Source organism: Tachyglossus aculeatus, chromosome 6, assembly GCF_015852505.1.
Source record: "Tachyglossus aculeatus isolate mTacAcu1 chromosome 6, mTacAcu1.pri, whole genome shotgun sequence".
In the NCBI taxonomy this organism is placed as follows: Eukaryota; Metazoa; Chordata; class Mammalia; order Monotremata; family Tachyglossidae; genus Tachyglossus; species Tachyglossus aculeatus.
The window spans coordinates 37,655,394-37,725,627 of record NC_052071.1 but is presented as its reverse complement, the minus strand read 5'-3'; the positions used below and the strand labels follow the sequence as shown (position 1 = coordinate 37,725,627).

Sequence of the window (70,234 nt, the reverse complement as noted above, 5' to 3'; positions counted from 1 at the left end):
GTCCCACACTGGGCTCACAGTCTAAGTAGGAGGAAGGATCCTATTACCTGCCCCTTTTGGGGGTCATGAAAATAGGTTGGGACAAGACAGCACCTCCCCCAGAGCTGCAGAGTCAGCCCAAAACACTTTTTGAAATTGGAAAAAAACTTGGGTGAACGTTTTCCTTCCCACGTCCCTTTCCCAAGTCTGCCATTCCTCATCCTGGCCCTACTGGCAAAACCCAAGTGCCTTCACCCTTCACCAGCAGTGGGCTCAGAGATGTTTCCATACTTATCCTATCCTGCCTCGATTACTGTATCAGTCTCCTTGCTGACCTCCCTGCCTCCTGTCTCTCCCCATGCCAGTCCATTCTTCACTCTGCTGCCTGGATTATTTTTCTACAAAAATGTTCGGGTCATGTTTCCCCACTCCTCAAGAACCTCCAGGGGTTGCCCATCCATCTCCACATCTAACAGAAATTTTTTACCAGTGGCTTTAGAGTACTCAATCACCTTCTCCCCACCTACCTCACCTTGCTACTCTCTTACTACAACCCAGCCCGCACATTTCGCTCCTGTAATGCTAACCTTCTCACCATACCTTGAGCTCATTTATCTCCCTACCAACTTCTTGCCCACATACTGCTTCTGGCATGGAAGGCCCTCCCTCCTCATATCTGACAGACAATTACTCTCCTCCCCTTCAAAACCTTATTTAAGACGACACATCTCCAAGGCCCTGCTGAGAGCTCACCTCCTCCAGGAGGCCTTCCCAGACTGAGCCCCTTCCTTCCTCTCCCCCTCGTCCCCCTCTCCATCCCCCCCATCTTACCTCCTTCCCTTCCCCACAGCACCTGTATATATGTATATATGTTTGTACATATTTTTTTTATTTTTTTTTACTCTATTTATTTATTTTATTTGTACATATCTATTCTATTTATTTTATTTTGTTAGTATGTTTGGTTTTGTTCTCTGTCTCCCCCTTTTAGACTGTGAGCCCACTGTTGGGTAGGGACTGTCTCTATATGTTGCCAATTTGTACTTCCCAAGCGCTTAGTACAGTGCTCTGCACATAGTAAGCGCTCAATAAATACGATTGATGATGATGATGATGATCTCCAAGAGGCCTTCCCTGACTACGCCCTTTTTTTCCTCCTCTCCCACTCCCTTCTGGATCACCCTGACTCACACCCTTTATTCATTTCCCCCTCCCAGCCCCACAGCACTTACGTTCATATCTGTAATTTATTTATTTATATTCACGTTTGTCTAACCCGCCCTAGACTGTAAGCTCATTGTGGGCAGGAAATGTGTCTGCTTATTGTTTTATTGTACTCTCCCAAGCACTTAGGACGGTGCTCTGCACACAGTAAGCGCGCAATAAATGCGATTGACGACTGACTGACAGGCCCTTATAGCTTCCAAGCTAAGGGATCTGTGCTTTGTGGGAAGGACGGAGGGGAGGAAGAAGGGAGGGTTTGTCAGAACCAAACTTTGAACTTCTTTCAACCAGCCCCAGTTTCAAATGGCTCCTGTCTGAAGAACTCCTTGAGGAACGTTTGTGGACCTTGGCTTAAGAGGCTCCCTTGTCCAGTGGCCAAGTCAATCGCAGGACCAGAGTCAAACGTTAATCCTCTAATTCAAAACCCCAAAATCTTCTGCTCCCTCTCAAATCCCGACTACCAGGAAAGGGAGGGCAGGGAAGCGGGGTGGAAGTGGAGGCAGAGGTGCTTTGTTGCCCATCCAACAGTGTAACTACCCTGCAGTCTGTGGGTTTGAGTTCCCTTCGCCTCCCCACAGCACTTGTGTATATTTGTACATATTTATTACTCTATTTTATTAATGATGTGTATATATCTATAATTCTGTTCATCTATTTTGATGGTATTAGTAATAATAATAATAATGGCATTTGTTAAGCGCTTACTATGTGCAGAGCACTGTTCTAAGCACTGGGGGGGATACAAGGTGATCAAGTTGTCCCATGTGGGGCTCACAGTCTTAATCCCCATTTTACAAATGAGGTAACTTGAGGCTCAGAGAAGTTAAGTGACTTGCTCAAGGTCACACAGCAGACATGTGGTGGAGTGGGATTCGAACGCATGACCTCTGACACCAAAGCCCAGGCTCTTTCCACTGAGCCACGCTGATAGTATTGACACCTGTCTACTTAATAATAATAATAATGGTATTTGTTAATTGCTTACTATGTGCAAAGCACTGTTCTAAGCACTGGGGGGGATACAGGGTGATCAGGTTGTCCCACGTGGGGCTCACAGTCTTCATCCCCATTTTACAGATGAGGGAACTAAGGCACAGAGAATAATAATAATAATAATAATAATAATAATAATAATAATAATAATAATAATAATGGCATTTATTAAGCACTTACTATGTGCAAAGCACTGTTCTAAGCGCTGGGGGATACAAGATGATCAGGTTGTCCCACGTGGGGCTCACAGTCTTCATCCCCATTTTACAGATGAGGGAACTGAGGCCCAGAGAAGTGAAGTGACTTGCCCAAAGTCACCCAGCTGACAATTGGGGGAGTCGGGATTTGAACCCACGACCGCTGACTCCAAAGCCCGGGCTCTTTCCACTGAGCCACGCTGCTTGTTTTGTTTTGTTGTCTGTCTCCCCCTTCTAGACTGTGAGCCGGTTGTTGGGTAGGGACCGTCTCTAGATGTTGCCAACTTGGACTTCCCAAGCGCTTAGTCCAGTGCTCTGCACACAGTAAGCGCTCAATAAATACGAATGAATGAATGAATGAATGAATGAATGAATGAATGAAGAGTCGCAATCCACACGGAGCTGAGCTCTCCAGCGCCCCCTGGGGGCACTGAGGTGCCATGGGTCCCCGCTCGGAACCCCCTAAGCCAATTTGGGGCAGTTAATGATGATGCTATTTGTCAAGCGCTTACTAGGTGCCAAGCACTGTGCTAAGCACTGGGGTAGATACAAGATCACTAGTTTGGACACGGTTCCTGTCACACATGGGCTCACAGTCTAAGTAGAAGGGGAAGTGTACTTAGTAGTAATAATTACCATAATAGTAATAGTATTTGTTAATAATAATAATAATAATGATGGCATTTATTAAGCGCTTATTATGTACAAAGCACGGTTCTAAGCGCTGGCAAAGTTTCAAGGTGATCAGGTTGTCCCACAGGGGGCTCACAGTCTTCATCCCCATTTTAGTAAGTGCTCAATAAATACGATTGATTGATTGGTTTTACAGATGAGGGAACTGAGGCACAGAGCAGTCAAGTGACTTGCCCAAAGTCACACAGCTGACAATTGGCGGAGCCGGGATTTGAACCCATGACCTCCGACTCCAAAGCCCGGGCTCTTTTCCACTGAGCCACACTGCTTCTCTAAGAGCTTACTATATGCCACACGCTGTACTAAATGTACTACTTACTATGTTAAGTGCTTACTATATGCCACACGCTGTACTAAGTGGTGGGGCAGATACGAGATAATCAGGTCCCACATTGGGCTCACAGTAGGAGTGAGAACAGGAATTGAATCCTCATTTTGCAGATGAGAGAACTGAGGCCCAGGAAGTTAAGTGACTTGCCCAAGGTCACACTTTCATTCATTCATTCATTCATCGTATTTATTGAGAGCTTACTGTGTGCAGAGCACTGGACTAAAAGCTTGAGAAGTACATGTTGGCAACATATAGAGACGGTCCCTACCCAACAATGGGCTCACAGTCTAGAAGGGGGAGACAGACAACAAAACAAAATATATGGACAGGTGCCAAGTCATCAGAATAAATAGAAGTAAAGCTAGATGCACAGCATTAACAAAATAGAATAGTATAGTAAATATGTACAAGTAAAATAGAGTAAAAAATCTGCACAAACATATATACAGGTGCTGTGGGGAGGGGACGGAGGTAGGGCGGGGGGGGATGGGGAGGGGGAGAGGAAGGAGGGGGCTCAGTGTGGGAAGGCCTCCTGGAGGAGGTGAGCTCTCAGTAGGGCTTTGAAGGGAGGAAGAGAGCTAGCTTGGCGGATGGGTGGAGGGAGGGCATTCCGGGCCAGGGGAAGGATGTGGGCCGGGGTCGACAGCGGGACAGGCGAGAACGAGGCCCAGTGAGGAGGTGAGCGGCAGAGGTGCGGAGGGTGCGGGCTGGGCTAGAGAAGGAAAGAAGGGAGGTGAGGTAGGAGGGGGCGAGGGGATGAAGAGCCTTGAAGCCCAGAGTGAGGAGTTTTTGCCTGATGTGTAGGTTGACTGGTCACCACTGGAGATTTTTGAGGAGGGGAGTAACATGCCCAGAGCGTTTCTCCAGCAGCGTGAAGTATAGACTGAAGTGGGGAGAGACAGGAGGATGGGAGATCAGGGAGGAGGCTGATGCAGTAATCCAGTCAGCATGTAAGTGGCAGAGCCAGGGTTAGAACACAGGTCATCTGACTCTCAGGCCCATAGTCTTTCCACTAGATCACACCACTTCCCAGGTGAGAAAGACTCCTCTGTCTGGTAGTTTTTACTGGAATTTGGGGAAAATTTGAGTAGAGGGTCCATGACCTTATAATTGACCGTATAACTGACCTGATCAAAATTGAAATGGTCAACAGGGTCAGAGGGAGCTTGATTAGGGGCACATTATTCCTAATTGACCATTACCCCTGGTGAGCAGGGGCTATTCCCTGCCTTGGGGTTGTAGGTCTCAGACTCAGGGGCCACCTCCATCATCACCGACTGCTTCTCACAGCACAAGGGAGAGAGCCACGAGGAGCTGGTGGCTGTCTGCGATGTCTCCAATACCAGCGATCCCAAGACAAGAGGGATGATCTCTGACACTAAGCATCCCCCAATGCGCCCTCCCACCTTCACTGGCAGAAGAAACTGCGTCCCTTTCTCGGATCTTGTGAAAAGCCTTGAACGTGAGAGACCTCAGACAGGCAGTTGGACCCCAAAGGGCTGTAGGCTGCTTGAGCTGGATTGTCCCTGATGTCCTTCTTCAGTGAATGCTCAGGGTTATCACCATCACTACATCATCATCACATCACTGTGTGACTTTGGGCAAGTCACTTCACTTCTCTGGCCTCAGTGCCCTCATCTTTAAAATGGGGATGAAGACTGTGAGCCCCACGTGGGACAATCTAATCGCCTTGTAACCTCCCCAGCGCTTAGAACAGTGCTTTGCACATAGTAAGTGCTTAATAAATGCCATCATCACTTGTCATCAATTATTGACTAATTGGGAGGGTTTGGGGTGCCTCTCTCCCCAATTCCACTTGAAGGCAGAGAGAGCAGGTCCTTGTTTGCATAGTATTTCCCCTAAATCTAGTAGGACAGGAAGCAACTCGGCCTAGTGGAAAGGGTACAGGGAGTCAGAAGGACGTGCACTCTAATCCCGGCTCCACAACCTCTTTGCTGTGTGATCTTGTGCAGGTCGCTTCAATTCTCTGTGCCTCCGTTCCCTCACCTGTAAAATGGGGATGAAGACTGTGAGCCTTACTTAGGATAGGGACAGTACCCTGCCCAATTATCTTGTATCTACCCCAGCTATTAGTTCAGTGCCTGGCACATAGTGCTTAATAAATAACACAATTACTATTGTTATTTTAGTGCACTTCATAAGGATGCTGATGATGATGATTTATGACCTCCCTATTTGGAACTCTAGCCAAGGGCCTTTGCCCATTGCAGTGTCTGTAACATTTTCAGAGACTTTCCCTTTTTTTCTTGAGAAAGAACACCTGGTAGAGGAGTAAGGAATTGGCATGGAACAGCCACCCCTACAGCCCACAGTAATAATAATAATGATAGCATTTATTAAGCGCTTACTATGTGCAAAGCACTGTTCTAAGTGCTGGGGAGGTTACAAGGTGATCAGCTTGTCCCACGGGGGGCTCACAGTCTTAATCCCCATTTTACAGATGAGGTAACTGAGGCACAGAGAAGTTAAGTGACTTGCCCAAAGTCTCACAGCTGACAGTTGGTGGAGCCAGGATTTGAACTCATGACCTCTGATTCCAAAGCCCGTGCTCTTTCCACTGAGCCACGCTGCTTTCCCAATCATTATCCACAATCACTGTGACTGGTCTGAACTTGGCTCTTCCCTTCTAATAGGGTCAGAGCTGTTTGTTTTTTCACTAGGACATTTGTCTCTCTTGAGCAAAGACACCATGTGAATGATGATTTTAATCAAATATGTTAAAGAGGCAACTGTCTTCTGAATGACTCCAAACTCGGGGATAGATGTTCATAACTGGCACAGGGGTTTGTTTAGCCAACTTGCTTTCATTTTGTTCATGAATTCACCTCTTCCTTTCCGGAGGGCAGGGAGGCTCTACCCTCTAGACAAACTAGACAATTTAATGATATTTGTTAAGCACTACTATGTGCGAAGCACTGTTTTAAGAACTGGGGGGACACAAGGTGATCAGGTTGTCCCACGTGGGGCTCACAGTCTTAATCCCCATTTTACAGATGAGGTAACTGAGGCACAGAGAAGTTAAGTGACTTGCCCAAAGTCACACAGCTGTCTTTTAGACTGTGAGCCCACTGTTGGGTAGGGACTGTCTCTATATGTTGCTAACTTGTACTTCCCAAGCGCTTAGTACAGTGCTCTGCACACAGTAAGCGCTCAATAAATACGATTGATGATGAAGTGGTGGGGCCAGGATTAGAACCCATGACCTCTGACCTCTTTCCACTGATCAACACTGCTTCTCTAGAACTACCAGACAATTGCTCAGAGCACTGTTAGACTAGGGACACCTCTTTCTCTTTCCTATTCCTACTTCTTGCTTCATGATTCAATTGCCTTCTGGGGCCCCTTCCTTTAGCCTGAACGCTAAAATGTTTTGGACTAGCCCTGACAGAAAGGCATCTAACAGCCATTAAAAGCGGAAGAAATATAACTAGAATAAATAGAGTAAATTCCTGCCCCATTTTCAATCAACAGTATTTTTTGAATGCCTACTGTGAGCAAGATTGTAAACTAAGTTCTTGGGAGAGTAAGATAGAGGAAGAAGACTTATTTCCTGCCCATAAGGAGCCCACAGTCTATTATTCTCAGGATTCGGCTCCAGTTACTAACATCAGAGCATTAAAAGTCTGTGACAATGTGAATGCAACTAACCCAGCAGGCAAAGACAGACAGGGGTAATAAAATGCTAATTTAACTATAAGGAAATGGTAGTGATAGCTGAGGATGGTGGTAGAGGGTCTGGCTGATTTGGATGTTTATTATTTATCCTTTTTTATGGCATTTGTTAAGCTCTTACTATATTACAGGTACTGTTCTAAGCCCTGGGGTAGATACAAGATAATCAGGTTGTACACAGTCTACCTCCCTCATGGGGCTCACAGTCTTTATCCCCATTTTCCAGATGAGGTAACGGACGCACAAAGAAGTGAAATACTTGCTCAAGGTCACACAGAGTTCTTCCTCCTCCACTTCATCCTCCTCCTCTTCTTCCCTTTCTTCCTCTTCCTTCCCTCCTTCCCCATCCTACGATCTTCTCTTTCTCCTCTTTCTCTTTCTCCTCCATGAGGCTGAGTGTGAAATGAGCTTCCCGTGTCATCCTTCTGGCTGTAATTTGGATTCATGGAATAATTCAAGAGCATTCTCCCTGCTGAAAGCTCACCCTGCTGAGAGCTCACCTCCTCCAGGAGGCCTTCCCAGACTGAGCCCCTTCCTTCCTCTCCCCCTCGTCCCCCACTCCATCCCCCCATCTTACCTCTTTCCCTTCCCCACAGCACCTGTATATATGTATACACGCTTGTACATATTTATTACTCTATTTATTTATTTATTTATTTTATTTGTACATATCTATTCTATTTATTTTATTTTGTTAGTATGTTTGGTTTTGTTCTCTGTCTCCCCGTTTTAGACTGTGAGCCCACTGTTGGGTAGGGACTGTCTCTATATGTTGCCAATTTGTACTTCCCAAGCGCTTAGTACAGTGCTCTGCACATAGTAAGCGCTCAATAAATATGATTGATGATGATGATGATGATGATTCAGTGGCTTGAAGTACAAGAGCTAATCAGCCACCTGTAATGCATGACTCACGATGGCCATCATCATCCTCATCACTGGTATTTTCTGAACGCCTACTGTATGCAGAGCACTGTACTAAATGTTTGGGAGAGTACAGAGTTGGGAGACACGTTCCCTGCCCACTAAAATCTCACTCACAGCCGAAGCAGCGTGTCCTGGTGGAAAGAGCACAGAACTGGGTCAGAGGATGTGGATTCTAATCCCGGCTCCTCCTCTTGTCTGCTGTGTGTCCTTGGGCAAGCCACTTAACTTCTCTGTGCCTCAGTTCCCTCATCTATAAAATGAGGATTAAGACTGTGAGCCCCACGTGGAACAACCTGATGACCTTGTATCTACCCCAGTGCTCAGAACAGTGTTTGGCACATAGTAAATGTTTAACAAATACCATAATTATTAATCATTATTATTATGTGAGACAGGGACTGTGTCCAACCTGATTATCTTGTTTCTAACCCACTGCAGCACTTAACAAATGCCATTAAAAAAAAAGAAATGAAAAAATCTTCCCTTCAGTCTCCATTCCAGAGAGAATCAGCTCAGAGAAGTTCTGTGTGGTGATCAGTCAATCGATCATATTTACTGAGAGCTTACTGTGTGCAGATCACTGTACTTAGTGCTTGGAAGAGTAAAATATAGTAGAGTTGATAGACACTACTATCAACTCTATAGTTGACAGAACAGTGATCAATCAATTGGATCATTGATAATAATGATGATAATGATTGTGGTATTTGTTAAGTGCTTTCTATGTGCTGGGTACTATACTAAGTGCTGGAGTAGATACAAGGTAATTGGGTTGGACACATTCCCTGTCCCAAAATCTGATGCAATCAATCAATCAATGCACCGTACTAAGCACTTTGGGAATGTACCAAACTTAACAAATGCCATTAAAAAAAAAAAAGAAATGAAAAAAACTTCCCTTCAGTCTCCATTCCAGAGGGAATCAGCTCAGAGAAGTTCTGTGTGGTGATCAATCAATCAATCGATCGTATTTATTGAGAGCTTACTGTGTGCAGATCACTGTATTAGTGCTTGGAAGAATAAAATATAGTAGAGTTGATAGACACTACTATCAACTCTATAGTTGATAGATCAATGATCAATCAATTGGATCATTGATAATAATGATGATAATGATTGTGGTATTTGCAAAGTGCTTTCTATGTGCTGGGTACTATACTACGTGCTGGAGTAGATACAAGGTAATTGGGTTGGACACATTCCCTGTCCCAAAATCTGATACAGTCAATCAATCGATGCACTGTACTAAGCACTTTGGGAATGTACCAAACTTAACAAATGCCATTATAAAAAAAAAACGAAAAAAACTTCCCTTCATTCTCCATTCCAGAGAGAATCAGCTCAGAGAAGTTCTGTGTGGTGATCAGTCAATCGATCGTATTTATTGAGAGCTTACTGTGTGCAGATCACTGTACTTAGTGCTTGGAAGAGTAAAATATAGTAGAGTTGATAGACACTACTATCAACTCTATAGTTGACAAATCATTGATCAATCAATTGGATCATTGATAATAATGATGATAATGATTGTGGTATTTGTTAAGTGCTTTCTATGTGCTGGGTACTATACTACGTGCTGGAGTAGATACAAGGTAATTGGGTTGGACACATTCCCTGTCCCAAAATCTGATGCAATCAATCAATCAATGCACTGTACTTTGGGAATGTACCAAACTTAACAAATGCCATTAAAAAAAAAAAAAGAAATGAAAACAACTTCCCTTCAGTCTCCATTCCAGAGGGAATCAGCTCAGAGAAGTTCTGTGTGGTGATCAGTCACTCGATCAACCGATCGTATTTACTGAGAGCTTGCTGTGTGCAGATCACTGTACTTGGTGCTTGGAAGAGTAAAATATAGTAGAGTTGATAGACATTTTCCCTGACCACAACAAGCTTAAAACAATCTAGAAGGGGAGACACACATAGAGGGGAGAGACCGACAGATCATTGGATTTCCTATAGCAAAGTGAACTGAAATAGCTTACCAAACTCGACGGATTTTTAAGCAGAGGTTGGGAAGATAAGACAGTTGAACAGCGGTTGAGAAGGCAAGCAGATTGATAATGCTTCCACCCCACATTGAATCTTCTAGTGAGGCACATAAGAGTCCTGTATAATCTCGGCAAGAGGGCCTTTTTGCAATAATTGTGGTATTTGTTAAGCGCTTACTATGTGCCGAGCTCTGTAGTAAGCACTGGGGTAGATACAATAATAAACAGATCGGACAGTGTCCCTGTCTTTTCAAAGAGAAGTTGAGCTAAGTAGGCTCCTCAAGGGCAGAGACGGTGATGTCTTTTATTTCTGCTCTAACCCCCCGTAGTACAGAGCACTACACACCGCAGGCGTTTGGTGATTTCTGCCAAATAAATTCTTTTGGTGATGGCCATGGATAGGGGAGGCAATGATTTTTCTAAATTTGGGAGCGGAGCCCAGGGAACATGAGCTCCCCTTAATTTCCAAATCCAGTTAAGATATTTCTCCCCAGCCTCAGTTTCACCAAGAACATTTCCAGGTGCCCTTGCGGTGGTGGGGGGAGGGGCGGGGGGGAGCCTCATGTTGAAGAAAGCCAGGAGCAGAACAATTATAATAATGATGGTATTTATTAAGCACTTACTATGTGACGGGCACTGTACTAAGCACTTGAGTGGATATAGGAAAATTGAGGTGGACACAGTCCCTGCCCCATGGCGGCGCTTACAGTCTCATGCTCCACTTTACAGATGAGGTAACCGAGGCACAGAGAAGTGAAGTGACTTGTCCAAGGTCACACAGTAGATAAAAGGCAGGGATGGGACCTTCCGACTCTCAGGCCCGCGGTCTATCCCCTAAACCATGCTGCTTCTCCGAGTGGGGTGCCCAGGAAAATGATATCAGAGTCCAGAGGCTTTTAGGGGACTTTTAGACTGTGAGCCCACTGTTGGGTAGGGACTGTCTCTATGTGTTGCCAACTTGTACTTCCCAAGCGCTTAGTACAGTGCTCTGCACACAGTAAGCACTCAATAAATATGATTGCTGATGATGATGATAGCCATTTTGCAGCACTTCGGGAAATCTGACTCCCTCCTTGTGGGCAGGGACAGAGTCTAACAACTCTATTGCATTATATTCTCCCAAGCACTTAGTATTATATTCTCCCAAGCATTTAGTACACTGCTCTGCAAGCACAGCAGTACTCAATAAATACCACTGATTAACTGGCTGACCGACTCTCCGTCTTAGATTCTGAGCAGAGCAACGCCAGGAGTTTCGAGCATATGCGATAACATCGGTAACCTCAGCCTTCAGTACTCCGGTTCTAAATCCTAGATTACAACTCCCAGGAGCATTTTGGGTTTTAGTACCTCCCTTTATCATGTCCATCATGCCCAAAGAGGAGGCAGGAGTCCCAAGCCAGACCTTCGCTCTGGGTCCCAGGAAGAAATTCTTCCATCTCTTGGTGGTGGGACTAATTTGGGGGTGGGGAGAAGAGGGTGGAAAGAGAAGGGGTAAGAGAGGGGTCACTGTGCTGTAACCAGGTACATAACTGCCCTCAAAGGGATTTCACATGCCAGCTGGAACTCACAGGGGCTCGGCTGGAAAATCCAGCCCTTACTCAGCTCACCCCAGGGGAGACAATTCCAAAGTTTTTCTGTTCTTCTCACTGTCAGGAAATGTTTCCTCATTTCCAATCTCAGATTTTCCTTGTCCTCAGGCATTCCATTACACCTCATTACCAACCTCCAAGCCCCTTTTAAGGGATCCCCTCCGCTCCCCTCCCTGATCATGCCCTAGCAAACCTCATTGTCCTGAGGAAACTGGCACTGCAGCTTTAAAAGGCAGAAAATGTTTTCCTTCTCTCCCCGCTCCGCACATGGCTTGAATCAATTAAAGCATCTGTGGCCTTGTCTTCCAGAAGCCGTTTTTCATTTGCATTTCTCTTTTAAAAAAAAAATGAGGCCAAGGATCCCAACTCCTTACCCCAAAGTGAAGAGAGGAAATAAAGAAATAACTGTGTTTTTAAGTGCACCAGTGAGATTGTTTTCAGTGTGGAGAAAAATCGCAAGCCAATCTTCTTTTCATCCTTTCCCTGCATTCTGCTAACCTAGCGCTGCAGTTTGATCGAAACCACGTTTCATTTCCCTGCAAATGAAACCTCTAAAAGCCTGGTTCAAATTAGGCTGCTTTTCTTTTTTAATTCTTTATGTAATTTCAAAATAAATCAATAAGTAAATAAAGAATCCAGGCCATGCCTTTCCTACATATTTCCACCCCATACCCCGAGAAAGAACTAAGGGCAGTCCTGAGATCTGCATATTCGCCATGAAACGTGCTCTTGTGAACTCAACTACCGTCTGTAAGCGGATGATTCCCAAATCCACCTCTCTCCACCTCTCTCACATTTCCTCCTGCCTTCAGGACAGCTCTACTTGGTTGTCCCACTGACACCTCAAACGTGTTATGTCCAAAACAGAACTTCCCAACTTCCCACCCAATCCCTGTCCTCCCTCTGTCTTTTCTATCACTGTAGACAACACCATTATCCTCCCCATCTCACAGGCCCATAACCTTGGCATTATCATCATCATCAATCGTATTTATTGAGCGCTTACTGTGTGCAGAGCACTGTACTAAGCGCTTGGGAAGTACAAATTGGCAACATATAGAGACAGTCCCTACCCAACAGTGGGCTCACAGTCTAAAAGGGGGAGACAGAGAACAAAACCAAACATACTAACAAAATAAAATAAATAGAATAGATATGTACAAGTAAAATAAATAAATAAATAGAGTAATAAATATGTACAAACATATATACATATATACATATCCTCAACTCATCTCTCTCAGTCAACAGGCACATTCGATGTCACCAAATCCTGTCGGTTCTGCCTTCACAACATTGCTAAAATCTGCCCTTTCCTCTCCATCCAATGTGCTGCTATTCTGATCCAAGCACTTATCATGACCTGTCTTGACTACTACATCAGGCTCCTTGCTGACCTCCCTCTCTCTCCCGTCTCACTGTCTCTCCCCACTCCGGCCCGTACTTCATTCTGCTGCCAGGTACATTTTCTAAAAAAAAGTTCCATCCACGTCTCCCCACTCCTCAAGAACCTCCAGTGGTTGCCCATCCACCTCTGCTGCAAACTGCAGACTCCTTACAATCGGCTTTAAAGAGCTCAATCGGCTCTCCCCTTCTTACCTTACCTCGCTGATCTCCTACTACAATCCAGCGTGCACATTTCACACCTGTAACGCCAACCTACTCACTGAACCCTTTAGACTGTGAGCCCACTGTTGGGTAGGGACTGTCTCTATATGATGCCAATTTGTACTTCCCAAGTGCCTAGTACAGTGCTCTGCACACAGTAAGCGCTCAATAAATATGATTGATGATAAATACGATTGATGATGAACCTTGATCTCCTCTATCTCACCACCAACCCCTTGCTCACATCCTCCCTCTGGCTCGGAACTACCTCCTCTCCCATAAACGACAGACCACTATTCCCTCTATCTTCTGCATTGCCCACGTACTTAGATCTGTGTCCTTTAAGGCCTTGATAATCACCCCACCTTCAGCCCCACAACACTTATATGCATATCTGTAATTTCTTTTAATGTCTGTCTCCCCCTCTAATAATAATAATAATTAATTACTTGAATCCAATAACGGTAATAATTATTATTATCATTATGGTATTTGTTAAACACGTACTATGTGTCAAGCACTGTTCTAAGTACTGGGAAAGATACAAGTGAATCAGGTTGGACACAGAGTCCCTTATCCACATGGGAGTCACAGTCTTAGTAGGAGGGAGATCAGGTACTAAGTCACCGTTTTACATTCTAAGAGAAGTGACTTGACCAAGGTCACACAGCAGGCAAGTGGGAGGAGCCAGGATTAGAACCTATGTGCTCAGACTCCCAGGTTCATGCTCTTTCCATTAGGCCATGCTGCTCCTCTCCAGTCAATCCAATTCTGCCCACTTTGGGCAGAGCGATAGAGAGAAGATGCTCTGTCACTTAGCTGAGTTCAGCCTCTGCAGCTGCCTGGACTCCACAACGTGGTGGGAGAGAAGTGGTAGGTGAGAATCACTGCAACGTATAAAGCGAAGCCTCCAGTCTGGCTTCCGTCCCCTACATTCCACGGAAACTGCCCTCTCAAAGGTCACCAATGACCTCCTGCTTGCCAAATCCAACGGCTCATACTCTGTCCTAATCCTCCTCGACCTCTCAGCTGCCTTCGACACTGTGGACCACCCCCTTCTCCTCCACACGTTATCTGACCTTGGCTGCACAGACTCCGTCCTCTCCTGGTTCTCCTCTTATCTCTCCGGTCGTTCTTTCTCAGTCTCTTTTGCAGGCTCCTCCTCCCCCTCCCATCCTCTTACGGTGGGGGTTCCCCAAGGTTCAGTGCTTGGTCCCCTTCTGTTCTCCATCTACACTCACTCCCTTGGTGACCTCATTCGCTCCCACGGCTTCAACTATCATCTCTACGCTGATGACACCCAGATCTACATCTCTGCCCCTGCTCTCTCCCCCTCCCTCCAGGCTCGCATCTCCTCCTGCCTTCAGGACATCTCCATCTGGATGTCTGCCCGCCACCTAAAGCTCAACATGTCGAAGACTGAACTCCTTGTCTTCCCTCCCAAACCTTGCCCTCTCCCTGACTTTCCCGTCTCTGTTGACGGCACTACCATCCTTCCCGTCTCACAAGCCCGCAACCTTGGTGTCATCCTCGACTCCGCTCTCTCATTCACCCCTCACATCCAAGCCGTCACCAAAACCTGCCGGTCTCAGCTCCACAACATTGCCAAGCTCCGCCCTTTCCTCTCCATCCATACCGCTACCCTGCTCTTTCAAGCTCTCATCGTATCCCGTCTGGACTACTGCATCAGCCTTCTCTCTGATCTCCCATCCTCGTGTCTCTCTCCACTTCAATCCATACTTCATGCTGCTGCCTGGATTATCTTTGTCCAGAAACGCTCTGGGCATATTACTCTCCTCCTCAATAATCTCCAGTGGCTACCAATCAATCTGTGCATCAGGCAGAAACTCCTCACCTTGGGCTTCAAGGCTGTCCATCACCTCGTCCCCTCCTACCTCACCTCCCTTCTCTCCTTCTACAGCCCAGCCCGCACCCTCCACTCCTCCGCTGCTAATCTCCTCCCCGTACCTCGTTCTCGCCTGTCCCGCCATCGACCCCCGGCCCACGTCATCCCCCGGGCCTGGAATGCCCCCAATCCCTCTGCCCCTCCGCCAAGCTAGCTCTCTTCCTCCCTTCAAGGCCCTGCTGAGAGCTCACCTCCTCCAGGAGGCCTTCCCAGACTGAGCCCCTTCCTTCCTCTCCCCCTCGTCCCCCTCTCCATCCCCCCCATTTTACCTCCTTCCCTTCCCCACAGCACCTGTATATATGTATATATGTTTGTACATATTTATTACTCTATTTATTTATTTATTTATTTTACTTGTACATATCTATTCTATTTATTTTATTTTGTTAGTATGTTTGGTTTTTTTTTTTTCTCTGTCTCCCCCTTTTAGACTGTGAGCCCACTGTTGGGTAGGGACTGTCTCTATATGTTGCCAATTTGTACTTCCCAAGCGCTTAGTACAGTGCTCTGCACATAGTAAGTGCTCAATAAATATGATTGATTGATTGATTGATTGATTGAAGGGACACTGAGAGGGAAGGTGACATCCCAGCTCAGAAAAGCTAGGGATCTTCCAGGATCTTCTCGCTTGCTGAGTGTGTTTTCCTCAGCAGGCCCGGTAGATTGTTTGCCTGGCCCCCGAGAGACATTGGGGCCATTTGGTAGCACACTGGGCATCTGAACAGCCCTCCTGGGGACAACATCGCTCAACCATAGTAGGGGTGAGGGCCAAAGAAGGTGTTTTTTAAAGTCTTTTTTTAAATGGCATTTGTTAATCGCTTACTATGTTCCAGGCCCTCTACTAAGCACTGGGATAGATACAAGCTAATCAGGTTGGACACAGTTCATGCCCCACGTGGGGTTCACAGCATTGATCCCCATTTTAAAGATGAGGTAACTAAAGCACAGAGAAGTGAACTGACTTGCCCATGGTCACACAGCAGACAGGTGGCAAAGTCAGGATTAGAATCCAAGTCCTTCTGGCTCAGGCCCGGGCTCTATCCATTAAGCCATGCTGCTTCTCAAATCGTGCTTCATCCAAATCTAGCTAAGCTCACCCCGGGATTGCAACTTGTGAGCTTTACTCCTGTGATAGCAACACATCGGGATATAATTCCAAAAAAAAGAGTCAGCGCTTCACTGAACCTCAGTAGGCTCTGATGAGAACAGTAGTTCCCCCAAATCAATCAATCAATAAGGTTTATGGAGTGCCTGCTGGGTGCAGAGCCCCAGGGTAAATGCTTTGGGGAGGACAATAAAATTAGTAAATGAAGAAGGATTCTTGTGGCAAATACAAACTGAGTCACATCCAGAGCAAAATGAGGTTTTCTGATGGAAGGGCAGTTCCCAAAGATACCTTATGCTTCAGAGGGACAATTTTCAGGGGTCAAAGTTGCAATTGGCCAGTCACTAATTTTAGGCTCACTGTGGGCAGGGAATGTGTCATCTTTTGTTATATTGTACTCTCCCAAGTGCTTAGTGCAGTGCAGTGCACACGTAAGCGCTCAATAAATACGACTGAATGAATGAATGAATGAATACGCTTTCCAAATCTGACCAGTTCAGAAATATAAATGACCTAATGAGGATCCACTGTGATGAGGAAAAAGGAAGTTGCTACATAGAGCTCGATCGAGTCATTTCGGCAGAACCAACATCTAAGGAGTTGATTTTACGGAGATTTCAACACTTGGTTTGGTAGCAATTTTGAAACACGAAAAAAGAAAAGCCATTGAGCAACAAGGGATTGGTACAGTCACAATGATCTAGTCCTGCTCGGTAAACGTGCCAAACATCAGCTTATAATCACCGACACTATCTTCTGCTTACTGAATAATTATGGGAAAGACACTCTGGATGAACCCAAGAGCTTAAACAGGGCTACTTATTGATTATGATAGAGTGAATTAGAAGGCCCTGAAGGAAGTACAGATCAATGCAGCTCTCTCTTGGAGTCAAAGGCTCCAAGATTCATTCTAAACTCTCTCTGGTAAGGCAACCAACCTAGTATATTGAAAAATGGCTTCCAATCCATCAATCAATTGTATTTACTGAACATTTACCGAAAGCACTTGGGAGAGCAGAAACAGAGTTGGTGGATACATTCATTCAATCGTATTTATTGAGCGCTTACTGTGTGCAGAGCACCGTATTAAGCGCTTGGGAAGTACAAGTTGGCAACATATAGAGATGGTCCCAACCACGGGCTCACAGTTAAGAAGGGGGAGACAGACAACAAAACAAAACATGCCCTGTCCACAATGAGATTACAGTCTAGAGGCTTCCAATCCACAAAGACAGTTCAATTTCAGGGTCCTCTATAAAAACACCTACAAAAGCAACATCACAACCGTCCTTTTAGAGCAAGAAATTTGTCATTATGTACATGACTCTATAGACTGTAAGCTCCCTCTAGACCGTAAGCTCGTTATGGTCAGGGAACACGTCTATTAATTCTGTTGTATTTTACTCCTGCAAGTGCTCAATAAGCACCATTGATTGATTGACTGAGTGAGTGAAATACTAGGAACAGCATCATGGCCTGTAACCTGCTAGATTTTAGATCTTTTTCCAGACCTTCCAAAGGCCTACAAACCTACGAGTGCACCTGGGCTCTGAGAGTTTCACCAAACTCCTGAGGTAACTCCACGCTGGGGTGGAGATGTGACTGTGTTGTCTCTGACCCCATTCCCCAGGAGCGTCCAATCTAATTCCATGAAATGTCTTTTCAAATGTACTTGCTGGTCAGTTGTAAACCAGGTCTGCAATAAGACGGGGTGGAAACTCCAGAACCTCCAGCCATGATCAGGTACGGATAGTAAACAGTGAGAAAGGCAGCTACTTCAAGAGGTAGAGTGAGAACAGGCTGCACAGATCCTCACACCTCTGTAAGGATCGTCAGTTTAGAGCTTTTGAAGCAGGACATTTGTGATCCACTAAGCTTAAAATCGTTCGTAGACTACAGAGATTCTTTGTTTTTGCTATTATTATATTCTTATATTCTTATTCTAATTCTTAGATTCTTATATAATAATAGCAATTATTATATTGCTATTATAGAGAAGTAGCGTGGCTCAGTGGAAAGAGCCTGGGCTTTGGAGTCATAGGTCACGGGTTCAAATCCCGGCTCCGCCAATTGCCAGCTGTGTGACTTTGGGCAAGTCACTTCACTTCTCTGGGCCTCAGTTCCCTCATCTGTAAAATGGGGATGAAGCCTGGGAGCCCCCCGTGGGACAAACTGATCGCCTCGGAACCTCCCTGGTGCTTAGAACAGTGCTTTGCACATAGTAAGTGCTTATTCAATGCCATTATCATTATTATTATTATTATTATTATTATTATTATTATTATTATTATCCCGGCTCCACCAACTGCCAGCTATGTGACTTTGGGCGAGTCACTTTACTTCTCTGGGTCTCAGTTACCGAAAGCACTTGGGAGAGCAGAAACAGAGTTGGTGGATACATTCATTCAATCGTATTTACTGAGCGCTTACTGTGTGCAGAGCACTGTATTAAGCGCTTGGGAAGTACAAGTTGGCAACATATAGAGACGGTCCCTACCCAACAACGGGCTCACAGTTAAGAAGGGGGAGACAGACAACAAAACAAAACGTGCCCTGTCCACAATGAGATTACAGTCTAGAGGCTTTCAATCCACAAAGTCAGTTCAATTTCAGGGTCCTCTATACCCTCAGTTCCCTCATCTGTAAAATGGGGATTTAAACTGTGAGTCCCCTATGGGACAACCTGATCACCTTGTAACCTCCCCAGCGCTTAGAACAGTGCTTTGCACATAGTAAGCGCTTAACAAATACCATCATTATTATTCTTGACATAGGTTCCTATGGGCCTGGCAGACATCCACAAAACGTTCCCTATGGCATCATGACAATACATCTGTCACCATGGTTCCTAAAGTGGCTTCTTCAGTCACACGTTCTGCTCACAGTGTCATATGTGTCTGGGGGAATGGGAGGAGGCGCAGGAGGGGCACTTTATATGATTGTCCTTCACTCTCAAAAAGGCCTCTGACAGTAAAATTCACCTCTGCGCACTTGTGTAACTGAAAAAAAACCAATGTAGAAATCACAGCCCCAGCCATTAAAATACTATCTAGTATGATGATGATGATGATGATATTTCTCAAACGTTTACTATGTGTCAAGCACTGTTCTAAGCGCTGGGGGGGATACAAGATAATCAGGTTGCCCCACGTGGGGCTCACAGTCTCAATCCCCATTTTACAGATGAGGGAACTGAGGCACAGAGAAGTTAAGTGACTTGCCCAAAGTCACACAGCTGACAAGTGGCAGAGCTGGGATTAGAACTCATGACCTCTGACTCCCAAGCCCGGACTCTTTCCACTGAGCCACGTTCCTTCTCTTATGTGGTCATGTTAGATGTTTGCAGTGTCTGATGCTGCTTTCTAACATCTACATCCTTGTCTGTGTAGAATAAAAAGGACAGGACCAGGACGCCTATGCATTTGTGTTTTATTCTGCTGATGATGGAGAATTAATCAGACAATGTACCCTTGGTTTTGACCCAGCCAAAGAGTCAGAAGAAAGGTGAGTTTGACCTTAAAGGCCTGGTTGATGGGCGATGGACTGTAAGCTCCCCCAGGGCATGGATGGTGTCTTCTAGTTCGATCGTATGTTCCCAAGTGCTTCATACAGTGTTCTTACAGAAGGTACTCAGTAAGCTCTGATGATGGTAATGCACTTACGTACATATCTGTAATTTATCGATTTATTTATATGAATGTCTCTCTCCCCCTCTAGACTGTAACCTCGTTGTGGGCAGGGGATGTGTCTGTGTAATGTATTCTCCCAAGCACTTAGTACAGTGCTTTGCACACAGTAAGTGCTCAATAAATTTGACTGACTGAATGAATGAATGAATGAGGAAAGAACAGTGAGCACTGAAAGTGGGTCGGTAGATGGCCGCTCTCATTTCTCCAGGTTTTTTCCGTTAAGAACACCATGTTGCCACTCCTTGGAGAAGTTATTTAGCCTTTCTACATCCCTTAGACCCTATATATTAGAGAGCTGATTCTTGTCTGCTTTTGTCCAGAGTTGAGAGAAATCCTTCGTGCCTGGAGAGAAGCAGGCAGCTCCATCCAACTGGCTTCCTAACCCAGGTCGGGCGGGTCTGTTGGCATTAATACGGGGAGGAGAGAGGCCTCGTGGTTCCGCCATACCTAGGTCTAGGTATCACTCCCCTTCACCCCGGCCCCCGAGCAGCTCACATCCATTTTCTGGACCAGCCGTTGAAGTCCTGTTTATCCAGACATATTTGAGTCACTCCTCTTGACCTTGCCAAGGAGTCTAGACCGAGAGTCATTCTGTAGCTATTCAACTTTTCATTTCCTTTTGCTCTCGCAGGGGAACCTTCGCCCCCGCCCCCCTCGGAATGCACATGCGTGCACCAACCCACAATCGCACCGTCGCTTGTGGCCGTTTCATTTAATCGATTAGTACAACTGTAAGCCCAGCTGTGCTACATATTCATTGGAACTAAAAGCGCAGGGGAGCTAAAGTCACTTCACCGACAGTTGTGGGCGGGAACGCGCTTTGGATTCGTTCCTGCTCCCGCAGCGCAAGACGAACTCCCACCGACCCTGTTCCGCTCTACGGGAACTGGGATTGGAGAGCGGAGCTAGACGCAGAGGGGGTGAAAACTTCCTGCTCGGAGGCTCTTGATGTTTTGTTTCGTGGCAGACCCAGCAGCTAAGAAGCCTTCCCCTAAACGACACTCCCATATCCTGTGTGCCACTAAAAGATCCCGGTAACTCTGGTGGTTGTAAGATTCACCCTTTCACATCCAGCTGTGTTTGGCAAATGTAAACACGTGGCCATGGCCAGAGGGCTGACTGACCTCTGTGTTCCCCTATGGCCCCATTCCCACCAAAAAAAAAAGATTTTGAGCCCTGAGGCTTGGTGGCAAGAAGGCCTTTGGGTGATTCCGCCATTTACTTCCAGGTCCAAGGTTAGGGTGGCCAATGGACACATCAGCTAGCAGGGTCCTCCAGAGACTTAGCAACTCCATTTCCAAGATACCTCCAAACCTCCTAGGAGAGTTGTGCCTTCGAGAGTTGTGAAGTGAGAGGCTAATTGTCATCATTTTGAATTCAACCTGAATCATCCATCTTGAATGGTCTTCTAGTACCCCTAAGTCTATGAATGCATCTGAATCTTCCTGGATAATAATCCTCTAAAAATGAGATGTCTGCCAGGAGGGGTAAGGATATTAGTAACCTCCCTCAATATCCCATTCCCCTTTTTATGGTATTTGTTAAGCGCTTACTGGGTGCCGGGCACTGTACTAAGCGCTAGGGTAGATACGAGTCAATCAAGTTAGACATGGTCCATGTCCCACATGGGGCTCACATTCTCCGGACACGAACTGTGTCCAGCCTTCCACAGCCCTATACGCTATAGGACAAGTCTATTTCTTTGAGCCTTTTACCCATCCTTCAGTGGAAATAGAAACAGTCGGTCAACAACCCTCATCCCTCCCCTGGCTTTCTCTTCAAGCTAAATATTCCTTATTATTTTTATCTTGCCTCATTTTCTTACCGGTGTTCTACCAGTGGAACAAGCATCCCGGGAGCATCCTTCAGGGATCTGTAGGGGATACAGCCAACACAGCAACAGCCAACCCTGTGGCTTGGTTTCTTGTTGGGCAACCTGGATGGGTGAGAGGAGAAAGGGGTTGATTGGGACTGCTGCTCCTGCCACCGGTGGCATCCACTCCCTGGTGTTTGTACCTCTGCCAAAGATTCAAGAAGATGAAGCACTAGGGGAACTTCAAAATTCACATGGTGGGGGCAGTAGGAGGAGTGGACTGTCTTATAACCTGCTCAGTTGGATGAGAAGAGGGCCTGTGCATTAAGAAGGGGAAAGGGCGTGATAGGAAGCTGGGTGCCATGAGATGAGAGGGACAGCGGAGGAGGAAAAGTACTTCAAGTGAAACCTTGAGACGTCGGTGGTACGGTTTCTGAAAAAGGTTGGCAAGCCCCGTTCCAATCTACTGCATTTTTCGCCCCTTTAAACATGTGGGAGACCCCCTGGTGATCCTTTACCCAGTTTCCCACATCATTCTTCATGCCAGACCTGGACACCAAATTCTCATAAGAGGCAGAGAAGCACATGGGGAGAATGACCAGCTGGTCTCTATGTACTGTGCTTCCATTCATGAAATCCAGAAAGGAGAAGTGGTTTGTCTCAATCTAGCAGTACGTGGAGCCTGGGTTGTGCCTCTGAGGTATTGCTTTCCCCGGAGACCTTTAAGAACAGATAAATGACTAAATGCCCAGGATAGTTTGGTGCAGAGGCAGAAAGATCAATCAATCAATCAATCAATCATATTTATTGAGCGCTTACTATGTGCAGAGCACTGTACTAAGCGCTTGGGAAGTACAAATTGGCAACACATAGAGACAGTCCCTACCCAACAGTGGGCTCACAGTCTGAAAGGGGGAGACAGAGAACAGAACCAAACATACCAACAAAATAAAATAAATAGGATAGAAATGTACAAGTAAGATAAATAAATAAATAAATAAATAAATAAATAAATAAATAAATAAATAAATAAATATGGATCCGGAGCCTCTCTGGCCAACCCTAGAATGGAGTAATTCTTTGGATTCTTCTCAAATGAGGACCCCTGGGCCCCAGGTTAAAGGAATTTTTCACTTGCTTAATCAGCATAGGTGGAGTGGAATGACTTCTCCAAGAAATACAGTTTTGACAGTTCCTGGAAAGGAAATGTTACAGGAGAAGGATGTAGCGAGAAGTTTTATTCCACCACATCGCAATGGCTTCTCCCACCAAATTCCACAATCTTAGGGAAGGTCCCAATCTCTACCTCAGAGAAACCCGCAAGAATTTGGAAGCCCAACAAGGCCCGGGTATGTGTTTTTTTTAAAGGCTTTGCAGAGCCTGAATAACACAGTCTGCAGGAAATTATCCAGTGAAGCACATCAGAAGAGCATTTTTAGAAAAGAAATCCTTACTGCCTTTAAGTGAAAGAGGCTGTTGCTCCTTGGAGGGCTAAGGAGGTAGAGATGTGAGTTTTCCAGGAGGGTGATGCAGCTCAATTAATTTACTACACAGAAAGGGACCAGACTCATGAAATGAGAAGCTGATTGTCATTGTTTTGAATTTAACCTGAATCATCTGCTTTGAACGACTTTCCAGTACCCCAAATTCTGTGAATGCACCTGAATTTTCCTGGCTTATAATCATCACCAATAGTATTTATTGAGCACCTAGTGTAGGCAGAGCACTCCGATAAGTGCTTGGGAAAGAAACAATAAAAAAGTCCCTGGCCTTGAGGAACTTAAAGCTCAAATGGGGAAAGGCGGACTTTTTTTTCAGAGAGAAGAGGGAGAACATACAGAGATAGGACTGTAAATGAGAAGAATATGTGAATGACTATGTGTGTAAATGCTGAGAGTGAATATTGAGATCACATGACCAGGGCTAGGGGAATCAAAGAATGCTTCCTGGAAGAGGTGGGATTTCAGGAGGACCTTAAAAATGGGGAGAGATGGAGTAGGGAATTCCAGGTAGCGGGAAGGGCATGACCCAGGAAGGAGCCAGGTGTAATGATGATGATGATGGCATTTGATAAGCGCTTACTATGTGCAAAGCACTGTTTTAAGCTCTGGGGGGATACAAGGTGATCAGGTTGTCCCACGTGCGGCTCACAGTCTTAATCCCCATTTTACAGGTGTAAAAGAGTAGAGAGGAAGATACAGTGAAAAGAGGGCTTGAAAATGACTAATTACGAAGTATGAAGTCATTACGAATGACTAATTGATTCATTACAAAAATTGTAGACTGGGGAGTAGAAGGTGAGGAGAGAAAAATATGTAAAAAAGAAGAAAGCTGGTGGAGAGCTTTAAAGTCACAAATGAAAAGTTTCTGCTAGATGCAAAGAGAAATGAATAGCCTGCCTCCAAGACACCTCTACATAGATGGCGGAAGCCTGTAATCGCGGAACTGTCCTTGACTCTTCCCTCTCTTTCACCTCTATATTCACTCTGTCACCAGATATGGTCAATTTTTCTTCCATGACACGCCCCTTCCTCAACACCTAAAAGGCCCCATGCTGCTCGGTGCACTTGTCACTTGTCAGCTGTGTGACTTTGGGCAAGTCACTTAACTTCTCTGTGCCTCAGTTACCTCATCTGTAAAATGGGGATTAAGACTGTGAACCCCACATGGGACAATCTGATTACCTTGTATCTACCCCAGCACTTAGAACAGTGCTTGGCACATAGTAAGCGCTTAACAAATACCATCATTATTATTATTAACCAGGCTTGACTACTGTTTCAGTCTCTTCACTGGTCTCCCTGTTTCCAATCTCTTCCCTCTCCAGTCCATACTTCACTCTGCTGCCTGATTCTAAAATGTAATTCTGCACACACCTTCCCACTCCTCAAAAACCTTACCTCTTCCCAATAAGCAGGAACACTTGACTTTTGGCTTTAATTAGCTCTCTTCCTCCTAAGTATACATTCCCTTCTCTCACTATGCCCTAGCTTGCATTTTGTTCCCTTCAAGAAAAACTACTCACTGTGCCTTGTCCTCGTCTCTCCTGCCCCCAACTTCTTGCTCACTCCATCCCAACTTCCTGGCATTCCTTCCCCTTCCTTAAAGGGCTCACCTTGTAACCTCCCCAGCACTTAGAACAGTGCTTTGCACATAGTAAGCGCTAAATAAATGCAATTGTTATTATTAAAGCAGACGGATCACTGTTTTTCCCACCTTCAAAGCCCTTTGGAAGTCACACCTCCCCCAGAAGGCCTTCCCCAGTCCAATCCCCCCATTTTATATCCCCAATTGCCACTCCAACACTTCTATGGCACCAAAGCAGTTGAGAACTTACAATCTCCCACAGAATCAACCATATTGATTGAGTGCTTTCTGTGTGCAGAGTACTCTCCTAAGCACTTGGGAGAGTACAATATAGCAGAGTTGGAAGACACATTCCCTGTCCTCAGTAAACTTACAGTCTAGAGAGGGAGACATACCCGGGGCTCACATCTAATGGTGAGGGAGAATAGGTACTTTATCCCCAGTTGAACAGATGAGGAACCTGAAGCACAGAGAAGTTAAGTGACTTGTCCCAGGTCACACAGAAGGAAAGAGGTGGAGCTGGAATTAGAACCTATGTCTTCTGCCCCACTTTAGTCCATAGTTCACTCTGCTGCCCTGATCATTTTTCTTCAAAAACGATCAGGCCATGTTTCCCCATTCGTCAAGAACCTCCAGCGGTTGCCCATCCACCTCCACATCAAACAGAAACTCCTCACCATTGACTTGAAAGCACTCAAACAACTTGTCCCCTCCTACCTCACCTTGCTGCTCTCCTACTACAACAAAGCCCGCCTATTTCATTCCTCTAATGCCAATTTACTCACTGTACCTCAATCTCGTCTATCTGGCTGCTGACCTCTCATCCACATTCAGGCCTGGAACATCCTCCCCTCTTTATAGCCAACTGTCAATTACTCTCCCCACCTTCAAAGCCTTACTGAAGGTACATTCCCTCCAAGAGACCTTCCCTAAGTCCTCATTTTTTCTTTTTCCCACTCCCTTCTGTATTGCCCTGATTTGCTCCCTTATTTCACCCCCCCTCAGCCCCACAGCACTTACGTACATCTCCATAATTTATTTATTTATATTAATGTCTATCTCACCCTTTAGATAGTAAGCTGGTAGTGGGCGGGGAATGTGTCTGCCAACTCAGTTGTATCGTACTCTCCCAAGCTCTTAGTGCAGAGCACACAGTAAGCGCTCAGTAAATACGATTGAATGAATAAATATGATTGTTTCATGCAGACTCCCATGTCCAGGCTCTTTCCACTAGGCCAGGCTTCTCAGAAATTACAAAACTCTTGAAAAACAAGAGTAGTCAGACACTGACCAGAACCAAAAAAAAATTCAGTATTTCCTCCTGAAAAGCCAAGTTTCCCCTGTGAGACAGCTATGGTAGAGTAACGTTTCCCAAATGAGATGCCCCCTTCCCTGCCCCTAGTTTCAATCTGCTGCCAGGTTGTCCGGGAAGGCTTTCGAGGTGTCAGGGAATATCTTGATGAGATCAGGGCTTGAGACAGTTTCGTGGGGAGGGGAACACAGGGGTTGTAAGCACGCCTATTCCACATCCTTTATTTATTTATTTATTTATTTTACTTGTACATATCTATTCTATTTATTTTGTCAGTATGTTTGGTTTTGTTCTCTGTCTCCCCCTTTTAGACTGTGAGCCCACTGTTGGGTAGGGACTGTCTCTAGATGTTGCCAATTTGTACTTCCCAAGCGCTTCGTACAGGGCTCTGCACATAGTAAGCGCTCAATAAATACGATTGATGATGATGATGATCCTTAGTCCCTACCCAAGCTCCTCCACACCTCACCATTATCACCAAAAGAACACAACAGCCTCACATGAAAGGCTGTTTCCCCATTTAGACACTGCAAACCTTCACCTCCCTGGGGCTCACCCAGCCTCAGACCCTCAGGTTACAATTTTGCACCATCTTACCTCTCCTTGTCCACAGCGTTCCCCCAAATCCCCAAGACCTCAGGTCAAAGGTCCCAGTCACCCTCAGTTTCCCCATATAAGAACAAGTCCTGTTCTCCCACCTACCTAGACTGTGTCATGTGAGCCAGGGACTGCATCTTTCCTGATTATCTAGTATCTACCACAAGCACTTAAAACAGTGTTTGACGCGTAATAAGTGCTTAATGAATACCATTTTTTTAAAAAAGACAAACTGTAGCGAACCTCCAGCTCTGTTCTTTTTCCCACTCGATCTCCTACTATCTCCCAGGGGAAATCCAGGGTTGAGAGATTTCAGGATTCACTAGTTTTTCCAGGAGAAGGGAATGGCCAACTACGTCAGAGACAGCTGAGGAGTCAAAAAGAAATAAGGCAGAGTACAGTCAAATGGCTAAAAGGCTAATAAAAGGGCATTGGAGAATGGGAAATCATCATCATCAATCGTATTTATTGAGCGCTTACTGTGTGCAGAGCACTGTAATAAGCGCTTGGGAAGTACAAGTTGGCAACATATAGAATCAATCGGTTTCTTCTTTGCTAGGAAACTACATGGTTCTTATGGTGCACAAATTCTTATTTTGGAACTCTGGCATGTAATGCTGGAAAAACTTTGCAGAAAGCTCTTCTTATGAAACACCTGGGCTGGTGGCCTACCTAACCACAGGGAGAATCAGAATTTTCTCTTCCCCAACCATTTCCACAAGGGAGAGTCCCATTGCCAGACCGAAACCAGAGAACCTCAGAATAACTGGGGAGGCTGAGTTTGGATGAATCTCTGGATTTTGAAAGTAAGATAATAGGATTGGTTTGGAACCACCATTTCTCCATGCCCCGGGTTGATTAGGAGAAGCCAAGGCCCAGCAAACTCATGAAATTCACTTCGTTGAACCAGCCGGCTAATCTCGTACTATAATAAAGGTTGTCAGAGTACAACAGAAAGAGCTGAAATTGCGCTGAAGATTTTAAGTCAACGAGGAGATGGGGACCAGCAGTGAAGGATTTTTGTGTGCTAACAGAAGTCTCCCACAGACCAAAGGAAGAGACACAAAGAACAGCATGTAACAAAGGGGCTATTTCCAGGATGGAAAATATGTAATGACTGCATCAAACACCACCAGAGAAGGGCACAGGACCTCCGCTGTGCATAAAGGCCATCGCCTCATAAACCAAACTGCTCTTATGAGGGGTTCAAAAGGGGTCCTTGGCCGAGGCAGAAAAGGGAGGAAGGGACAAGCCAAGTCCGACCCACAGATGTTTTATTTGCCCCTTAGGAGGTGTGGAGTGCTCAGTCATTGTTCCCCATTTCCCTCCTCCTTGCCATCCCCACCAGCCGGTCACCCTATAAACTTTTAAAGGTTTACTTCTAACTAAGCTACAGCTGTTGTTGATTGTGTGTATGGTGAGAGAAGTCGGGGGAGGGTGGAACATGCCTTGATGGCCAGTCGTACACTCTGTTCCCTTCTGATATCGTTCCCTTATGTAAGTGGGGCCCGCCGAAGGGTGACACTGAAACAAACTTCTATCTTCTTCTCCCCTGGCCCCCCATAAAGACGGGTAATTCCTCTCTCCCTTCACTCCCCTACACCCAGTCCCCAAACTGGAGTAGTATTACGCTACTCAGGGTAGGGGCCCGAAAGCTGCTTTTGTCACCGATGACCCGAAACGCATTCTGTCCCTTCTGGACTTTTAGACTGTGAGCCCACTGTCGGGTAGGGACCGTCTCTATATGTTGCCAATTTGTACTTCCCAAGCGCTTAGTACAGTGCTCTGCGCATAGTAAGCGCTCAATAAATACGATTGATGATGATGGACTCTTCGCTCATCGGTATTGCCGTGGAGCTCTCAGGTTGAGTTTCCACAGACGTCAAGAAGATAGGCACCGGCAGAGACCAGGTTTCCACGTAGGCAAGGAAAGGACACTCGAGGGAAACGGAAGGCGAAACGCCAGGAAATGCAGCAGGAGCGATTTCGGCAGGCAGGAGTTCAGACAAACGCGGTGCTCAAAATACCATATCCCCGAGACACACCGTTCGGGTTGAATGGAAACTGGGAGATGGGATACGGCTAAATGGAAGGAAAGAACGGTGCTTTGCCTCCTCGGGCCCCTTGCAGCCTGCGAAAGTCACAGGCTCCTAAGACAAGAGCTCCTTCTGCTGGAACACTTTTCCTGAGGCAGGAGGAGAAATGCGCCCAAGTGAAGAGAGGCCTTGGGTGAGGCCTCTGTTGGGATTCACACATCACCATCCTCCAGTTCGGTGCGGCTCATGGCTTCCGCCACTGAAGGCCGCAGGAGGCGGCCCTGCTAAATCCGCGCGGATCAATATGCTTCTACCCTGCCGCCCCTTAGTTTTCCTACTCCGTCCATCTTTCCCTCAATCAACGGTATTTATCGATTGCTTACTAGGTGCGGAGCACTGTACTAAGTGCTTGGAAGAGCACAATTAAACAGAATTAGCAGACTGGTTCCCTCCTATAGCGAGCTCTCTCTCTCCCTCCTCTCCCTCCTCTTTCCCTTTTCTCCTTGCCCCCTCCCTCCATTCATTTGGTTTCCTCCCTCCAAATAATTTCTGCACTACACCCTTCTACACAGTCTTCTAGACTGTGAGCCCACTGTTGGGTAGGGACCGTCTCTATATGTTGCCAACCTGTACTTCCCAGGTGCTTAGTACAGTGCTCTGCACACAGTAAGTGCTCAATAAATACGATTGAATGAATGAATGAATACACCCCACTCCCCTTCATTCCGTTATTTCGCCCCCCCTTTTCCTCCTTTTTCCCATTTATTCTTCCCTCATCTCCAGTCCTCTCACCCCATCCCTGCCTGTCATGATTCCTCTGCTCTACCTCCTTCCTCTCCCCACAGCACTTGTGTCTATTTATACATCTTCATTACTCCATTTTATTAATGATGCATATATCTATAATTCTGTCTATTTTGATCATATTGGCACCTGTCTACTTTTTTGTTTTATTGTCCATCTCCCCCTTCTAGAATGAGTCTGTTGTTAATAATAACAATAATAATAATGGCATTTATTAAGCACTCACTGTTTGCGCTTACAGCGCAAAGCGGTATTCAAGCGCTGGGGAGGTTACAAGGTGACCAGGTTGTCCCACGGGGGGGGCTCACAGTCTTAATCCCCATTTTACAGATGAGGGAACTGAGGCCCAGAGAAGTTAAGTGACTTACCCAAAGTCATACAGCTGACAGTTGGCTGAGCTGGGATTTGAACCCATGACCTCTGACTCCCAAGCCCGTGCTCGTTGGGTTTGGACTGTCTCTGTGTGTACTTTCCAAGCGCTTTAGTCATTCATTCATTCATTCAATCGCTTTTATTGAGCGCTTACTGTGTGCAGAGCACTTGGGAAGTACAAGTTGGCAACATATAGAGTAGGTCCCTACCCAATAACGGGCTCACAGTGCTCAGCACACAGTAAACGCTCAATAAATCCTCTCCCCCTCCTCCCCCTCCCCATCCCCCCTGCCTTACCTCCTTCCCCTCCCCACAGCACCTGTATATATGTATATAATAATAATAATAATGGTATTTATTAAGTGATTACTATGTGCAAAGCACTGTTCTAAGCACTGGGGGGATACAAGGTAATCTGGTTGTCCCACAGGGGGCTCACAGTCTTAATCCCCATTTTACAGATGAGGTAACTGAGGCACAGAGAAGTGAAGTGACTTGCCCAAAGTCACACAGCTGACAATTGGCGGAGCTAGGATTTGAACCCATGACCTCTGACTCCAAAGCCCGTGCTCTTTTCCACTGAGCCACGCTGCTTCTCTCTATATATGTATATATGTTTGTACATATTTATTACTCTATTTATTCATTTTACTTGTACATATTTATTCTATTTATTTTATTTGGTTAATATGTTTTGTTTTGTTGTCTGTCTCCCCCCTTCTAGACTGTGAGCCCGCTGTTGGGTAGGGACCGTCTCTAGATGTTGCCAACTTGGACTTCCCAAGCACTTAGTACAGTGCTCTGCACACTGTAAGCACTCAATAAATACGATTGAATGAATGAATGAATCCCCCCGCCTTACCTCCTTCCCCTCCCCACAGCACCTGTATATATGTATATATGTTTGTACATATTTATTACTCTATTTATTTTACTAGTATATATTTATTCTATTTATTTTATTTTGTTAATATGTTTTGTTTTGTTGTCTGTCTCCTCCTTCTAGACTGTGAGCCCGCTGTTGGGTAGGGACCGTCTCTAGATGTTGCCAATTTGGACTTCTCAAGCGCTTAGTCCAGTGCTCTGCACACAGTAAGCGCTCGATAAATACGATTGAATGAATGAATGAATAAATACGATTGAATGACTGAATGATTTTTTTTTTGTCACGGGTCCTAAAGACCAATAAAGTTTCATCAAAAAAACCAAAACGTCGGTTGCGGGGAGGAAGGAGGAGATAACTGAGGAGGGGCGGGTCATGGCGCCTTTGAGTGACTGCGCCTCCGACCAATGGGAGGCCGGGATGGGAGGGCGGGGCTGCGCTTGATTGACAGGAGCGCGGCCTTGGCGGGAAGGAGACAACTGAGGAGGGGCGGGTCATGGCGCCTTTGAGTGACTGCGCCTCCGACCAATGGGAGGCCTGGATGAGAGGGGGGCTGCGCATGATTGGCAGGAGCCCTACCTTGGCGAGAAGGAGGAGACGACTGAGGAGGGGCGGGTCATGGAGCCTTTGAGTGACTGCGCCTCCGACCAATCGGAGAGCGGGATGAGCGGGGGGGGGGGGCTGCGCATGATTGACAGGAAAGCGGCCTCGGGGGGAAGGAGGAGACAACTGAGGAGGGGAGGGTCACGGCACCTTTGAGTGACTGCGCCTCCGACCAATGGGAGAGAGGGATGAGCGGGGGCTGCGCATGATTGGCAGGAGCGCGGCCTTGGCAGGAAGGAGGAGACGACTGAGGAGGGGCGGGTCATAGCGCCTTTCTTTGAGTGACTGCTCCTCCGACCAATGGGAGGCGGGGATGAGAGGGGGCTGCGCATGATTGACAGGAGCGCGGCCTCGGCGGGAAGGAGGAGACGACTGAGGAGGGGCGGGTCATGGCGCCTTTCTTTGAGTGACTGCGCCTCCGACCAATGGGAGGCCGGGATGAGAGGGGGTCGCGCATGATTGACAGGAGCGCGGCCTTGGCGGGAAGGAGGAGAAAATTAAGGAGGGGCGGGTCGTGGCGCCTTTGAGTGACTGCGCCTCCGACCAATGGGAGAACGGGATTAGAGGGGGCTGCGCATGATTGACAGGAGCGCGGTCTCGGCGGGAAGGAGGAGACAACTGAGGAGGGGCGGGTCATGGCGCCTTTGAGTGACTGCACCTCCGACCAATGGGAGAACGGGATTAGAGGGGGCTGCGCATGATTGACAGGAGCGCGGTCTCGGCGGGAAGGAGGAGACAACTGAGGAGGGGCGGGTCATGGCGCCTTTGAGTGACTGCACCTCCGACCAATGGGAGGCCGGGATGAGCGGGGGGGGGGGGGGGCTGCGCATGATTGGCAGGAGCGCGGCCTTGGCGGAAAGGAGGAGACAACTGAGGAGGGGCGGGTCATGGCGCCTTTCTTTGAGTGACTGCTCCTCCGACCAATGGGAGGCCGGGATGAGAGGGGTTCGCGCATGATTGACAGGAGCGCGGCCTTGGCGGGAAGGAGGAGACGACTGAGGAGGGGCGGGTCATGGCGCCTTTCTTTGAGTGACTGCGCCTCCGACCAATGGGAGGCGGGGATGAGAGGGGGCTGCGCATGATTGACAGGAGCGCGCCTTTGGCGGGAAGGAGGAGACGACTGAGGAGGGGCGGGTCACGGCGCCTTTCTTTGAGTGACTGCGCCTCCGACCAATGGGAGGCCGGGATGAGAGGGGGCTGCGCATGATTGGCAGGAGCGCGCCTTTGGCGGGAAGGAGGAGGCGACTGGGGAGGGGCGGGTCATGGCGCCTTTCTTTGAGTGACAGCGCCTCCGACCAATGGGAGGCCGGGATGAGAGGGGGCTGCGCATGATTGACAGGATGGCGGGCAGGATGGCGGGCCGCGGCGGGGAGGCTGAGGCGGCCCTGTTGGCCGCCGCCGTGTTTGAGAAGCTGAAGGTGCAGGGGTTGAGCGGGCGGGAAAAGGGGGGTTGAGGGATGGGGATGTGCCAGCCGGAAGTGGCGCCTCAGTCAGCCGCGGGGGATGCCGGGACGGCGGGGCCGCCCATTGGCAATCCTCACTCTGAATGGCCAACTGTGGCTCCACAGCGGCCTAGGCCTTTTGAGGGAACCGGCCTGACGGCATCAATCAATCAATCAATCAATCAATCGTATTTATCGAGCGCTTACTGTGTGCAGAGCACTGTACTAAGCGCTTGGGAAGGCCAAGTTGGCAACATAGAGAGACGGTCCCTACCCAGCAGTGGGCTTACAGTCTAGAAGGGGGAGACAGAGAACAAAACAAAACATATTAACAAAATAAAATGAATAGAATAGATATGTACAAGTAAAATAAATCAATAGAGTAATAAATCCGTACAAACATATGTACATATATACAGGTGCTGTGGGGAAGGGAAGGAGGTAGGGCGGGAGGGATGGAGAGGGGGAGGATACGTGTGTATATACATATATAAATCACTCAATCAGTCGTATTTATTGAGCGCTTACTGTGTGCAGAGCACTGGACTAAGCGCTTGGGAAGTACAAGTTGGCAACATCTAGAGACGGTCCCTACCCAACAGTGGGCTCGCAGTCTAGAAGGGGGAGACAGAGAACAAAACAAAACATATCAACAAAATAAAATGAACAGAATTGATATGTACAAGTAAAATAAATCAATAAATAGAGTAATAAATCCGTACAAACATATGTACATATATACAGGTGCTGTGGGGAAGGGAAGGAGGTAGGGCGGGAGGGATGGAGAGGGGGAGGATACGTGTGTATATACATATATAAATCACTCAATCAATCAATCGTATTTATTGAGCGCTTCTGTGTGCAGAGCACTGTACTAAGCGCTTGGGAAGGCCAAGTTGGCAACATATAGAAACAGTCCCTACCCAACAGTGGGCTCACAGTCTAGAAGGGGGAGACAGACAACAAAACCAAACATACTAACAAAATAAAATGAATAGAGTAGATATGTACAAGTAAAATAAATCAATGAATAGAGTAATAAATCCGTACAAACATATATACAGGTGCTGTGGGGAAGGGAAGGAGGTAGGGCGGGGGGGATGGAGAGGGGGAGGATACGTGTGTATATACATATATAAATCACTCAATCAATCAATCGTATTTATTGAGCGCTTACTGTGTGCAGAGCACTGGACTAAGCGCTTGGGAAGTCCAAGTTGGCAACATAGAGATACGGTCCCTACCAAACAGTGGGCTTACAGTCTAGAAGGGGGAGACAGAGAACAAAACAAAACATATTAACAAAATAAAATGAATAGAATAGATATGTACAAGTAAAATAAATCAATAGAGTAATAAATCCGTACAAACATATGTACATATATACAGGTGCTGTGGGGAAGGGGAGGAGGTAGGGCGGGAGGGATGGAGAGGGGGAGGATACGTGTGTATATACATATATAAATCACTCAATCAGTCGTATTTATTGAGCGCTTACTGTGTGCAGAGCACTGTACTAAGCGCTTGGGAAGTCCAAGTTGGCAACATCTAGAGACGGTCCCTACCCAACAGTGGGCTGCAGTCTAGAAGGGGGAGACAGAGAACAAAACCAAACATAGCAACAAAATAAAATGAACTGAATTGATATGTACAAGTAAAATAAATCAATAAATAGAGTAATAAATCCGTGCAAACATATGTACATGTATACAGGTGCTGTGGGGAAGGGAAGGAGGTAGGGCAGGGGGGATGGAGAGGGGGAGGATTCGTGTGTGTGTGTGTGTGTATATATATATATATATTCACAAGTCATTAAACATTTAGAATTGTGAAAAATTGCCACATTGAGCAACATGTTTTAAAATAATAACAATATCAGTAATAAGATTACCATAGAGCTCACCTCCTCCAGGAGGCCTTCCCAGACTGAGCCCCTTCTTTCCTCTCCCCCTCGTCCCCCTCTCCATCCCCCCCATCTTACCTCCTTCCCTTCCCCACAGCACCTGTATATATGTATAGATGTTTGTACATATTTTTTACTCTATTTTACTTGTACATATCTATTCTATTTATTTTATTTTGTTAGTATGTTTGGTTTTGTTCTCTGTCTCCCCCTTTTATCATCATCATCATAATCAATCGTATTTATTGAGCGCTTACTATGTGCAGAGCACTGTACTAAGCGCTTGGGAAGTACAAATTGGCAACATATAGAGACAGTCCCTTCCCAACAGTGGGCTTACAGTCTAAAAGGGGGGAGACAGAACAAAACCAAGCATACTAACAAAATAAAATAAATAGAATAGATATGTACAAGTAAAATAAATAAATAAATAAATAGAGTAATAAATATGTACAAACATATATACATATGTATATGTATATACAAAATAAAATAAATAGAATAGATATGTACAAGTAAAATAAATAAATAAATAGAGTAATAAATATGTACAAACATATCTACATATATATGTATATGTAGATACATATATACATATTGCTGTTGTAATTTTCTCTAATCCTAACTCTTTAGTCTGTCATTGCCCTCATGCTTGTACAAGATGTCAAATGATCTTCCCCATTCAGGTTTGTGTTTTTTCTCCTAGGATTTGAAGTGTCCATCTCTTGAAGGTCTTTACGTAACAGAGCCGAACTCCATCCAGAACTTGCTGTGTAGCCCCTCAGTTTATCGCTTCCAAATCCTGGAGTGGATGTTTGCAAGGTACTACCAAATTTCTCTGTTCAGAATTGATTATATTGACTCGGCCAAGGCATTGAATATGTATATATGTTTGTACATGTTTATTACTCTATTTATTTATTTTACTTGTACATGTCTATTCTATTTATTTTATTTTGTTAGTATGTTTGGTTTTGTTCTCTGTCTCCCCCCTTTTAGACTGTGAGCCCGCTGTTGGGTAGGGACTGTCTCTATATGTTGCCAATTTGTACTTCCCAAGCACTTAGTACAGTGCTCTGCACATAGTAAGCGCTCAATAAATACGATTGATGATGATGATGAGGATTGAAGCTTTCCTCGTAAAGTTGACTTGCTTGTTGGCTCTGAGGTTAAAAAGCATCCACAACGATTTTTGCGTGCAATACTTCACCACAGTGTTTATTGCTGGGCAGTTCCCTAAAACCTCTCCATCACCAAGCCAAAATGGCACGTCCCCTCTTTCTTTTTCCTGCCCTCTATAAAATGAACACAGCAGCGTGGCTCAGTGGAAAGAGCACGGGCTTTGAAGTCAGAGGTCGTGGGTTCAAATCCCGGTTCCGCCAACTCTCAGCTGCATGACTTTGGGCAAATCACGTAACTTCTGCCACAGTTCTCTCATCTGTAAAATGGGGATTAAAACTGTGAGCCCCCCCATGGGACAACCTGATCACCTTGGAACCTCCCCAGCACTTAGAACGGTGCTTTGCACAGTGCTTTAATTATTATTATTAATTGATGGTGTTTATGGAGCGCTTACTGTATGGAGAGCAATGAAATAAGAAGCGATTGGGAGAGTACAGAATACAGCAGAGTAGGTAGGCAAGTTCTCTGTCCATAAGCAGCTTACAGTTTAGAGGGGAAGATAGAAATTAAAATAAATTCTATGGAGCTATGGAGCTGAGGGTAGGGTGAATGTCAAGTGCCTAAGGGGCACAAATCCAAGCGCATAGGAGATGCAGAAGGTAATAATAATGATGGTAGTTGTTAAGCGCTTACTATGTGCAAAGCACTGTTCTAAGCGCTGGGGGGGATACAGGGTGATCAGGCTGTCCCACGTGGGGCTCACAGTCTTAATCACCATTTTACAGATGAGGGAACTGAGGCCCAGAGAAGTGAAGTGCCTTGCCCAAAGTCAAACAGCTGACAAGTGGCGGAGCCAGGATTAGAACCCACAACCTCTGACTCCCAAGCCTGGGCTCTTTCCACTGAGCCACGCTGGGGAAATGAGGACTTAGCTGTAGAAGCTCCCACTTCCACACTGAGTTCAGGCCCAAAATTTCAGCAAATTAAGGGAGATTGTGATGATGTTATGGACATGAGCTCCATATTTGTTGCAGGGGGATATCAGAAATGTTTATCATCATCATCAATCGTATTTATTGAGCGCTTACTATGTGCAGAGCACTGTACTAAGCGCTTGGGAAGTACAAACTGGCAACATATAGAGACAGTCCCTACCCAACAGTGGGCTCACAGTCTAAAAGGGGGAGACAGAGAACAAAACCAAGCATACTAACAAAATAAAATAAATAGGATAGATATGTACAAGTAAAATAAATAAATAAATAGAGTAGATATTGGGGCAGATGTCAAGAAAAGCAGCCATTGTTTATGCTTATGGCCCATAATTTTAATACAGTCTCTAGCCTGTAAGCTCATTATGGGCCGGGAATTGTGTCTGCTAATTCTGTTGTATTCTCCCAAGCGCTTAGTTCAGTGCTGTGCACGTAGTAAATGCTCAATGATGATAGAAAAGATTGACAACTTGCGAAGAGTCAGCGTTGCAAAAGCTTTAGGAATGCACAAGAGAATAGATGCACATTCTTGCTTGCATCTGTCGTAAGGTAGTCACTTTGATTCCAAAAGAAGCAAAATAAATCCAAGCAAAGGTGTCTTAATCAGTTGTTGTCATTGAGCACTTACCATGCGCAGAGCACTATACTAAGTGCTTGGGAGAGTCCAATATAATCAATCAATCATATTTATTGAGCGCTTACTGTGTGCAGAGCACTGTACTAAGTGCTTGGGAAGTACAAGATGGCAACAACAAATAAAAGAGTTGGTAAATATGTTCTCTGTCCACAATGAGCTTATGGAGTAGAGTTGTGACACTAATTAGTCTAGTGTCTTGCCAAAAACCACTTTCTGAAAATGAGTTATATTATTTTTATATTAATGTGGCCGTAAACAGTTTCCACTCTGGTCATGGTGCTCAATATGTGGAAACTTTATCCCTCCCTGTGCTAGCAGGAGATAGTCAACAACGATTTGTGGGATGTTTCAAAAGAAAAGCAGCGTGGCTCAGTGGAAAGAGCCTGGGCTTTGGAGTCAGATGTCATGGATTCGAATCTCCCGGCTCTGCCAATTGTCAGGTGTGTGACTTTGGGCAAGTCACTTAACTTCTCTGTGCCTCAGTTACCTCATCTGTCAACCAGGGATTAAGGCTGGGAGCCCCACGTGGGACAACCTGATCACCTTGTAACCTCCCCAGCGCTTAGAACAGTGCTCTGCACCTAGTAAGCGCTTAGTAAATGCCATTACATAAAAAGAAAGAAAGAATAAGCTTCTGCGTCTGTGCATTAAGGTGTTTACAATATAGTGGGGGAAATCAATCAATGGTATTTATTGAGCGCTTACTATGTGCATAGCCCTATACTAAGTGCTTGGAATAATACAGTAGAATTAGCCTAAACATCCCCTTCCCATAATGAGTTTACAGTTTAGAATGAGAGAAAGACATTAATATAAAGTACGGATATGTGTGTAAGTGCTGTGGGCCTGGGGCGGAGGCGGGGGGACAGAAATTAATATAAATAAGTAAATAATTTATTTTGTGTATCTATATAGGCACAGATCCCTATAAAGTGTAAAGTATTAGAGGAAATGAAGGCTGGAGAATAGGACTCATTTGGTTGTTCCGAGAAATACTCATAAATGCCAACTAAGCAGGGAAGTAGGAAGGAAGAGGTATAAAAAACTTACTGGAGCATCTGGAGTCAGCTGGAACTAGATGGGAATGTTCATTCATTCAATCGTATTTATTGAGCGCTTACTGTGTGCAGAGCACTGTACTAAGCGCTTGGGACGTACAAGTTGGCAACGTATAGAGACGGTCCCTACCCAACAGCGGGCTCACAGTCTAGAAAGTTGAAACAAAGAAGGGATATGAGTACGGAAGAGTAAAGGGAACTGCCCGAGTAAATAGGAGAAGGCAGAAGAAAGAGTGCTGGAAAGAATATATGTCCCAGACTGAGCCCCTTCCTTCCTCTCCCCCTCGTCCCCCTCTCCATCCCCCCCATCTTACCTCCTTCCCTTCCCCACAGCACCTGTATATATGTATATATGTTTGTACAGATTTTTTTTACTCTATTTATTTATTTTATTTGTACATATCTATTTATTTTATTTTGTTAGTATGTTTGGTTTTGTTCTCTGTCTCCCCCTTTTAGACTGTGAGCCCACTGTTGGGTAGGGACTGTCTCTATATGTTGCCAATTTGTACTTCCCAAGCGCTTAGTACAGTGCTCTGCACATAGTAAGCGCTCAATAAATACGATTGATGAATAGCAAGTAATTTGAGGCAGAGAACACCTGCTAAGGTGAAGGGAAAGACGCTTAGTACAGTGCCTGACTTATAGTAAGTGCTTAACAAATACTCTAGGCAATTGCAATCTACCTCTGTCATGCAGCTAATTCCGCAACCTGAAATCTGGAATATATTATGGGGTTCTCTGTAATGGAAGGTGAATTCTAAGAGCTGCCCACAGTATAAGCTGCAGGAAGTAGAACATTGTGGTCAGGGGTCCTCCCCGTCGCAAAATTAAAGGCCATGTGGATTGCGTTGGCTCCGTGAGTGCACCGCTTTCTTTTAGAAGCGTTGAGTGCTGTTAGTCTCTTCCACTCCCGCTGGTTGCACTGCTGGTCCGATAACAAACTTTGATTAAACAGTTTTCCGAATTTGGTCATTTGGGGTTTTTATACGTCGTCGATGTTTGAAGAAAGAACAGAAACATCGGCCTGTTGTGTTTATTCCTTCGTAATTGGGAGGGTTTCCATAGCAACCAGGATTGGGCACAAGTGTAACTCACATGAACGCTGCAATGTTTTTAAAACTATAGATGAGGCAGCCCTCCCCACCCCCCCAGTCTGTGGCATAGTATGAATGATATGAGCTATGCGTGCAATCGCGGGTAAGGCTGTGTATATGGGTCCCTCACTTGGGTCTCAGCAAAACTTGTCCGGATAAAAATCTTAGGATCATCTCAACTGTTCTATAAAATGGTACTGACGGGAACGTAGGAAATCCGTTTCAGACTAAAACCTTCTGAAGGGGTGCATGTCAGGCCAACCGTGCCTAATCTGGGGTGCCCCTGGGATTGGGGTTACTCCTAGACCTCCAATGGTATCAAGGAATACCAGCCTCTGAATGGAGGGGGACTGCACAAGCCAGTCAGACGTTTCAAAGAAAGGAGGCTAAAATCACCCCAAGCTCTTTGTGCCTCCACCCTTAACCGGGCCTCCTCAGATCCAAAGCCATCCTATGGTTTGAGAGACACCTCTCCCTCCCACAAGCTATAAGGAAAGATAACACCTTGCTGCATTTCACTGGGATGTTTCCCCGTGAAAGGTACAGTAGAGAGTTGGTCGTTCTCTAAAGGACGGCAGATTTCAAATATCCCGTAATATGTGCAACCCAGGTAAGCATTCCACACGATGAACTGCCTGTCTCCAGAATTTGTGAGCTCTGCCTGTAGTGTTACACCCGTTTGCCTCAAATAATTCAATTCCCTCACTATTCCTCCCCAACCCACACACCTCCTTACTGGGCTGGTTTATTTTGTATCCACCATTCTCATTCTGTTCTTTACTGTGCCCTGTGGTGTGGTGTTTTAGTTCTTTCTTTCAGTTTACGTTCACTAGTTTGTGGCCCTGCTTCCCCACCCAGCTAAGGCCTCGGGGCAGAGATGGGAACAGATTGGGATGTGCTGTGGGAAGTGTGAGTTGTGGTGAATTGCGGGGTATGTGCTTCTCCCCGCTTGCCCTGTACACCCCAATATTTGTTCCCGTGACTCTAACTGGCTCGGAAAGGTAGGCTGGGGGTGCCGGGGTTGGAATCGAAGGAGAACCAGGGTGCTGTGTCGTACTGTGCATTGGATGTACAGAGAAAGGGCAGAAGAAATTAGGGGTACAACTCACCTAGTCCAGAAGCAAACCTTGAGAAGCGTGCTTTGTAATCAATCAATCAATCAATCGTATTTATTGAGCACTTACTGTGTGCAGAGCACTGGACTAAGCGCTTGGGAAGTACAAGTTGGCAACATATAGAGGCAGTCCCTACCCAACAGTGGGCTCACAGTCTAAAAGAAATAATGATGGCATTATTAAGCGCTTACTATGTGCAAAGCACTGTTCTAAGCGCTGGGGAGGTTACAAGGGGATCAGGTTGTCCCACGGGGGATCACAGTCTTAATCCCCGTTTTACAGATGAGGTAACTGAGGCACAGAGAAATTAAGTGACTTGCCCAAAGTCACACAGCTGACAATTGGCAGAGCCGGGATTTGAACCCATGACCGCTGACTCCAAAGCCTGTGCTCTTAAGGAATTCAAAGGGACGCAGAGGTGTTCAGAGGGAGTTAACCTGCCATTTTGCTCTATAAAGTGGAAAAATCAAAACCATAGTCAGAACAACAAGCTTCTACTTCCACAACCTGCAAGGACCTAATCATATTACAACTCCTCAGTTAGTCTTCTGATGTTTTGCTTTGAATTGCTTTAACGAAGGTTAAACAGTAGTTTAATGATAGTTAATGTTACAGTAAGTAGCACACAAAAGCCTTTTGTACTATTATTCCAGAGGTCCTTAAACGGATCGTCAATCTGTGGGAAATTATACTCCACAGTCCAGGCATTTGCAATACAACCACATTTTCAAGGAATTTAGCCCTGTCATATCTTGGGGTGCGCTAGTATAATGTTTACCATTATGGAAATAACCAGCAATGAATGGTTACCAGTAGACCTTTTAGCACATACTGCCGATGTAGCAAATGCTGAGATGAGATTACAGTGTTATGTGCAGTTCCACTGAGATTTCCTTTTGTTCTCAGAGTATATCCTCCCTTCAGAGAATCCTCCAACTTGAAAGAATTTCAGTCCGAAATGAAAATGAAAGGTAAGTCTTTGCCCACCATTATTTTAGCACAGGAGCAAACAAAAGCCAGTTTGACTGATCTCCCCTTCCTCATTAAAATCTATTTAGGTCTCTTTGTTGAATTAAGGGCTATATTCCATAATTCTATGGATATTCATGCACTTTCTCTGCAGAGAAGCAGCGTGGCTCAGAGGACAGAGCACAGACTTGGGAGTCAGACGTCATGGGTTCTAAGCCCAGCTCTGCCACTTGTCAGTTGTGTGACTTCGGGCAAGTCACTTAACTTCTCTGTGCCTCAGTTCCCTCATCTGGAAAATGGGGATTAAGACTGTGAGCCCCATGTGGGACAACCTGATTACCCATCTAGCGCTTAGAACAGTGCTTGGCACATAGTAAGTGCTTAACAAATACCAATATTATTATTATTATTATTGTATCCCCCAGTGCTTAGAACAGTGCTTGGCACGTAGTAAGTACTTAACAAATACCAATATTATTATTATTATTGTATCCCCTCAGCGCTTTGAACAGTGCTTGGCACATAGTAAGCACTTAACAAATACCAATATTATTATTGTATCCCCTCAGCGCTTAGAACGGTGCTTGGCACATAGTAAGCACTTAACAAATACCAATAATTATTATTATTATTGTATCCCCTCAGTGCTTAGAACAGTGCTTGGCACATAGTAAGCGCTTAACAAATGCCATCGTTAGTATTATCAATCAGTCAATCAATCGTATTGAGCGCTTACTGTGTGCAGAGCACTGTACTAAGCGCTTGGGAAGTACAAGTTGGCAACATATAGAGACAGTCCTTACCCAACAGTGGGCTCACAGTCTAGAAGGGGGAGACAGAGAACAAAACCAAACATATTAACAAAATAAAATAAATAGAATAGATATGTACAAGTAAAATAAATAGAGTAATAAATATGTACAAACATATATACATATTATTATTCTCTGATTAGCCTCTCTGATTCTTCCTCCATAAGATTTCCCGGATAAACTCCTTCCATTCTAGCCCAAGAGCTACCACCCTAATTAATAAATAAATAGAGTTCGGGGAGCACCTACTTTATGTTGGGCACCGTACTGTACTAATCACACCTGCGAGAGTACATTAGCGCCAGTACGCGTGATTCCTGCCCTCAAGGAGCTTACAATCTAGCGGGAGGCTGATGCGATAGTCAAGTGACCCTGTTGCAAGCTCTTGCCGTGTCACAATTGGGTTACTGCATCAGCTTCCTCACTGATCTCCCTCCAGCCTCTCTTTCCCTTCAGTCCACACTCCGCATTGCTGTAAGGATCATCTTGAAGCTTTGTCTCGCGCTCATTTCTCTACTCTTCAACAACTTCCAATGACTACCCATATCTCCGTGTCTTCTTCAAGCAGAAACTCCTTACCGTTGGTTTCAGAACTGTTCCCTTTCTCCCTCTCACATATCGGGCGGCTTCACCGGCCACTCCCCAGTTCGCACTTTCTAACTGAACCTCTCTCTTGACTATCATCATCATCATCAATCGTATTTATTGAGCGCTTACTATGTGCAGAGCACTGTACTAAGCGCTGACCCCACGCTCCCCATCCCTCCCCCAAACCTGGAACTCCCCTTCCATCCAAATCTGCCGCATCCAATCTCCCCACCCCGTCTTCATTGACCTCCTAAAATCCTGTCTCAAGAAAGCTTTCCCAGTTAATTCATGGATACCAATCATGTAAACCCAACACCCACCCTCTACATTTATGTATTTTATACTTCTCCTCAGCAATCATTTATATGTTCATATATTTGCACATTTGATTATTTGTGCAACTATTCCGTGGCTCAGTGGAAAGAGCCCGGGCTTTGGAGTCAGAGGTCGTGGGTTCAAATCCCGGCTCCGCCAATTGTCAGCTGTGTGATTTTGGGCAAGTCACTTAACTTCTCTGTGCCTCAGTTACCTCATCTGTAAAATGGGGATTAAGACCGTGAGCCCCGATCACCTTATAACCTCTCCAGCGCTTAGAACAATGCTTTGCACATAGTAAGTGCTTAATAAATGCCATCATTATTAATATATTTGTTCCACTTCCTGCTATATCCTTGTTCTTCCTCTTGCTTTCGCTATGTATAAAAGAATTTCATCTGTCTCCCCTATTAAATTTTAAGCTCTTTTATGGCAGGAAACCTGTATGTCTTGCTTCTGGTGTCCTCTCCCAAGCACTTAGTAAGTGTTTAGCACTCAGTACATTCATTCATTCATTCAATTGTATTTATTGAGAGCTTTACCACAGATTACTTGTACTTCCCAAGCGCTTAGTGCAGTGCTCTGCACACAGGAAGTGCTCAATAAATACGACTGAATGAATGAATGAATGAATGAATTTTATTTTGTTAATGTGTTTTGTTGTCTGTCTCCCCCTTCTAGACTGTGAGCCCACTGTTGGGTAGGGACCGTCTCTATACGTTGCCAACTTGTACTTCCCAAGTGCTTAGTACAGTGCTCTGCACACAGTAAGCGCTCAATAAATACGATTGAATGAATGAATTAATTAATTAATTGATTCTGGAATTTAGTACCTGCTTAAGATGTGACATTAAGGATTGAGTAAATTGATGGAAGAGCCAGGGCTTAAAACCCAAGTCTGTTGACTCTTACTCCTTCGGTTGACATTTGCATAACCTATTTTTTGAAATGAATATTATTTGCCCTTGGGAAGGTGAGAAAATATGTTACAAATACACACACGTAAGTTCTTACGTTAGCTATGTATGAGAGCAACCCTGGGAGTTAAAATTGCAGAAAGTTTATCTTCTAAACTCCCTTTTCAATCACTTTTATCTTGGACTGAAATTGTTCTTGACTTGGTCTTAACCCACTAGTAATCCAATTTAAGTCAGATCTGCTCATCCATTTTAGGCATTAAAAAACTAACTGTTCCATGTTCAAATGGATACCAGTTTGCTTATTAATATTTATCGGATTTTTAAGTGTTTGGGATCAACTCTGTACCGTACTACAGTCACTTTTATCTTGTACTGAAATTGTTCTTAACTTGGTCTTAACCCACTAGTAACCCAATTTAAGTCAGATCTGCTCATCCATTTTAGGCATTAAAAAACTAACTGTTCCATGTTCGAATGGGTACCAGTTTGCTTATTAATATTTATCGTATTTTTAAGTGTTTGGGATCAATCTCTGTACCGTACTAAACGCCGGGGAAAAGCACAGGGGTGATGATTCAGACCAGGCCAGTCAACAAAGGGAGGGAGCCAGTGATGGACACACAAAGGAAAGAAATAACATGATCAATTAAGATAAGCAAAAACTCAAGCGCATTACTGTTGAAAATTAAAGGGCTCTTCATGGCTGCTGACCAGACTGCCCCTAGTTCAAGTCTGAAGCAGCGTGTCTAGTGGATGAAGCACGGGCTAGGGTGTCAGAAGGACCTGGGTTCGAATCCCAGCTCTGCCACTTGTCCGCTGCGAGACTTGGGGCAAGTCACTCAACTTCTCTGTGCCTCAGTTACCTCACCTTTATTAATAATAATCGTATTTGTTAAACGCTGACTATATGCCAAGCACTCTTCTAAGCGCTGTGTAATGAGGTTGTCCCACGTAGGGCTCACAGTCTTAATCCCCATTTTACAGGTGAGGTAACTGAGGCACAGAGAAAGTAAGTGGCTTGCCCAAGGTCACACAGCAGAGGAGTGGCAGAGCCAGAATTAGAACCCACATCCTCTTGACTCCTAAACCCGTGCTCTTTCCACGAAGCCACTCTGCGTCTTGGTCTTCCTGGCGTTCTGACAGAGGGGAAGGAATGATGCAAATCCAAGCTTCTGCTCAATGGGATGAGGGAATTTCTCCCATTTTCATATGTACGAAATTTCAACTTTTAGTCTTTACCTTGATTTGGGCTCTGGAGGGAAAAAAGAAACATTTTTCACAATGAGAGTCCTTTATTATTATTAGCACTACTGCTTTCTGTTTCTTGGTAATTCCTTATTTCAGGACTCTGATTTTTGCGTTTGATTGTTACTGAGTTCTGTTTCTCACTGCCAAAATTGAGTCCCAAAGGCAAGGATTATTTTCTCCCTGTCGTTTTTTTTTTTTTTGAGGAGAATTATCAAAGAAGCTAAAGGAAGAATTGAACCCTTCCGTAAGCAGCTTAAAAATATGGATGTGCCACATATGATGCTCTCGTAGTTTCCCTTGCACAATGCCAGGCCTGTGATTTCTGTGAAGACGCCGCCGTTTAAATTCTCGACTTTTTTGTTGCATTTGAAGTCCCAATGTTATTTCTATGAAAAACCCTTCACGTGTCTTTTTCTCATTCAGGTCTTTTTTTGTGCCCAATCGTGGGAGATACTGGTCTGTGAGCTTAAAAGAAGTTAAAAAAAACTATTGCCAGGGAGATGTAAAGGACAAACCCTGCACTTCTTGATCTCTCTGGCTCAAAGAGAGAGTGGAAAGGAGTATGCTAACCCCAAAGGCGGGTAGGGAGGATTCAGATCATTTCTCCTCGTGAGGAAAAACTGACTGTACCATGCATACACGTCAGTAGCAGGAAGAGAAGTACAATGTTATCTAGATGTTTCAGGTACATTGCATCCCAATTAATCCAACCAGCTCAGTATTCTCTCTTATTCTTAGAGCTACCTCAGAAACTCAGTCAGGTCTCCTAGGATGCACTTGATGTTTGAACTCCTTTCTACTAAAATTATTCTAGACCCCACTTCTTTCTCTCCTGCGAAGATGGAAAAATGCCTGTCACTCTCTTTCCTGTAGAAGCCCTTCATAATTTGAAGACTGGGAACTTGGTCTTCTCTTCTGAAACAGAGAGCCCGGTTCTTTTCTTTTTCCCCCCTCATTTTCACTTCTCTTTTGGATTCCCAGGCCCAGTGATTTTATCAGGAAGTACCGTGTTCTGGAGTGAATCGGAGATATTTCACTTTAGCCATTCGTCTCGCCCCCACCCCTTAATTCTGATGTGGCCCTGGAGGGGCTAGGAAAGCTAAAAGTGTAAAATTTGTGACGTTAGATTGTTTTCTGTTCTGGTGACATCTTTTTAATACCAAGCTCTTGGTTGGCAGAGATGGTGAAACTGGGCTATGACCTGATGCTCTGCCAGTCTGATGATCTGGATCTCATCAAGGTAAGACGGTGCCAATAAATCAGCCCTCTTGTTGCGTATTATCCTGCTGCATAAATTTATCAAAACCAGGAGACAGTGTGCGCAGTAATCACATTTCATGCAACTTCTAATAATGAATAGGAAGTGTCGTGTAGCAACTGATGATAAAATGAAAGAATCAGAAAAATTTCTACATGCCAAATCACTGACCTGTGTGGCTCATAATATAAGAAGCAGGGAGAGTATGTATCATTCCCATTTTACAGATGAGTTAAATGAGCAACAGAGGAGTTACTTAACCAAGGTCAAACAGGACACCAATGACAGGTAGGATTAGAACTTGGGTCTTCCGATTCCCAATCCCATGATCTATCCACTAGGCCATGCTGCCTCATAAGTGTTATCTTGAAAAATTTTCATAATGTTTGGTTTTGTTCTCTGTCTCCCCCTTCTAGGCTGTGAGCCCACTGTTGAGTAGGAACTGTCTCTATATGTTGCCAACTTGTACTTCCCAAGCGCTTAGTACAGTGCTCTGCACACAGTAAGCACTCAATAAATACGATTGATTGATTGATTGATTGATATTGTTGTTCCCTTTAAAGTAGCCAGTTAATACGATACAAGTCTTTGAGTTGAAGTATCGTGTCATCCTTAACATACATACATAAAATTCTAACATAAAAATCTCATGTCAGTTACAAGTTCTATGAAATAGTGGCCTTGATGGTAGCACTCTTAATGGAAATGAAAAATGATTGGCCTTTCACCCCTCTTCTGAGCCAAATAGATAGCTGAGGCAGCAAACACTTCAAAGACCTGGAAGTTTACTATTTAGTTTTTATAGTCACTATGTCAGTGAGGATCCCGCTCACTGAAAGTTTAAAATAGGGACAGCCTGATTTAACTTCTCTTTCTGTAGTAACCGAGTTCTCTTTCATTGTGTTCCTCTGAGTAAAATCATTTAGGAGGATGTTGAGGGTGATTTTAGGGCCCCCCTGGGCCCTCCTGAATGGAAGAATTCCCCTGTAACTATAGATTTGATTTTTGAGTTTTACTTCCCTGAATCTGGGTGTTTATAGCTCTGATGCTGAAGCTAGTTCAGCGAAATCCAGAAACTAACCAAACCTGTTGAAAACTTTCAAAAGGCTTTCGCTCTGTGTTCTTAAAGAAAATCTGAATTTTACCAAATGAGTCCTATTCTCCATCCTCTGTTTCATATAATACTTTATCCACCCATGATTTGTCATCCTTCGCTCTTACCCAACCGCCAGGCACTCTTCTCTGTATCGTATCTCTGAGAGCTTAGAGTCATTATTTTCCAGGAGTTGCTTCCTGGGCAAATTAGCATTATTGTTTTAGAAAACTGGAACAACTATCAAGAAGAGAGAGGGTGATACTGCCCTTAGGGGTTTCTAAGAAAGATGTTGTCATCAGGCTGTTAGATTAATAGCCTGCCATTTGGGATGCTGTGTATTTTTGGTCCCCACATCGTCCCCATAAAGTTTGCAATTCTGGGGTTCACAGGATAAGCAATAGTCCTTCATTTCAGGGATGATGCTGCTGCCAGTCAGCACATCCAGGAAAACGAATGTCTTTGAGGAAGACTCCTTGCACACTTTTGTACATTAAAATAAAACAGTGCGTCTTTTCCAGCAGGGAATTTCTGGCAGGGTATCTTCCTTGTCTTTATTCAGCTGCGGTGCTCAGGTGTATGATTCCGTCTTTGCAGGGCAACGGCAGTGCTCTGAAGCAGCTCACTTTCATGGACCAGTTGCTGGATGCAATTAAGAGCTTGGACAACATGGCAGGGCCAGAAGCCAGAAACGCGAGTTCTTCCAGGTAAAAGGCTAAGAACAATTACTGTGGGGGCCCATTGGCAAGCTTAGACGAGGTCTGAACTAAGAGTTCCTTCCTCAGTTCTGTGCCCCAATGACAAGGCCACTGTGTGGCCTTGGGTAAGTCAGTTCTCAGTGCCTCTGTTACCTCATCTGTAAAATGGGGATTAAGACTCTGAGCCCCATGTGGGACGTGGACTGCATCTACCCCAGCTCTCAGTTCATTGCCTGGCATATAATAATAATAGTAATAACAATAGTGGTGGTATTTGTTAAGCACTTACTATGTGCGAAGCACTGTTCGAAGCGCTGGGGAGGATACAAGGTGATCAGGTTGTCCCATGTGGGGCTCACAGTCGTAATCCCCATTTTACAGATGAGGTAACTGAGGCACAGAGAAGTTAAGTGACTTGCCCAAGGTCACGCAGCTGAGCCGGGGTTCGAACCCATGAGCTCTGACTCCCAAGCCTGCACTCCTTCCACTGAGCCACAAATACTATATTAAAAAAAAGGCCCAACCTCCACAGCAGATCTAGGGGAGTCCAATCCTCTTGGGAAAAATCCCATTTTCCTATCTGTTGGATTGTCATTTGAAATCTAGGAATCTATCTCTTCAGCATACAGTCTTCTCCCAGGGAAAGTTGTGAGGCTAGAGCCAAGGGGCCGTCATTAAAGCCAGGGAGTATTATGGAGTCCTCCCTCTAATTCTGGAGGACTCCTGTGGGTATGTTAGGGTCTTTTGATTTGTCTTTTGGGTAGACCTAAAGGGCTGTTTTGCTGGTTGTGCCTACAGGGTGGAGAATTTCCAGGATTACGCCAAGAAGAATGAAGCATTCCTGACAGAGCTTTTTTCCAGTCCCCATCTTCAGGCAGCACTGGATCCTGAGATTAATCCATGGCCCCTGGACATCATGCCTCTCCTTGCAGATGAGAAAACCCTTCACAAAAGGTACTGCAATTCAGAGGGCAGGGAGACTAGGATGCCGTAGATTCAGAGTACCCTGGAGTTAAAGGCAAGGAGGTGTTTTATTTTCCATCCTTTCCTGGTCCAGGCTAACCAATGGAGCATTTAGGTAGCACATTATAGAGGTGAACAAGCAGCCATTTGTCCAGAGATAAACAATGCCCACTAAAAAGAAAGTCATAGATGAAATAATCAGTATATCGTTCTATATCCCTAATGTGAATTTTTGATGGATGGAATATGAGGGCCTTATTCCTACAACATACATCTGCCTGGATACAATGTGGTGTGGTGTCGTATAATAATAATAATAGTTTTATGTGTTGCGATGATGGACATGACTTGAGTAGTACAAGATCCTATATGGTGCAAGATCCTTTGAAAGCATAATTCCTGCTTATAGGAGAAGTGTCTGTATTTGCTAGTACTAGGTGAGGCCTCTTTCGTGTTAATCCGTAGAATCTGCTGAGTACTTATTCTGAGCAAAGCACTGTACTCAGTTGGGAGAATACAGTAGCATTAGTAGATATGATCCCTGCCCCCAAGGGACTTACAGTCTGGCAGGGGAGTCAGGCACTAAAACATTACAAAAAGAAGGAAGTAACAGAGTATAAAAATGCAGGTAAAGGGGTTTCAAGAGTGGGTGTAAATATCCAAGTGCTTAGTTGACATGGAAGTGCTGAAGTAGCAGTTGAGGTGGGGGACATATGATGGGGTGAGGGATTAATCAGGGAAGACACCCTGGAGGAGATGTGATTTCAGAAGGGCCTTCAAGATGGGGAAGAGTGTGGTCTGCCGGATGTGAAGTGGGAGGAAGTTCCAGGAGAAGGGAAGGGGAAAGCAAGAGGTCAGCGGTGACAGAGACAAGTACGAGCCACTAAAAGTAGATTGGCTTTGAGAGGAAAGAAGTCTGTGAGCTTGGGTGTAGTGGGAGAGGAGTGACGATATGGAGCAGGAAGAATGCTGACGGAATAATAATAATAATAATGTTGGCATTTGTTAAGCACTTACTATGTGCAAAGCACTGTTCTAAGCGCTGGGGAGGATACAAAGTGACCAGGTTGTCCCATGTGGGGTTCACAGTCTTAATCCCCATTTTACAGATGAGGTAACTGAGGCTCAGAGAAGTGAAGTGACTTGCCCAAGGTCACACAGCAGACATGTGGCGGAGCCGGGATTCGAACCCATGACCTCTGACTCCAAAGCCCGGGCTCTTTCCACTGAGCCACGGATGTCATAAAGCCAATGGTCAGGAGTATCTGTGTGATGCACAGAGATATAGGCAACCAATGGCGATTTTTTGAGGAGGGGAGGTGTGTTTTCAACAGTTTTTTGAAAAATAATCCGGGCAATAGAATGAAGAAAGGGGAAGAGACTGGAGGTGGGGCGATCTGGTCTTATCTTCAGGTAACAGTAGTTCATTCATTCATTCATTCAATCGTATTTATTGAGCGCTTACTGTGTGCAGAGCACTGTACTAAGCGCATGGGAAGGACAAGTAGGCAACATAAGAGAGACGGTCCCTACCCAACAGTGGGCTCACAGTCTAGAAGGGGGAGACAGACAACAAAACAAAACATATTAACAGAATAAAATGAATAGACTAAATATGTGCAAGTAAAATAAATCAATAGTCTCTTGCTAATGCTGATAAATGGAGACAGTGATGATAAACTCAAGCACTTAGTACAGTGCTCTGCACACAATAAGCGCTCAATAAATACGATTGAATGAATAAACTCGTAAAAGAGTCTGTTAGCAAAATCAGCATTTACAATTATTGTTTCCAATGGGAAATTAGAGGGGGTATTCCAAGCCTCTTCATCAAACTCCTCATTACTTTTAGTCATACATACTCTTTCATTGAAGGATACATGCTACAGATAATAATAATAATGATGGCATTTATTAAGCGCTTACTATGCGCAAAGCACTGTACAGATCCCAGACCTTGTCCCCTCAAGACATTAACATTAGGTTTTAGATGGCAGTGATCCCCTTTCCAAAGCCCATCTGGGTAACGGTTCTGTTATATATGTATAATGTATATATGTTTGTACATATTTATTACTCTATTTCTTTATTTTACTTGTACATATCTATTCTATTTATTTTATTTTGTTAGTATGTTTGGTTTTGTTCTCTGTCTCCCCCTTTTAGACTGTGAGCCCGCTGTTGGGTAGGGACTGTCTCTATATGTTGCCAACCTGTACTTTCCAAGCGCTTAGTACAGTGCTCTGCACACAGTAAGCGCTCAATAAATACGATTGATGATGATGATAATGTTAACAAGTATGTGAGGGTTCAGCCTGGGGACTGAGAGAGAGAGCTATAGACCCAAAATGAAGTCCTTCTCTTTGTTCTTTATGTAAATGAGTGAATGCGGTTTAATTAGAAGAGTTAATTATATCATGATGATACCTGTTATTTATTTCAATGTCAATCTCCCCCCTCTAGACTGTAAGCTTCTTGTAGGCAGGGAAGATGTCTACCAAATCTGATGTACTCTCCCAAGTGCTTAGTACAGTGCTCTGCGTACAGTAAGTGCTCAATAAATAAATGCGATTGATTGAGTGTTAACTATACTTGAACTTTAAATCTGTGCTCTGCACAGAGTAAGCGTTAGATAAATACGATCGATTCATTTTTAAGTTCCAGCTTCCCAGCACCAGGCCTGTCTTAGAAGACTGGCTTCTATTTTATACATTTTTCTGCCGAGTCAGGTGACTGCACGCTGTCAGCCCTTTAACCCTGGAATTAAATTACTGCATGCTTTACTCAACGTGAACTTGGTTTAAGTTTTCAAAAATTAAATTCACTAGCTGGCTGGGTCTCTGGAACATATACAGTTGGGAAACTCTGTTGGTGATTAACTCACCTCCTGCCCAGGTTACAAATAACTATGGTTGGGTCATCAGTTGGGTGTTATTGTTATCAGCTTCCTTGATGACTTTCCCAATAAGGAACCCTAAGAACAAATGAATGATTGATGTTAAACACTCCCTACATTCCTACAAACCTATGAGACAGATAAAAGGCTGCTGACACCTCCACATAGACTATTCTGGGCACAGACTACTTCATCAAAGTATGAAAGTCCGTGTAGAGACTTCTAGGACTACAAAGCTCGGACTGTATGGATAACCATACACCTATCCCACCTTCCCAAAAATCAAGTCCAGCCCATTCTATCCCAACCGCAGTCGGGCAATCTCTGGCCAGGAGCAAATCCCAAATCCACAGGACTCAAACTTGACCTTGAGACTTTGGTCACTTGGTATTCACCCCACCCACAACCCCCTACATACCTATAATTTATTTATATTAATGTCTTTCCCCCCCCCCAGGCTGTAAGCCCATCGTGGGCAGGGTACATGTCTCCCAAGACTGTGAGCCCGTCTTCTAGACTGTGAGTCCATTATTGGGTAGGGACTGTCCCTATTTGTTACTGAATTGTACTTTCCAAGGGCTTAGTACAGTGCTCTGCACACAGTAAGCACTCAATAAATGCGATTGAATGAATGAATGCTCTCCCAAGAGCTTAGTGCAGTATTCTGCACACAATAAGCGCTCAATAAATACCACTGATTGACTGACCTCTTTATTTTGCTCCTCACACCAGTTAATACCCCACCTTGACAATCTCTTCGGAGATTCTCCGGTGCCTCTTACTAGCCCTAAATTCACTTACGTTGCTTTTCTTGACTGATAAGTTGGGTGGGAAGAAAATGCTGTAATATGGAGAAATGTGGCAGTGAGAATTCCTTCTCTTTTTTTTCGCTCTCTCTCTTAAAAGAACCTACCTGTCCGCAAAATCAAGCGAAAACATGGTGGAGGAGCTTTCTAAAATGTTAAAGGCAACCACTGAAGGCTTGGAAAAGCTGAAGGAAGAGGTAAGTAATGGGATAATGGTAGAAGACAGCCAGGGTCCTGAGTGGGCAGGATAGGCATAAAAGAGGCACGGCTATCTTTTCACGGACAGAATGTTCAGGTGTGCAAGAGATTGCCTCTCCATGAGTCACACTCACGGATACAATCTCCAACTGAAGGACAACTCTACAATGCTCAAATAAATGAGACTGTATTTTCCGCTCGTAAAGAGGGGACAAGAAGACAGCTAAGGATGTGTCCACCTGAAGCAAGCTGCATGGCAGTTAGAAAAAAGAAAATGAAAATTAAAGGCCACCTATTGTCTCTCAATGCCCCAGCATTTGCAGCCTCATTTTTAATCGAACAAAAGGAAGCTTTTATTAGGGGTGATTTTTTTTTTTTTTCCTTTCAATTCAGCAAGGCTTCTCTTGCAAAATGTAAGTAGGGCTCCTGCAGGCAGCTCCTAAGTACGTGAAAAAGGTGTCAGACTGAGTCAGCCCAGTGTTTCATCCAACCCAGTGTCCTGTTTTCAACAGTAGCAACAAAGGATGAGTAGAGCAACCATGTGAGAGTGTGTCTCTCTCCCCACTGGGAACGAAACCGTGGCCTCTCATATGACAGACCGGGAGACTCATTACAGTGCTAATGAGAAGCAGCGTGGCTCAGTGGAAAGAGACGGGCTTTGGAGTCAGGTCATGGGTTCAAATCCCGGCTCCGCCAATTGTCAGCTGTGTGACTTTGGGCAAGTCACTTGACTTCTCTGTGCCTCAGTTACCTCATCTGTAAAATGGGGATTAAGACTATGAGCCCCCCGTGGGACAATCTGGTCATTATTACCGTGTAAGCACCCCAACACTTAGAGCAGTGCTTTGCACATAGTAAGTGCTTAATTTAAAAAAAAAAGGTATCATGGTGAGCCATGTTGGGATTTCTTGCCTCTTAATAGCACTGGGGCCTGAAGAATGTAAGAAATATCGTTCCTGCTTCAGATCATTGATCTGTCCTGCCTAGTATTATTTCCAACAATGACAGTGTTTGCTTAAGGGAACAGTGTAATGGGTGCCGTTTTTGACATCTGTCCAAATGACTAAGGGTGAACCGCTAAAATCCCTAACTTTCCCCATTATGGACGACTCTTCCATAGATCAACCCAAGCCTCTCTTGATTCTGCTGGTCTTTTCAGACTGCACAGCTTCCTGCGGTAACAAATTCCCTATTTACCCCTTTCTGGGTGAAGGCTGAAGGCGTTTGCTTTTGTTAACACCTTCAAACTTTGATGATTACCCCATCATATATATATATATATATAATATATTTATAATATATATAAATATATATATATTTTATATATATATAAAGTATATATATACTTTAATTGGTATTTGTTAAGGGCTTATTATGTGTCAAACATTGTTAAGGGCTTATTATGTGTCAAACACTGTTCTAAGTGCTGGGGTAGATACAAGTTAATCAGGTAGGACGCAGTCCCTGTCCCACTTGGGGCTCACCGTCAAGTAAGAGGGAGAAGAGGTATTGAATCTGAAGCACAGAGAAGTTAAGTGACTTGCCCAAGGTCACACAGCAGTGGCTGGCCTGGGATTAGAACCCAGGTCCTCTGTCTCCCAAGCTTGTGCTTTTCCCACTAGGCCACACTGCTTCCCTGTTATTTTGTTAATATGTTTTGTTTTGTTGTCTGTCTCCCCCTTCTAGACTGTGAGCCCGCTGTTGGGTAGGGACCGTCTCTATATGTCGCCAACTTGCACTTCCCAAGCGCTTAGTACAGTGCTCTGCACACAGTAAGCGCTCAATAAATACGATTGAATGAATGAATGCAAGTTGTGTCGTTGTGGGATTTGGGGAACAATTCCACGCTGTATTTGCTTGGATTGATTTTTAGACTTCAGTCATCATCATCATCATCAATCGTATTTATTGAGCTTACTGTGTGCAGAGCACTGTACTAAGCGCTTGGGAAGTACCAGTTGGCAACATATTGAGACAGTCCCTACCCAATAGTGGGCTCACAGTCTAAAAGGGGGAGACAGAGAACAAAACCAAACATACTAACAAAATAAAATAAATAGAATAGATATGTACAAGTAAAATAAATAAATAAATAGAGTAATAAATATGTACAAACATATATACATATATACAGGTGCTGTGGGGAAGGGAAGGAGGCCTTAGATGAGCCCTGTCTAACTCTCATCGTATGGAAGCATCTCCAGCCCTCCTCATTCATTTTAGTTGCCTTCTTGATCCTTCTGTGGCCCTATTTTGTCATTTCTGTGGTAGAAGAACAGGGCTTGTGATGGTTATCTGTGTAGACTGTAATCATGTTGTGGGCAGTCTACCAACTTTGTTGTATTGTAATAATGATAATGATGATGGCATTTATTAAGCACTTACTTTGTGCAGAGCACTGTTCTAAGCTCTGGGGAGGTTACAGGGTGATCAGGTTGTCCCATGGGAGGCCCACAGTCTTAATCCCCATTTTACAGATGAGGCCCAGAGAAGTGAAGTGACTTGCCCAGAGTCACACAGCTGACAATTGGCGAAGCCGGGATTTGAACCCATAACTTCTGACTCCAGAGCCCGGGCTCTTTCCACTGACCCACGCTGTACACTCCCAAACGCTTAGTTCAGTGCTCTGCACACAGTAACTACTCAAAATGATGTCTTTTAGACTGTGAGCCCACTGTTGGGTAGGGACTGTCTCTATATGTTGCCAATTCGTACTTCCCAAGCGCTTAGTACAGTGCTGTGCACACAGTAAGTGCTCAATAAATACGATTGATGATGAAAATGATAATTTTAAAAATAATAACTACTCAGAGAAGCAGCATGGCTCAGTGGAAAGGGCATGGGCTTGGGAGTCAGAGGTCATGGGTTCTAATCCCGGCTCTGCCGCTTGTTAGCTGTGTGACCTTGGGCAATTCACTTAACTTCTCTGGGCCACAGTTACCTCATCTGTAAAATGGGGATTAAGACTGTGAGCCCCACATGGGACAACCTGATCACCTTGTATCTACCCCAGCGCTTAGTGCTTGGCACATAGTAAGCGCTTAACAAATACCATTATTATTATTATTATTATTATTAAAAATAACATTGATTGATCTATATAGTGACAAAATGAACATGTGGGTTACTTCATCAATCGTATTTATTGAGCGCTTACTGTGTGCAGAGCACTGTACTAAGTGCTTGGGAAGTACAAGTTGGCAACATATAGAGACAGTCCCTACCCAACAGTGGGCTCACAGTCTAAAAGGTTCCCAGCAGAGCGAAATTCTTGGCTGACGGCAGCTAGAGAGAAACTTGACTGTCATCTTTGACGCCTCCCTGCTTGCCACATCCCACATTCTGTTTCTCTCTATCTGTTGGCTTTTTTTCCATAGTATTTCTCAGATCCACTCCTTTCTCATCACCCTTATGGCCAGTGCCCCGATCCACGTCTTCATCACCTCATTGCTAGACAACTGCATCAGCATCCTTTCTGGTCTCTCCATATATCTTAAAACTCTGGATTGTCTTAAACTCCTTTAGAACACACCACTCCTCTTCCCCAAAGGCTCCAATGATTACCCAATTCTATCCACATCAAACTCTTGTCCACTGGATTGGAGGCTCTCCAGCTATCTCCTTTCTACCTTCCCACTCTGTTAACCACGTATCTACCCCCAGATCTTAGCACATAGTAAGCATGTACTAAATGCCATAATGTTATCACACAAAGTTGGCCAGGCTGATTCCAGTGCATTACTTTAAGGATCCTCCCCCACTCCCGACACATTCTTGTCTTACTGGGGTGACTTTAGGAGTTCAGGGTGAGCCCTGAAAAAAATGAAGTCACAATTCATTCCATTTTGGTTTTGCAGTGCTGTTTCCTCAACGGTGAAGCAGCTGACACACACAACGACAGTGGCAACACAGTGGTTCAGACCCTTAAGGTAGTCCTCTCAGATTTTCATCACTTGGTTACCGCTTTTACTCAAGTCTATGAGAATGAATTGCGTGAACACTGCAGTCGCCCAGCACCTGAAATCAATCCAAGCGGTCCCCTTTTTCAGTCTGTGCACCAGACACTGACTCTCTGCCATCAGGTAAGCTCCATGCTTGGCCTCATTGCTGCCAACTGTTGTAAGCTCACCTAACACCACAAATACTAATGAGTAATTATGCCAAAGGTAGCATTTATTGAATATGAATGTCTGGAATTGATGATTTGGAAGAAAAGGAAAGTATATACTTTGTGGAATTATATAATGATACAATGCTCGACTCTGTTTTTGAAGGTCTCATTTCTACATAAACCTAAACAGATGACTTAGTCCTCCCTTGAGGGCCCTAATCCGTTCTTGCATTTCATCTGAATTTGTCACTTGAGTACAGAAAGTGAACGCCTTAGGCGGGATTATTTTTGGCTGGACAGTGATAAGAAACTTTGTTGCATTTTTCTCTCCTTTAGCGGAAAGGGTCAGTAAGTTGTATATGGTAACTAGCCCAGTGTGGATCCTCAGTGAATATTAAATTGATGGATTTATTATGATCACCAATGCCATGACTTTTTTATTCTCTTAATTGAGGCAGTTCTCCCCAAATCCTCTGTCTCCCCTTTACCATCATTCAGGTGGTCACCTGAATCACACACACCTTCTCTATAATATATCCCACCTGCAATACACTCAGCTTCACCTCTTAATCCTTCCAAATGCCTTCAGATCTGGGCCTTTTGGTGTGATTAATTGTTTGGGGGAAGTTGGATGTGGTGAGTCAATAGAACAAATCATTGTAGGTTCCTAATGGCAACATCAGCATGGTTCAGTCCAATTAAGAGAGGACTGGGGCCAGAAGAGAACAGTTGGGGAGACGATGGGCCTTTCTAATATATCCCATCAGCTTCAAGTAGAGGGTCATTTACACTGTAGGTGCTCAATAAATATGTTTGATTGACTGCATCTTGGTGTCCTAGGATCTCAGGGTAGTGTGAGGAATCACTAGAATGAGCCTCACTCTCTACAATCCAATATCTGCTCCCGCTATTCCGAAGGCCCCCACCAAGCCCTAACTTCCTCCAGGATTGGACCTAACTTCATAGATGAGAACAAACTCTGAGAGAGGGATTGATTCACAGAAAAGTTTGACCGAAGCTCTCTTGAGAGTGAACAAAACTTCATCGAAGCATGATTGTCAAACACAGCCACACATATATTAATGGTAACTAGCAGAACTTTGGCTGAGTAGATGGAAATAATATTTGGCAGTGTTTCGTGACAGACCCTCCCGTTCTCTATGTCTTTCTTGCCTCCCTAGGAACTGAAGGCCATCGCTGAAGTTTCGGATACTTCGAAGAAGATAATGGAAACTGTTGAGAGACAGCAGCATGAGAGACGCTGCTGGGACTGTAGCCATATGGTGACTTTGTGTATGGAGCCATCTGTACTTCTGTGGGAAGGACTGAGATAGGGGAAATACCTTTCAGGTTGAGGCCAAATCTTTTTAAACCCTGCTCCTTGACATCTGCCTGGTCTAAAGTGATGATATTTTCTGAGGCTCAGAGTGGGATAGGGTTGGGAATTTCCACAGGTGGAGGGAACCAGTAGTAGTCCAAGATGGCCGGTCAAAAACTAGGGAGACTAAATGGAGGCAGGTGGGCCCAAGGGAAGGAGAGAGTCGGACTGTTTCTGGCAGCTCTCTTCCCCCACCTCACAGCAGTGAGGAAGCAGAGGGATGAAGAGGCAGCAAACCTTTTCCTCCCCTACTGCGGCCTCCTCAGAGATGCTCCCCTCTCCATCCCCCACATCTTACCTCCTTCCCTTCCCCACAGCACCTGTATATATGTATATATGTTTGTACATATTTATTACTCTATTTATTTATTTTGCTTGTACATATCTATTCTATTTATTTTATTTTGTTAGTATGTTTGGTTTTGTTCTCTGTCTCCCCCTTTTAGACTGTGAGCCCACTGTTGGGTAGGGACTGTCTCTATATGTTGCCAATTTGTACTTCCCAAGCGCTTAGTACAGTGCTCTGCACCTAGTAAGCGCTCAATAAATACGATTGATGATGATGATGCTCGACCCTCTGTTCTGTGGACAGCTCAGGGGCAAAGGAGAGGGAGATAAGCCTGCTTACTTCTCTGCTCCTTGGGCTGGCTACCCATGCTCTGAGCTTCCTACTGGTGCCAGACCACTCCATCCCCTCTCTCCAGAAGTGAAGTGTTTGAAAACTCTTCTGGTTTCTCTTCGGATGGAGGGATAAAACCTTACAGCACAGACATGTTCCAAGTAATGCGGGACTCGGGGCCAGTCTAGCTTAGTAGGCTGCTAATTGGTTTCCCCAGTCCCAGCCTTGCTTTAGTGACATAATCAGTGAGGGAGAAGCCTCGCATATACCCAGCTCTACTTTAATAAGCTGAAAAAGTCAGCCTTCTGAATCTCGTTAAACTTCCCCGGCGTCCCCACCAACCCACAGGCGCTCCAGATAATGGGGTGAAACTCAAAAATGAATTATTGAAAAGGACTGGCTCTAAGCTACCTGGTAAATGTCATTTAGGAAACTGATGGGAGAAGAACGATGCACTGATATGATGTAGAAGAGGGGTGGTCATAAGTGTGGGTCAGTACATATGTAGAATGAGATGGATAATTAACTCTCAACTCGACTCCACACTAGTAGGTAATGCATAGAGAAGCAGACTTGAATCCAGGACGGAAGGTTTTAAGAGCCTAAACCTGAATTTCGGTTGCTACTATTGAGGAAGCATGAATTGCCTAGGAGTGCGCTCTGAAAGGGCTCCCAGTAAAGGTTCTCGAGTTCTCCAAACACCAGTCTTCTTGGCTATGTGATGTTTTATTCTGTCTCCCTCTTCTTCTGCAGCCACAAAAATGGAAGAATTGAGAAGAAAACATGAACTCTTTCATGACACTTTGCAGAAGCTTACTGCACAGAAGGGAGAATGAATGCAGTGGGACTGTTCCTCCATTCCATGGCGACTGTGGGGCAGGAGTCATCTAATAGAGATGGGGAGAAGGGGGCAAACAGCCAGACCCCAACAGCCTTCAGAAGAATAAGACTATCCAGGATCCAAGTCTGAATGCCGTGGAAGAGCACTGAGGAAAATTAATATGAAGCTACCTTACTTCCCTATCTGCTGGCCTGACGGGCCTTTCGAAAATAAGTTCGGTGAGCTTCCTTGTTGGTGATTTATCCCCTGTTCATGGCGGTTGCCTCGCTACTAACTCCGAGACAAGCTATACATTCCGTGCGCAGGGTGGAGTAAGGAAACGTAAGTAGGAGGCAAATATTTATGTGCACATTCATCAGCCACCTCTTCAAAGATACTTGGTATAACAGGTGGCCTAAAAGTATGGGGAATGTGTTAACCGTTTGTAATCCTGACCCTGCCAGGACTGCCGGCCACCTGAGTGCTTCTTAGAAGTTGTCATTTGTAGATTCCAAATATCAGCGATGCTGATTTACCTAGGTGTGTGGCTTAAACTCTAGCCCTTGAGGCCAAAGGGACGGGGTGTAACGGGGGCTGCGTGTTGTCGGTTTGAATTTTGCACTTGCCCCCAAAGGTGGCAGGAGGGGCTTACTGAATGTTGAAATGGCCTCACTACTTCTTGAAATCCTAAGAACTCTGACTTGACTTAAGTAACTGTTTCACATGTTTTCAGCAGGGAATCCCTCTGAAGCCTAATGTGAATAACTAGCTCTGATCTTTTACAAAGCTTCTGAGAGTCAGTGAACCTCTCAAAGACAGTAGCTTTTCCCTTTTTCCAGGCCATCCAAGGGAGTATTCGAATCTTCGGGGGGATGTGGCAAGCACCTCCCGCTCCTTCCATTTCTGTCACTCCAGGGAGGGAATGTAAATTCTTGAATCTCTTTGAAAACATTGTTTTAGAGAATTTCTATTTTGTTATTTAGTTTATACAATAAATGCAGCCGTGGGCCGTAATATCTGGTGTGCAAGTTTATTTCAAAAACTGGGACAATACATTTGTCTCCCAAAGACCCTGCATCTCTAATCTTGTGCCCAGGTGATCGGAATAAATGTAATGATTCCGAGGGAATGAGAGCAGAAGAGACAAGAGTCCATCGGGTCCTATTCCACAGGTGTCTCCCTGGTGTGCTGCCATCCGGCCCTTTGCCTTGCCGGCTTCTGAGAAGGTCATTAGAGTATGGTGAATCTGAGAAGGGCCTTGAGATACGATATTCTTAAATGTCTTCCCTGTCTGGAGAAATTATTTTATGTATTTAATGAGGAGGGGGAGAGGGGAAGCCCAGAGAACAGAAATGAGTCACGCTATTATAAGTAAAGTCAAAGAAAGAGCCTAATCTGCCAGTTAATAATGATGGCATTTATTAAGCACTTACTATGTGCAAAGCACTGTTCTAAGCACTGGGGAGGTTACAAGGTGATCAGGTTGTCCCACTGGGGGCTCACAGTCTTAATCCCCATTTTACAGATGAGGTAACTGAGGCACAGAGAAGTGACTCTCCTGAAGTCACACAGCTGACAAATGGCGGAGCCGGGATTTGAACCCATGACCTCTGCCTCCAAAGCCCATGCTCTTTCCACTGAGCCACGCTGCTTCTCTAATTTCTCTGCAGTCAGTTCGCCACTGCTTTTCCTCTTAAAACCCAGATGCCCAATTGAAGTGTTCTACTGCCCTAGGTCCTGAATATTGTCATCCCTCAGTGAAAATGGTTAATCCGGCTAATGATTAATTGAAAATCTAGATAATCCACTTAAATGTTCCCGTGTCACGCACATACTCACATGCCCATATGTTCACCTGTCTCTTGGCCACTTCCCCAGTCACAGTTTTTGTAGTAAAGCTCAGCCTGGGGCCAGCTCGGTGCTTTTTGAGGCCCTGATTTATTTATTTCCATAAAGTCGTTTGCTGTGCCCCTCTTCCTTCCTATTTGGCACTATAAATTCTCATCTAAAATAGTTGGCCGGAGCTCAGACCTTTCTCTCTCAGGAATTCCTGACAGCCTGCCCTGACCCCATCCCAACCCGGGAGGACAGATTCAACTCCTCATTCTCATTTCCTTTCCAGCCGTGTCGTGTGGCACACTACACTGCACGCTGTTGGTTTGAGCCTGATTGAACTGCCCTTGTCTAGACCAGTCCCGGCAACGAGAAATTCCCAGAACTCATGCAGAAACTCAGCCGAACTCTGGAGCCCAGTTGGAATCTGGGACAGGATGGACTAAAAGGAAAAGCAACTATCTGGGCCCCCAGGAGAGCCCCTGGACAGGCTGGGGTGGGCAGGGGGAGGAAAGCCAACAGGAGGAAATATATGTTTGTACAGATTTATTACTCTATTTTACTTGTACATATTTACTATTCTATTTATTTTATTCATGATGTGCATCTAGCTCTCTATTTTGATGACACCTGTCCACATGTTTTGTCTTGTTGTCTGTCTCCCCCCTTCATTCATTCAGTCGTATTTATTGAGCGCTTACTGTGTGCAGAGCACTGTACTAAGCGCTTGGGAAGTACAAGCTGGCAACATATAGAAACGATCCCTACCCAACAGTGGGCTCAGAGTCTAGAAGGGGGAGACAGAGAACAAAACAAAACGTATTAACAAAATAAGTAGAATAAATATGTACAAGTAAAATAGAGTAATAAATACGTGCAAACATATATACATATATATAGGTGCTGTGGGGAAGGGAAGGAGGTAAGGCGGGGGGGATGGAAAGGGAGAGGAGGGGGAGAGGAAGGACGGACACAGTGTGGGAAGGCCTCCTGGAGGAGGTGAGCTCTCAGTAGGGCCTTGAAGGGAGGAAGAGAGCGAGCTTGGCGGATGTGTGGAGGGATGGCATTCCAGGCCAGGGGGGTGACGTGGGCCGGGGGTTGACCAGAGGTGGACTGTGAGCCCGTTGTTGGGTAGGGACCGTCTCTATATGTTGCCAACTTGTACTTCCCAAGCGCTTAGTCCAGTGCTCTGCACACAGTAAGCACTCAATAAATACAATTGAATGAATGAATGAAAAGGTCCACCCAACTACTAATGGTATCAGTAAGATCATGTGCCTCATTAGCCATCACTCAGCCAAGCTATGCAGACTTGCTTCTTTCATCATTCCTCACCAATCGGGCTGATCCACTTAATCATTCTTGTCACTCTTTGAACCCCATTATTTTTGTTAACATCTTTCATAAATAAGGTTCCTAGGAAACCTTTGAACCCCACTATTTTTGTTGACATAGTTCATACATAAAATATCCGGAAATGAGCACTTTTTCAGGAGGTGTTTTCCCTGTACTTGCGTAGGGAAGAGCTGTTCCTTCCCTCTCCCAGTGTGTCTGTGAATCCAAAGACCCTCAACGCAACTGCTAAATATTGTGATGTTCAGGCAATAATTCTCATACACTTTCATAGGTAACTGCATTTTTCAAACAAAATGAAAACACATAGTAGGGTAGGAACTAATAAAGGCATGTTGTTCCCAAAAGGCAATTTGATGGTACTCTCTCTTAGACTTTTTTATTCCAGGATTTTGAGGAACATGCATTCTTTCTCCCTCCAAGAAAAGACATTCTGTAAATGCTGGGCATTTATAATGCCTTTAAAAACTGCATTTCCCGGCAGGCTCTGCCGATGATGAAAGAAAGGGGCGTGGTGGAACAGCCAATGATTATAAGACTTGTTTGAACACGTTCTTCAAACCAGCCCCAAGACTTTTCAAACCATAAAACACGAGCAAAGTCCTCAAGATACCTCTCTCTCAACTGGTAAGTACTTCTCTTTTTCATCTCCATATTTTCAGTTATCATTTTTAAGGTCGCCTAAGTATTGTAAGCTTTCTTAGAAGTGGAAAAGGGGAAAACAATTAAAACCTGAGATGAGAAATTAAATTGTAAGGGTCAGATCCAGAAAGACATATTCTTTAAATATTCCTTTCTGGATGATTGAATGCCTGTCGTGGTATTTGTTGAAAGAGCTAAGGTTCGTTGCCATGGTCTTTTCCACAGGTGGTTAGTTTTCAGCTGAGCTGAGAGACGTCCTGGGTAAAAAAGCTTTACGATAGTTTGAGGTGAAAGATATGAAGTTTATCAGGTTGAACACAGTCCCTGCCCGACGTGGGGTTCACAGTCTTAATCCCCATTTTACAGATGAGGTAACTGAAGCGTAGAGAAGTGAAGCGACTTGTCCGTGGTCACAAAACAGACAAGTGATGGAGCTGGAATTAGAACCTAGGTCTTCTAACTCCTGGGCCCGTACCGTATCCACTAGCCATGCTATTTCTCATATGTTTCTTTTAGACTGTGAGCCCACTGTTGGGTAGGGACTGTCTCTATATGTTGCCAGTTTGTACTTCCCAAGTGCTTAGTACAGTGCTCTGCACATAGCAAGCGCTCAATAAATACGACTGATGATGATCATCGAGCGTGAGATTCCGGACACTGCCTTCAAAGGTGTGCGCCTCTCGAGCCTCGTATAGTTCTTTTGACCTGAGGTAAATTAAAACACACCGTTGCTGTGGGAAGGCTGGAACCAGCCCACCTTAATTGTACCTTTTGACTGCTCACAAGTTACCAGGGGGTTTTCAGAGCTTTTGACATTTGAGTGAGTTGTTTTGTGCTGGAAAAGCAGGATTTAAGCAAAAATCGGAGAAGAAAATTGATCTAGCAGCAGTACTACAGTACTGGGAGAAGAAACTCAAATTCAACTGGTCTCTCACTCCTTAATCCAGGGACCGTGGGGAGCAGCAGGGGAGCTGTCAAGGCACCTGGACTCTTTGGTCAAGATGAAAAGAAAGGGATGATGGAGAAGGAAGTATTTCGTCTCCCTTGAGCAATTCTTCATCTGTTTCCTCCCCCTCCTGGATTCTGCCAGGATTTAGAAAGGGTGTGGCTCTGGAGATGGCAATCTCCACCTCCCACAGACAAAGTTAGGACTGCTGTGGTCAATCAATCGATCAGTCAATCGTATTTATCGAGCGCTTACTGTGTGCAGAGCACTGTACTAAGCGCTTGGGAAGTACAAGTCGGCAACACATAGAGACAGTCCCTACCCAACAGCGGGCTCACAGTCTAGAAGGGGGAGACAGAGAACAAAACCAAACATACTAACAAAATAAAATAAATAGAATAGATATGTACAAGTGATGAAAGAAAGAAAGAAAGAAAGAAAGAAAAAGAAAGAGAGAAAGAAAGAAAGGAAGAAAGAAAGAAAGAAAGAAAGAGAAAAAGAAAGAAAGGAAGGAAGAAAGAAAGGAAGAAAGAAAGGAAGGAAGAAAGAAAGAAAGAAAGAAAGAAAGAAAGAGAGAGAGAGAGAAAGAAAGAGAGAGAGAGAGAAAGAAAGAGAAAGAAAGAAAGAGAAAGAAAGAAAGAGAGAAAGAGAGAGAAAGAAAGAAAGAGAGAAAGAAAGAGAGAGAAAGAGAGAGAGAAAGAAAGAGAGAGAAAGAAAGGAAGGAAGGAAGGAGAGAGAAAGAAAGAAAGAAAGAAAGAAAGAAAGAAAGAAAGAAAGAAAGAAAGAGTAATAAATATTGGTCACGGCAGAAGAAATGAAGACTGGGTATATTTGGCTGGGTCACCAAAAAGCATTGAAACTAAGATGGCCCTCCAAGCCTTGGGAAGCTGACTTCCCCCAACTAGTTGAATCATGGAGAAAAATATTTGAATTCGTCACTGGGGAACAGATCATGAGGCATCCAGTTTCCAGAAGTGGGCATTTATAAATATATTAACCAAGCTGTGGTTGGAGCGAAGGGGAGAAGTCCTGGGGTCACTGCCCTGATTCTCTTTGGGGTCAAAGCCAGTTGCGGGCGGGGGGAGGAGGATGAACTTGCTGATCCACAAGAGGATTCTTACCAGAAAATGGGCTTTCCAAAATGGAGTTCCTGGACCCTCCTAGAGGTTACACGTTAGGAAGTGCTCTCTAGCGTGATTCTGATTTAATGTGTTCTTTCCGGGCCCTCGGCGTGTAGGTTTCCACGGAATGTCGGAATCTCAGAAGTGTGAAACCTTTGTCTTCCTGGACTTGGAAGCTACCGGCCTTCCCGATGCCTATCCCCAAATAGCAGAGATCTCCCTATTTGCCATCCACCGCGTCTCTCTGGAGCATCCCGTGTGGGATGAGTCCGGCGACCTGTTGCTGCCCCGGGTCCTGGACAAGCTTACTCTCTGCATGAATCCCGAGCAGCCCTTCACGCCGAAGGCCGCCAAGATCACTGGCCTGAATAATCAGAACCTGACAGACAACCAGAAGCCGTGCTTCGATGGCACAGTGGTGAAGATCCTGAGGGAGTTCCTTAGCAGGCAGGTGTCCCCCATTTGCCTGGTTGCTCACAATGGCTTTGCCTACGACTTTCCGCTCCTGCGGACAGAGCTGCAGCGACTGGGTGCCAACCTGCTTGAGGATACCTACTGCCTCGACACCCTCCCCGCATTGAAGGGCCTAGACAAAGCCCACGATCACGGCACCAGGTCGCGCCGTGGCAAGAGCTACCGACTTGGGAACTTGTACCGGCAGTATTTCGGGGATGACCCAAAGGCCGCCCATTCAGCTGAGGGAGATGTCTACACACTGGTCATGGTCTTCCTCCACAGGGCTCCTGAACTCCTTCAGTGGGCCGGCACCAAGGCCCGGAGCTGGGATGAGATCGAGCCCATGTATTCACCCGGTCCCAGAAGGTCCAGCGGGCGAAGCCGCAACGCCTGAGCCTTCCCGGATGTGGCTATGCCAGTCTGGAGAAGGGCCTCCCACCAGGAGCAGGCTCCAAGGCGAGGAATGAAGGCAAGCACCCCAAATTTTCCTGCCGTTTTTACAGTAGAAACAGTGAAACCAGTAACAGCTCTCCCTTGCCCTTATCATTGGATCAGTGTCTCTTTTTCCAGTCCTGCTCTCTCTGTCCTGACACTAACCCAGTAGTCCTCAGCAATATTTAATTGACCTTATCTCCACCGTGGCATTGAGTCTGCGAGTTCACTATAAATGAATTTATCCCAAATTCTGGAGAAACAGGTGCCTTCTCCGCTGACTGACTTGTAAAAACCTGCCCCTTATTCTGCAGGCCCTCGATGCCCCCAGTGATAGTGACCGCTTTTGGAGAAGGCTTGTACTCCCCACACTAAATTTATCTCTACCTGAAAGACTGAAGGGATTATTCTTGAATCTTTGCCCTGGGCCAGCATCAACACCATTTACAAATATAAAAAAGTGAAATCTCTCCTAACTTCAATTTGTATTATATAATGAAATATCTGACAATAATCGTACCCCAGCCCGTCTCCAGATCTAATAAATGAATGTGGTTCCAACCTCACTGTGCTTATTGGGCTGAGACTGAACGAAAGAAGAAGCTGACGAGCGTTCGAAGAGGGAAGGAAGCATCCACGCTGAGCTAGGCAGACGCATCTGTTACTCAGAAAGCAATGAAGAGGATAAGGAAGATCGGAAATGGAGTCCTGGACACCCGCCGGGAGAGATTATTTTTCCCTTAAGGTTGGCTGAGGGGTCTAACCTAACAAAAGAGATGGGGCGGGTGCGTGGGAAAGCGGGAACGGGAAATGCAGAGAGCTGCCATTCATTTGGGGTGGTTCAGATGCAGTCTGACCCATGGGAAACAGTGTGGCCTAGTAGAAAGAGCCTGGAAATCAGAGGATCTATGTTCTAACCCCTGCTCTGTGACCTTGGACAAGTCATTAAAATTCTCTGTCCCTTGGTTTCCTTATTTGCAAAAAGGGGAATTCATGCCTTTTGTCGCTCCTAGTTCGACTGTGAGTCCCATGGGGAGCTGATGATCTTGTATGTGCCCCAGCACTTAGTATAGATCTTGGCATAAAATAATGGCTTAATAAGTATACTATTATTATTGTTATTATTATCGTCATTGTTGTTTAGTCTTGCCTAGCTACTAGGTGACCCAAAAAGGATTCAGAGAAACTGCCCATCCATAGGTGGGCAGAACTGAAAGTGCCTCCGCCACAAGGAATTAGATTCCAAGGACAAGAGAACAGTAAAGACCATCATTGTGACTTCTTCAATCCCCGTCTAAGGGGTCTTAAACCCCTTCAGTCCCATTGCATGTTGGATCGGCATCTCCTCAGCCTCCTGAGAGAAACTTCTTCAAATCTAGTTATGGGAAAAGACTGAGGGGTTGTGCATATCAATCAATCAATCAATCAATCGTATTTATTGAGCGCTTACTATATGCAGAGCACTGTACTAAGCGCTTGGGAAGTACAAATTGGCAACACATAGAGACAGTCCCTACCCAACAGTGGGCTCACAGTCTAAAAGGGGGAGACAGAGAACAGAACCAAACATACCAACAAAATAAAATAAATAGGATAGAAATGTACAAGTAAAATAAATAAATAAATAAATAGAGTAATAAATATGTACAACCATATATACATATATACAGGTGCTGTGGGAAAGGGAAGGAGGTAAGATGGGGGGGATGGAGAGGGGGACGAGGGGGAGAGGAAGGAAGGGGCTCAGTCTGGGAAGGCCTCTTGGAGGAGGTGAGCTCTCAGCAGGGCCTTGAAGGGAGGAAGAGAGCTGGCTTGGCGGAGGGGCAGAGGGAGGGCATTCCAGGCCCGAGGGCATTCCAGGCCCTATAGCGGGTGGAAAACACAAAGTGGCTATACATAGGGATGGACAGCAACTTTAGCTGGCTTTCAATATCTTTTTGCATATCCTAAAGGAATCAGGGTTGGAAGACACCTGCAGAGTCCATGATCAGTCATCAGGACAGACTGCAAACCAAACCCTCCAGACGGATGTGGATATTTCATTTCCAAAGACCTCCAAGGAAGGAGATCCCACATTCCACTGTTAAACATGCACGAGGAGCCTGGAAAGACGATGCTTGGAAGTCAAGCGAACTGGGTTCTAGTCCCAGCTCTGCTACTGCCCTACTGTGTAACCTCAGGCAAGTCACTTAACCACTCTGTACCCGAGTTTCCTGATCTGTAAAATGGGTATAATGATAACGTGCCTAGCCCTCCCTCACAGGCTTGTGAGGATAAAATGAAGTAATCGAAGTGAAAGTGCTTCAGAAAAAACAAAAGTGCATGACAGATTGAAGGTGCTTATAAATAATAATAATAATAATGGCATTTATTAAGTGCTTACTATGTGCAAAGCACTGTTCTAAACGCTCGGGAGGTTACAGTTAGATCAGGTTGTCCCACGGGGGGCTCACAGTCTTAATCCCCATTTTACAGATGAGGGAACTGAGGCACAGAGAAGTGAAGTGACTTGCCCAAAGTCACACAGCTGACAGTTGGCAGAGACGGGATTCGAACCCATGACCCCTGACTCCAAAGCCTGTACTTTTTCCACTGAGCCACGCTGTAACCAACATATTATTAAGGAGATTTTCTTATCATCTACAGCCGTGACCCCAGGTCGTTGTGCACAGGACTGAGGACACCCCAATTGCAGTCACTTGGGGAGCAGTGAGGCCTAGTGGAAAGAGCACAGGCCTGAAAGTCAGAGGACCTGAGTTCTAATCCTGGCTCTGCCACTTGCCTGCTGTATGACCTCAGGCAAGATACTTCACTTTTCTGGGCCTCAGTTCCCTCATCTGTAAAATGGGGATTGTCTGTTCTCCCCCTTGCTTAGACTGCGAGCCCCGTTTGGGACTGTGTCCGACTTGAGTAACTTGTGTCTATACCAGTGCTTAACACATAGTAAGCACTGAAAAA

At 45.1% G+C, this 70,234-nt stretch overlaps 2 protein-coding genes across 2 annotated transcripts; both read left to right on the top strand.

Moving 5' to 3' along the window:
• Positions 1-32,779: 32,779 nt before the first annotated feature.
• Positions 32,780-61,028, top strand: HAUS7 (HAUS augmin like complex subunit 7). The gene is made up of 10 exons (XM_038748523.1): positions 32,780-32,853; positions 35,487-35,602; positions 41,708-41,772; positions 46,832-46,893; positions 48,602-48,711; positions 49,501-49,656; positions 53,468-53,564; positions 57,423-57,647; positions 58,858-58,969; positions 60,427-61,028. The coding sequence occupies exons 1-10, from the start codon at positions 32,788-32,790 to the stop codon at positions 60,507-60,509; spliced, it is 1,092 nt and encodes a 363-aa protein (XP_038604451.1). The 5' UTR covers positions 32,780-32,787; the 3' UTR covers positions 60,510-61,028.
• Positions 60,665-67,836, top strand: TREX2 (three prime repair exonuclease 2). The gene is made up of 3 exons (XM_038748524.1): positions 60,665-60,732; positions 64,164-64,306; positions 66,505-67,836. Exon 3 carries the CDS (start codon positions 66,516-66,518, stop codon positions 67,236-67,238), a length of 723 nt encoding a protein of 240 aa, XP_038604452.1. The 5' UTR covers positions 60,665-60,732; positions 64,164-64,306; positions 66,505-66,515; the 3' UTR covers positions 67,239-67,836.
• The last annotated feature ends 2,398 nt before the right edge of the window (positions 67,837-70,234 follow it).

Bases quoted from the DNA above. Each gene is read 5' to 3' on its own strand.
- HAUS7 (XM_038748523.1), top strand. From the start codon at position 32,788: ATGGCGGGCCGCGGCGGGGAGGCTGAGGCGGCCCTGTTGGCCGCCGCC. The intron at 48,712-49,500 runs GTAAAAGGCTAA...TTGTGCCTACAG, and splicing joins AGAAACGCGAGTTCTTCCAG to GGTGGAGAATTTCCAGGATT. The intron at 53,565-57,422 runs GTAAGTAATGGG...TTGGTTTTGCAG, and splicing joins TGGAAAAGCTGAAGGAAGAG to TGCTGTTTCCTCAACGGTGA.
- TREX2 (XM_038748524.1), top strand. From the start codon at position 66,516: ATGTCGGAATCTCAGAAGTGTGAAACCTTTGTCTTCCTGGACTTGGAA.